The sequence below is a fragment of the Haliotis cracherodii genome, unplaced genomic scaffold (assembly GCF_022045235.1).
Source record: "Haliotis cracherodii isolate W230 unplaced genomic scaffold, xgHalCrac1.p SCAF_9, whole genome shotgun sequence".
Lineage (NCBI taxonomy): Eukaryota > Metazoa > Mollusca > Gastropoda > Lepetellida > Haliotidae > Haliotis > Haliotis cracherodii.
In genome coordinates, this window is record NW_027266343.1 from 58,677,441 (window position 1) to 58,749,529 (window position 72,089).

The window sequence follows — 72,089 nt, forward strand, 5'->3', positions numbered from 1 at the left end:
ACAGCAGAAATGGACTTGATACATTGTGGGAAATCGAACCCGTGGTTTAACCGCTACTCCACCGCCCCCACACATTTAATAGGATTTGATGACTAGAACTGAGGCAGTGGGCGAGTGAGTGAGGTGTTGCGCCGATGTACCAGCAGTGCTGCAGTAGCGAGCATGATTTGGGAAGATAAATAGAATCTCATCCTTGTGTGTTTTTATATCAATATACAGAGGATATATTCCAGTCACGAGCGAAAATATCACGATTTTGATATTTCACTCGACACATGGAATATCCTACTAATTATATACCGGGAAATTAAATATGTTCGTTTCAAATGTTAAACCTTGAAATGTAATTTCCCCCACCTCACACGCATGGACATTTCACAACCCCTGGGTAATTGCAACTTAAAAAGTAGTTCCGTTATTGAAATAAAAAAATATATATATAAACGAATTTAACAAAAAGATATTTGATGTCACTAAAATTCGGTATCATACATTTGGATATGACTATATCTAAAATCAATTTCAAAATAGGGTATTCCTGAAATCTGCGAGACCGTTTTTGGAAGCTGATAATACCTCGCAGCATGGATAGTCCGATCCTCGCGTGTCTGCATCTGCCGGACGTGTTTGGCATTCTGCTTCCTTACCGCTCACACTGAGATAAATTTGTTAAAAAATGTAAGAAAAGATACATTACAGATATATAGGAACAATATCAGTTCATTGAATTTGGTAAAAAGCTCATAATCATAGGACTAAACACAACGTCAATTTTCAATAATCAGTATATTTTAAGATAATCAAAGGGGGACAACTCTCTCCAAATACAAGCACCGAGAGCACTTACCGCCATAAACTATTAACTATATTGGTCAGAGCATAAATGAGATTTAAAGAAAAAATACTGTGCTCTCACTTTCTCATGTCACTTCTAGCATGTCTTAGACGTTCGCCATTTTGGTGACCCCCACGGGCCGGGTCTGGTGCTGACAAACCGAGATTCATGATCACGCCAACCGACAGTCGGAAGTTCGCTCTGACAGCCTTAATACCGTTGTGTATCTGTAACTGGGAACTGGGATACTTCATTTATATTAAAAAATTTATCTTAAATTCATTACCTTGAACAGATCGACTTTACCCGGCAATGTTTACCTTGTTTACTGTGCACACACTAGGCCACGGTCAAGGTCGGCTTGAGGAGGTGCTGAGCATTTGTGACATTTAAAGTGTTATGAATTGCTGTCATATATCAAACAACTCAACACGTCCTGCACACGGTTTAAATCTCAGCTTTTACAGACAAACGAGTGAATACCCGCATAGGTCTGGATTTACGAGGTCTAATTGACAGGGTCTGGAATAACGAGGTCTTTTTTGACAAGGTCTGGAATAACGAGGTCTTTATTGACAGGGTCTGGAATAACGAGGTCTTTATTGACAGTGTCTGGAATAACGAGGTCTTTATTGACAAGGTCTGGAATATTGAGGTCTTTATTGACAAGGTCTGGAATAACGAGGTCTTTATTTACTAGGTCCGGAATTATGAGGTCGTTATTGACAAGGTCTGGATTAACGAAGTCTTTTTTTACTAGGTCTGGAATAAGAGTTCTCTAGTTACTAAGTCTGGATAGTAGTAACAACTTTCTGAGTTACTAGGGATAGGGTAATATCGGTTCATAAAGAAACATAAGGACCCGAAAACTGACATCAAGCACAAGAATACTGAAATCTGAGTAGATAATAATTATAAAGAATCCGTTGTATCATCGTGCGTCCGACTGTATCATAATCATAAGTAGTCGGAGAGTTTTCACAAAAAGGCAAATTTTGTTTAAATTCCTCAGAAGGGTGTTATTCGTAAAATTAAAACCCCCCACCAAAATCAAGGTTGAGCAAATATTTTTCAGTTGCATGGATTTTGGGGTGGGGTCTGTTGTCTTTTCACATAGATGTCAGCAGGTGCGCCTTTGTCATGGCGACATAATACATGTTAAAATGAAGTTTTCGTCTTCATTCTAGGCTGTATTTTCATGTCTTAAAAAGCCTACATTGATTAAATACAACATGGTTTTCTTAAATATTTATCATAAGGTCGATGTCAGCCATCTTGAATTCAAGATGGTCTCCCGTAATTGATTCTTCTATGTATAATTTTGTTATGATACTGAATGTTTATAATTTCAAATATTATCTTACACATTTAATTAATTTACTCCTTACGTTGTGTAAATTCAATAAAAAAGTATTTTTAATATGGCTAATACTTACGAACAAAAGGAGTTTTGGTTAAATGGTTTATCTGGCGGAAGCAGAGGGCGAGGATGTTCGTTTTTCTTGACATCAGTTTGACTCTGGCATAACCTGGTGTCTGATTAATTGATTAAATATATTGTTATCATGCCTGACTGATGCCACTGTCCATCTCATGCATTACACAGAATACGTTTTGGACTCGCAGGAGTTTAAAATACCCGGAAAAATCTATCCTCCTTCAACAACCAAGATTAGTTCATGCATGGAAATAACGGCGAACATAGATTTATTTTGAGTAATTAATCTAATTAATCTGTTTTTGGCAGAGATGTCTTATGAAAAAGGAAGGGTTTTGTCGCTATTATTATTATGAATCACAATCAGATAGATAATAACACACTTATCAAATAGTTTATCACACATTTATCAAATAGATAATAAAACACTTATGAAACAGATAAGAACACTCTAAGTAAAGATCAAGGTCCGATGTTTTCAGTTCCTAAGCGACGAATGGAGCTAATGGCGTCGAGTAGACGAGGTTTAGCTGTGTATGGCACCAAGTGTGCACGTTATGTAAATACTCAACTTGATCCGGTATTGTCTAACATGCCCGTGGTCTAGTGGTAGAGAGTCCGCCCGGAGAGTGGAAGGCCCGGGGTTTGATCCCCGGCCGCGTCACACCAAAAAGACGTTAATAGATCGTATGTGTTGTTACCCTGCCTAGGGCTGGGCATTAAGGGGCCAAAACAAGGATTGGTCGGCTTGGAGTCTGTATACTGAGGTATTCATGTTAGCTGAAACTGCGGCTTGCACTATCAAATCAAAGAAGTTGGGCATTAGTCCTGACTAGTACAAGCAGCCACACACACACACAGACACACACACACACACACACACACACACACACACACACACGTCGCTATATAAGAGCAATCATCTTGGACGCGACGTTAAACCCCATTTCACCTCACCTTTATTATAAATGCAGAACAATCTGCCTATTTTCCACCTCACCGCTGCTGGTACTATAACCTATACACGCAGGACATTTACAACAAAATGACAAACCTTCCCCCTAACTATACAAAGTTTTAAAAAATATGTATTTTTATGTGCTTTTATATCAATGTAAATAATATTTGTACTTCAGTGTCTCCATGTTTGGCCGGACAATGTATAGTAATAGATGTGATGTTTAATTGCATTTGTATGTAATGGTGTGACACGATATTGTAATAAGTTTTTCTTTGAATGCATTACATTTTTACTGATCCCCAATCCTAGAACATGTGCATGTAATTAGGTTTTGTAGATATTTAAACGCAGTTTAGAGCGCTGGAGGTAGTCATCCACGGATGCCGAGACATACTTGTACACTAAACTACGGTTGTAAAGAACTCAAAGGGACTACTTATTTTAGTTCGTAATAACCGTAGTTCGTTATAAGCATATATACAGCATATATGCAACACATGGCCGGGACTAAAAAATAAGTTCGTTACATCGGTAAGTTCGTTATAAGGGTGTTCTTTATAAGCATAGTTTACTGTACTTCAGAATTTACACTAAAAAACAAACATTGGACAGAATAATCTGAAAGTACGTCTCCAACGCAACACAGCATCACATGTTTGATTATATCTGACATTTAGACACCGGTCCACATCCTGGAGGATTAGATAGCTTTGTATTAGGTTCTGGTCGATCTTATAACAATATACATATCGAGCGACGCATCCATATTTGTTTGGCGTGATTATGTAACAACACTTTGTCACGTGCGGGATTACCCGAGACGAGCCAGGTGACACAGGTGTGTCAAGTCCTTGACGGTGATACTAGTGTTTCCGTGAAAGACACAAATAATATTTTGAAAATATCCTACTGAACTTTCAACAGCAGTTAGTGGCACAGTGTATGACAGGTAAGGAGAGGGTTTATGGATGAACAACTTCTTTATTACAATCAAGAGGGCAATTTAGAAAGTGGTCAAATGTAACAAATGTTATATTTTGGATAACACTTTCTTAGTAAAGTACAGAATCCCGGACTTGACACAATCCCCCCAAAAGTACGAGAATCTGTACTTTTAAAAAGTGTTATCCCAAATATATTGCTCTGAGGGAGCGCCATAGGTCTCCTCATTTTTCGGCTATGTAGGTCCACTTATGATCTGATTATAATCAGATAGCGCTCCTGTTGCGATCCAATAGCGATCTATGCGATCCGAAGCGACTTGAAGACCCTTGATCGTAACCAAACAACTCAAAATGTGGCGATCTTGCACGATCAGTTTCCGCTCCTTTTGCAATCCGATCCGAGAGCGATCTAGGCGACCTATGGGGATCCATTAGCACTCAATTAGCGCTCTATGGGATCCTGTTGCGATCCGATCGACGAATTTTGGGTCCGATCCTATAAAAACTCGTAGCGTTCCGTGTGCGAATTACGCGGAATGTATCGTTTTACATTTCAACATGCGGAAAGCGCACGTTAAATCTCCAATTGTAGTAGTAGTAGTAGTAGTAGTAGTAGTAGTAGTAGTAGTAGTAGTAGTAGTAGTAGTGAGGCGCTCATCAGTTCTACGCTTGGTAGCAGAGGGGTAGGTCCTAGTCTTTCATGGCTATCGGCGGCGCTCTTAGGTGATACGATAGGGCTCTGATTACGACCTTGGCGATCAAGTAGCGCTCTGATTACAACCTTGGCGATCAAGTAGCGCTCTGATTACAACCTTGGCGATCAAGAAGCGCTCTGATTACGACCTTGGCGATCAAGCAGCGCTCAGATTACAACCTTTGCGATCAATAAGCGCTCTGATTACGACCTTGGCGATCAAGAAGCGCTCTGATTACGACCTTGGCGATCAAGTAGCGCTCTGATTACGACCTTGACGATCAAGAAGCGCTCTGACTACGACCTTGGCGATCAAGTAGCGCTCTGATAACAACCTTGGCGATCAAGAAGCGCTCTGATTACGACCTTGGCGATCAAGAAGCGCTCTGATTACAACCTTGACGATCAAGTAGCGCTCTGATTACAACCTTGGCGATCAAGAAGCGCTCTGATTACAACCTTGGCGATCAAATAGCGCTCTGATTACAACCTTGGCGATCAAATAGCACTCTGATCACGACCTTGACACACAAGGAGCCATATCGGTATTTGAGCAACCGAATGAGGTGAAATGAATGGTAGGGACCAAAGATATGCTTTGAGATAAGCGTTGTTAACCAGATGACGTGTTAGCGGCTGCAAGACAAGCGGGTTTGCTGATAGCGACTTCGAGACAAGCGGGCTTTATGATAGTGACTTGGAGACTTGTTTTGATAACTCTGGAAGTAGGGATCCACATCCTCTGTTTATACGACATCGCAGGAACAAATTAACTAGCGTGCTTGACATTAAGTGTTCACACATTTATATACTGACGTTAATGAAAACGCATTTCTGTACTCAGTAAAGAATTATTCAACTTTATTAGATCAAGCAGATATTCACCTCTCTATTGGGTCTCTGAGATTGGTATTATTGCAGTCTTGCTTTGATAGATTCTTCCCAGGTTGAACATACGCTAATCAACATAGGTTGTCTTCTAACCCGAACCATCAATATTAGGACCTGTTTTGTTTACAGGGTAATGTGTTTAATATTATAGATTAGCTTACTTAAAGCTTCATATTTACCGATGGTACATATTTAGCGTTCTCATCAACAAAAAGCACATGGGTCATTGACGAGTCAAGGCTGAAGTGCAGATTTTCAAACAAACCGACAAATAACTATCTGGCAATATCATAACAAGGCATAGTGTAACGACACGAATGTTATAGAAACTATTATTAAACATACCCGTTACATTCCCGCTGCTCTACAACAAATATTATCTAAGAAACGCTTAAATAAGTTGCACAATGTCCATTTTGGGTATATATATACGTGTTCTGTGATTGTGGGTTCGAATCCAGGTCTGCCCTGATTATGTTTGTAGGTTTTTCAGCACCACGCCCAATTCTCGTGGATTTCACCAAAGCGGTAATGTCTGAGGCCCGCGTCACCATCATAACTCACTACTTATCTTTACAATATCAAGGACTGTTAGCAAGGAGCTCATAGATTACATACCTGTTCATAGATATGAATGAATGGGTCGGGTGGTCCGATTCAGTGACTTAATGGGTCGGGTGGTCCGACTCAGTGACATAATGCACCGGGTGGTCCGACTCAGTGACATAATGCACCGGGTGGTCCGACTCAGTGACATAATGCACCGGGTGGTCCGACTCAGTGACTTAATGCACCTGGTGGTCCGACTCGGTGACATAATGCACCGGGTGGTCCGACTCGGTGACATAATGCACCGGGTGGTCCGACTCAGTGACATAATGCACCGGGTGGTCCGACTCAGTGACTTAATGCACCGGGTGGTCCGACTCAGTGACATTATGCACCGGGTGGTCCGACTCAGTGACATAATGCACCGGGTGGTCCGACTCAGTGACATAATGCACCGGGTGGTCCGACTCAGTGACATAATGCACCGGGTGGTCCGACTCAGTGACTTAATGCACCGGGTGGTCCGACTCAGTGACTTAATGCACCGCGTGGTCCGACTCAGTGACTTAATGCACCGCGTGGTCCGACTCAGTGACATAATGCACCGGGTGGTCCGACTCAGTGACATAATGCACCGGGTGGTCCGACTCAGTGACTTAATGGGTCGGGTGGTCCGACTCAGTGCCATAATGCACCGGGTGGTCCGACTCAGTGACATAATGCACCGGGTAGTCCGACTCAGTGACTTAGTGGGTCGGGTGGTCCGACTCAGTGCCATAATGCACCGGGTGGTCCGACTCAGTGACTTAATGCACCGGGTGGCCCGACTCAGTGACTTAGTGGGTCGGGTGGTCCGACTCAGTGCCATAATTCACCGGGTGGTCCGACTCAGTGACTTAGTGGGTCGGGTGGTCCAGGTGTCGTCTACCTCCCCCACGACGTGGATCCCTGTTCACAATATCAACACGGGTCCTGTCTCGATTATTTACAGGCATATAGCTGGCACTTCAAGTTTACAGTTGGAGATAAGGGTTCACGTCATGCCCTGTGTGTATCAGAAGAGGAGATTACACAACGGGTTATCGCTGATGTAGTGACACTCCCCCGTAGTATCCATGACGACGTGTACGCAGCTGCTTCTCAAAGCCAGGGTTTAAAGAGTCACAAATACCCGTCTATATTTGATCAGGGAATGAATATTAGTGACCCTCCATAACGGTTCAGGAGTATAGCTCCACTTAGGAGTCAATAAGGGGCACTAGGCTAAGGGCCCATTTTCGTCATACATCTGCACGCTGTAAATAAAAGCGACAAAACCCTTTCCATAATCATAAGAAATCTCGATGTTACGATTCCGACTGTATCATGAGCATGTGTTAATCAATCACTATCATATAGTGATGGTACCAGGTCTTCTCGAAAAGGTGAGCGTATCCTGCCCAAACGGTGGCACCCGTCACAAACACATGCAAAACAAAGTCAATGTTCATCTGAAAAAACACGGGATCTTACGGTACAATTCAAAATAAATGGTTTAAAATTTAGATGTAGTCAAGACTGGCTGTTCTCTGGGGTGCCGTTTTTGTGTTTGGGTGATCATATATTGATTGATCATAACAATTGAATTTGCTGTATAATTGGGCTTGATTAACAGGGCTTAGTGCTCGTTAATGTGTTCAAATATGCACTATAAAATATATAGATTAAAAGCATTATATAAATACGTGTGTATCAGGAAATCGCAGCGCAAAGGTAATCGTAACGCCCATACCTTAACATAGACTTACGACAGACGTAGCGCTAAGGTGATGGTAACTCCCATACCTTAACATAGACTTACGACAGTCGCAGCGCTGTTGTTTGTAAGTCCCCTGTGGACATGTTGTTTGTAAGTGAAGCCCGTGTGCACATGTTGTTTGTAAGAAGAGCCCCTTGTGTAAGTGTTGTTTGTAAGTGAAACCCTTGTGGACATGTTGTTTGTACGTGAAGCCCCATGTGTAAATGTTGTTTGTAAGGTAAGCCCCATGTGCACATGTCGTTTGTAACTCCACTACCACACCTGGCCAACGCGTTACAAGCAAAATGACGTAGAATTCCGCAGGACAGAATTCGTACACTTATCCAGTCAGTGCCGAGGGGATGGACAGAATTGATTGCTGCCAAGGGCGGTGACACGAGATACTGAGTTCAGCGCACCCTTGTGGCCTTATGTGACATGACAATGAACAGTTTTCAATGCCTTTGTACAACGACAACATGTTACTATCGGGGTCCAAAGCTTCATATTTGTATCTATGATATTAAATTAAATATATAGACTTTATTAGGTACAATACATTACTAAAAATCTACCTGTGCGTTTCATTTTTTGAAGAATGTATATGCACAAAATTTCATCAGCAACCATAAAACAATTCATGTTGTGTTGTTTAAACATGTTACCATATAGTTGTCAGTTTACTTAAAACGAATGAATTCATGAATAAATAAAACAATAAATAAAACGAATACTACAATGAATCTGTTTTTGTCTGTTTCCGATTTTGACGACTCAAACTCCACATCTATTTCGAAACAGGTGATAGCCATACACTGGTGTGTGTGTGTGTGTGTGTGTGTGTGTGTGTGTGTGTGTGTGTGTGTGGATTGAAACGTCAGTCATACGTTGCTCATACGTTAGTCATACTGGGAAGACAGCGCTGTGAACAGAACGGTGACAAACACGAGCACGTGTATCCCGCGATCATGAACGTGGAACTCACTGCACGTGACGACACGCGTCCACGAACACAAGCCAGCAGATGTGATCGAACGGAGAAGCTTGTAACAACAGTCCACATGTTTTTAACTTGACTGTAACCAGCCCTGTTGTCAATAAACATCTTTAAACCGATTATGTCAAATTATGCAAATATACTCTTCCACAACCCACACGCACACGCACACGCTCACGTTCACGCACACCTGTCGCCCCCAATATCTATATGTATAACATATATTAAAACATGTTTTCGCAGTCTTATTTCCATGGCAATCATGGCAATCATAACAGTATTGATATCTACTGCAAAAAGTAAGTGAGTGTTACGCCGCTTTTAGCAATATTCCAGCAATATCACGGCGGGGGACACCAGAAATTGGCTTCATACATTGTACTAATGTGGGGAATCGAACCCGGGTCTTCGGCGTGACGAGAGAACGTTTTAACCACTAGGCTACCCGACCGCCCCCCTAGCGATAAGAGGTCCTGTTTATCAGTGTGGGGTCAAAGTAGGACCAGTCGTCCAGGGCGCCGCGACTCGCTGTGCAGATGCCCATTAAACGTCTGAGCTCTACATCACTGTCAGGTCTTCTTCCACATTAAGCTGACAGGCCGTGATATCACTCACTCACTCATGTGGGGAATCGAACACAGACAGACCCCCCCCCCCCCCCCCCCCCCACACACACACACACTATATCGATTACCCGAATTGACATTTAGCACTGTATCATTTTAAGATATTTCCACCAACAGTCATAAAACCTAACTAGGAGACGGGTTTATTGACTTGGTATCGAGCGCCAGTAAATACAGCGACAACAAAGGTTAAACACCTCCTGTGGATTCCTACATCCGATACCAAGTAAATGTCAAACCGGAAGTGCGGAACATTTAACATCCGCATCAAAGGGAAGATAATGATACTACTTCCGGGTAGACATATCTTCCAGACCACAGTTACGTCCGCTTAGCTTCACCTGACGAGTAAGGAAATAGGAGAATATAGTGCCCTGTCAAATAGGTTGTTCAGTCTGTGCCAAATGTTTTAGAGTGTTTTAGAAAGCTCAAATGAATGCATGATTACACATAGTATACTGAACCGCAAAAGAAACATCACCCCAAGTAACATTGCAAGAAAAGTTGTCGTTAAAATATATAGGTATTTTTTGTCAAAGTTTCTACAGTTTAACATTACCTTGTCCGGAAAAATTGAAATTTGATGATAAAAAAACAAAGCAGATGACAATAAAACCGATCACCCAAACGCATCACAGCAACGGCCATGGTAACCCGATGCACGTGAGTTCCGTGCAAATTGAAATGCTCATGCGTTCCCTCATTTCTTGCCCTATAAATATCCACCCAGATCGGATAACATTCATTCCTTATTGAATTGCTACCACATGCCAAGATTGACAGGAAATCAGCGACACCAAGCCCTTGGACGATTGCAAGCTGGACAAACCGCCCGGCAAGTAGCCAATGCATTTCAAGTCCACGTAAGCACCATATGCAGGCTCCAGCAACGGTACCAGAGCACCAACACTACAGATGACCGACCACGTACTGGAAGACCAAGGGTCACCACCCGACGTCAGGATCGTCAGATTGTGCAACAGCATCTTCAAGCGCGCGTTGTTGCTGCTGCCGAAACTGCTTGACAGACCATGGTGACACACGAGCGACACATTAGTGCGGACACCGTGCGTCGACGATTGAGAAACAGACACCTCCACTGTCACAGGCCGCACAGAGGACCCATTCTCAGACCACGTCATCGCCGGGACCGTCTTCAGTTGGCAACACAGCACCAGCATTGGCGCCACTCTCAGACGAGAGTCGTTACTGTATCTCAACAGCAAATGGCAGAGAGAGAGAGAGAGAGAGTCTGGCGACGCCGCAGGGAACGTTATTTGGATGCTTGTGTTGTTGAGAGAGACTCGTGGGGTGGTCCGAGCATCAAGGTGTGTGGTGGAATTGGTCTGGCAGAGAGGCTCAGCCTGTGGTCTTCCAGAACATCGGTCCTGGGAGAGGCAATGGTGTCACAGCAGCTCGGTACATAAATCAAGCCATATCTCATTTGGCACGTCGCCGCAACCACGAGTTTCAGCATGATAACGCCCGTGCCTACACTGCGAGAGCAACAAGAGACTTCCTCCAGCAGAATAGCATCAGAACCATGCAGTGAAAATCCCATTGAGCACCTGTTGGACGAGATTCAAAAACGGCTGAATGACGTCCGACCAAGGCCGACAAATGCAGCTGAACTGCGTCAGGCATTCCTCCGAGTGTGGGCTCAAGTGCCAATGGCCTTCATCAACCGCCTCATCCATTCCATGTATCGACGTTGCACTGCAGTCAACAATATTGACTTGTGATGCAATTTTCTCAAAGACTAGTTTTGTGTTCCACGTTAAGAACATTTGACACTTTAATTTCAACCTTGATGATCAGTGTTGCCAAGTTTCATCTATCTAATATGTCTCAAATTATGTTTACAGTGTTGGGACAAATAAGATTTCTCATATATCTATCCATGGTGACTTTTCTTTTGCGTTTCAGTTTACTTTGTTGCACATTTTCTTAAGCCACAGCCTGTGCAAAGTATTGACTACGCTTCCGTTGACTTGACTCCAAGTTCAAGGCCGTTGTGTGTTTCGGCTCGAAACATCCCGTGAGCATTGTTGACTGTAGTTGATCCAGGCGAATATTTTGCGGTTTAAGTGACAAGTGGCAGGTTTTTCAGCATGCAACACGAGAACAGCCTACGACCGATATCAATTATGTTGGTTTGTCATGGCACAGGAAAATAATTGTTGTCTGAGGCCATATACAATACAAAGCTTCAGGGTCACGCGCAGGCTGGTATTAAACCAAGCGTTAAAACTCTTGTTTTACTGCACAATTAGAAACAGTCCAGCTCTGTATAACACAGCGCCTGTAAATTATCGCGAAACGGGTAGGTATGTCCTGTCCTGACAGGTGCACCTGTCGATTGTCAAGGTCAAGGTCGAGTGTGAAGGTCAAGGTCACATCACAGTTGCCTGCCTCTCTCATCATTCCACGTGTAAACGATGTCGATAAATTTTCTGCCAGGAACATACTAATCTTAACATATATATTACCAAATCCGTGGTGTAGTGGATAGAGCGTTTGCCTTGAGAGCGGAAGGTCGATCCCCGGTCTCGTCACACCTAAAGACGTCAAGATATGTTACTTATTGTTACTCTGCCGGGCGCTCGGCTTTAAGGGCTAAAACAAGGACTGGTCGGCTCAGAGTGGGGTATGCATGTCAAACTGCGGCATGGTATCTCAGTGGGCTAGCACGATAAATCGGCATCAGTCCGGACTAGTACAAGCAGCCGCACGCATGCACCTCGCTCTATGAGAGCAACAATCTTCTTTTCAACGTTACACCCCAATTCACAGCAAACATTCGTATTAACGACTGGCAGGTTGTAAACAGAGGTAAGGCTGCACTTTCTGAGATCCCTCTGAAAGGCCGGCTGGTGCCCCTTTCGTGAAATCGCTAAAAAACTATACTCACACACTCACTCACTCACCGAAGAGCGGGGATGCTGGGCTGATCGAGTCTGGACCAGACAATCCAGCGATATGACATCATGAGCTTCGATCCACTCAATTTGGATACGATGACATTCATCAACCAAGTTATCGAGCCTGATCACCAGATCCCGTTAGTAGCCTCTAATGACAAGCATAGTCGCCTTGTACGGCAAGAATGGGTTGCTGAAGTTCTATTCTTTACTGATATAGCTATTCTACTATTTTAACCCGGATGTTCAAGGGTCGCAAGAATTCAAGAATTCGGCTCGGCGTCAATATACTATGGAATACTGTAAGTTATTCTCGCGATCTCGACCTTTGGAAACGAACTAAATATGCCCAAAACACGAGAATGCGAGATCGCGACAACGCGAGATTTGGCCCAAATATCGCGTTCTCGCCATCTCGCATTCTCGTGTTTTCTATATATAGCATTTTTTGTCAAAAGTCGACAACGCGAGAATGCGACATTTGGACATGATGAAACATTTCGCAATCTCGCAATCTCGACTTGTCAAAGAAGGCCACAAAAACACGAAATCGCGAGAATGCGACATTTCATTTCATTTCATTTTCTCGCGATCTCGCGTTCTCGTGTTCTCGTTTTTTAGACGCTGTCCGAGCGCATGCGTAATATCATAATGTCAAGGCGCATGCGCACGTTAGTAGTCCGGTGGTCATGCTTCTTTCATGCTCCTCATTCTCCAAGTAGCATTTTGCAAACCTATGACTTGAGCTTGAGCTATCTTGAAATTTACATACACAAAGTCCCATATAGAATAGAGCAGAATTCTCTCCCTTTGGTACAGTTTCCTATGTACTTTAAATTAAAACCCTTAACATGCTCAATATAATTTAACAAAAGAAATTGAATTGTGTACATGAATGTCCCAACTTTGGACCGACAGAGGGAGCTGTTCCAACATGACAACGCTCGGCCCCACACAGCACGTGCAACAGTTAATTTCCTTGTTAATGAGAACATCAATGTCCTTCCATGGCCGTCCAAATCGCCTGATCTCAACCCGATTGAACATTTGTGGGACGAACTAGATCAAAATGTCCGTCAACGTCACCAGCGGCCCCACACACTGGTACAACTCGCCAACGCCTTACAGGAGGAATGGCGAAGAATTCCCCACTAAATAATCCGACGAATTGTGCAATTCGTGCCAAGGAGGTGTCGAGCAGTGACGGCTGCAAGAGTTGGTGTGACCAGGTACTGACCATGACGCCCATGGGCGGATACAGCTTTTGTTCGAAAGGGGGTGGGGGGTGGGGTGGGGGGTGGCGGTGCACAATTAAGATCTATTTTATTGTCTTTGGTGGTAATTTATACAGAAATAAAGATTTTTTTCGAAATAAAAAAAGGGGGGGGGGGGGGGGTGGGCACCCCCGCACCCTCTCCCCCCTGTATCCGCCCATGATGCCCCCTTGTGGCTACACATGTGCAATGACTGTACTCAATTAATGCTGACAATGACGACAATGCTTTTGTCGATCACTGTGTCTAATTTCATTTGATTGTGTTCACGCATATTCTGATTAGATACGTTTACATCCGCTTAATAAATATCCTTTTTTTTTAACTATGCGTTGTTTTCATTTGAAGAGTGTATTTACTTCAGGCATATACATGTGACACTAGATGTTGTTATCAACCAATACTCATGTCGTGAACAACAATAGAAATGTGAAACATTCAATGCTAGAGAATAACCAAGATCGATTTTCCAACAAAACAAATTCCTTTTGGCGTAAACGTTGACAATAGCGATAGATGAAGTTATGCGGAAACAATAAGCTCTTAGAATTCTTGTTTGCCAGCTGGGACCATGTCAGTATATTACATTGAACGCATTGATAGAGCGTGTTGTTATCGTGAAGATTTCTGCATACGAAATAGACATTTGGGGTTCCATTTATGCACACGAAGAGGTTTCATTTATCAAAATATGCCTGTGTTTGTTTGAAGTGAACATGTTCTCCACCGACTTTGCTGCAGGCTTCAATGCAGGGTTGAAGTACACAAAGACTATTCAGAGACAATCAGTTCAATTAATTCATCAGTGCTACTATCAGTGCAAATAAAGAATGTTTATTATAACATGTTAATGTCATTGTGTGTATATACAACACATAAATAAAGTACAAGTTTACTTTTCTAAAGTTTTATATACATAAAGTAAAAGTTTACTTTTCTTGAATCACTCCATTCTAATACTTAGGTAACATAGGGTAGACCAGTCAGTACCTGCCGCCAAGACCTATGTTGTTTTAAGGCGTGTGACAAATGGGACTCGAAACTAATGGGAGGACACCGACTACACTTGGGCTGACCCAAGCGGGATTCTCTCTACTGGTCAGTTCTCCATGCAATACTCACAGCGTCGTGTGTCTCCCAGACCCAAGAGAATATATATGAACAGGACTCCAACTCAAGTCAAGAATGATTTGGCAAGTCAAGATTGCCTCAGTTTTGGCCCTGAAATCAATATTACAGAAAGAGGTAAACATTTCTCCAAGTCTGGAGAGTGTTTAATAATCCCCGCCCAAACTGATTTCTGTAGGTGATATAGAAACGGACAATGTCCGCCCATCACCTTTTTAGGTATTTACCCTATACACCATTCAATATTTCTTCATTAAACGTTATACACATTAGACATGCACTGGACTGGCACCTTTGGCTATTAAGGGAGTTTTCAGGGATTTTTTCATATTGCGTTTCCAGGCCTATGAGGGTAGGGACGATCGTTTCTGGAGCATACCTCATGAACTGTTTACCCAAGGCAAATTGCCATGTTGAGTAATCTCTATAATCACTGAAGTTTTTGATTGGCATTTGGAAGTTGGACGAACATGAATGATGGAAGTTGGTACTTTATAAAAGTTTTGTTTTTATTGAAACACGTTATTGCCTTTACTTGTAAGACGTTAATCCCTATGTTATTCCTCATCACCAGTGTAGTGTACTTTACTGTTAGTCAGCCTAGTGTCGGCCCGGATCGACAAATTTATATTTAGGAGGAAAACTCCCCATGGCGTTCCCGGGACCAGAAAGAGGTGGTGTGACCAGGTACTGACCACGACGTCCCCTTTGTGGCCTACACATGTGCAATGACTGAACTGAATTAATGCTGACAATGACGACAATACTTTTGTCGATCACTGTGTCGAATTTCATTTGATTGTGTTCACGCATATTCTGTGTAGAAACTTTAACATCCGCTTAATAAATATCCTTATTCTTTAACTATGCGTTTCTTTTTTGAAGAGTGTATTTACTTCAAGCATACACATCTTATCTGGTGTCATGTGACACCAGTTGTTGTTATCAACCAATACTCATGCCGTAAACAACCATAGAAATGTGAAACATCAATGCTAGATTTTTCCAACGAAACCAATTCCTTTTGGCGTAAACACGGAAGGGCTCAGACACGGTTCACTGACACGGGGTATAGCGGGGTATAGGAGTACCGATCATCAATCGTGTTTAAATCCTAAACGGAATTCATATTTGTTGTCTAAACATGTTTAGTGTCTAAACACACGAAATAAAGTGAATAACATCAGGGTACGCCAATAATCTCGGCACAAAATTTAAGTCAATTCTAAAATGCCAATAGATAGTATGTGTACCAAATTCACACACATGAGTTCCAAAGAAGGGCAGATCAACCGGAATTGCTGAGGAAGAACTCGACCTCCCATACACATAAATCAACAACACGAAGTGAGGTGGTCTCTGTCTTAGACAAGCTTTGGTTAGGCCAGGTTTACACAGTGCCGATTATAACTCCCGTTTGAGATCAGACAGCGCTACGACAAGAAAAGTGAAAAAGTCGGATTACTATTATCAATGATGTGGATTGTCCTATCATTGTCTGAACGTAGTCGTATACGTTCGTAACAGAGTCCTAGCACTCCCGACAGTATGTTGCGTCCCGTAACAATCGGGAAACTCAGCCGATTTTGTCTAGTCGGATTACAATCGTGATTTTGTCGTGACAGATTCTGCTGTATCGGATCAAAATCGCAACATTGCCCTGTGTCCTGTGTTGAATCGGGACGCTGTGGTGATGAACGGGCATGAATTCTTCATTGCATTTCGCCTTTTAACTACTTTTTCCTGACTTGAAAATTTACATTGAAACAGAACTGTGCGGGATAATATGTGGTATTCTGTTACACTGCCATCTGACTATTTATCATACAATTAGCCTCCCTGCCTCTATAATTGCAAGGAGTATTAGAGACTAATTATCGGTATATGGTCTCTGGCAATATGTACCAACGGTCACCACATGTGACATGTTGACATGTGACTGTTCTTCAACATTCTCTTTTCTAATCATTTTGACAGGATGCGACAGTTGCGTTGTCGTGGATCGATAACGTACTGGAAACAATCCGCGTAGTCACGTCACGTGAGCGTAGCATGGCAAATTTGAGCAAGTTGAAAACAATCTGCGTAGAACTCTACTGGTAGAATTCATTGCTTCCACTAGGAGCCACGTGCACAGCGCCAAACTCTATCTAAAACGCGAGAGTTTGCCAATGAAAGCTCGACAAATAGAAATTCCAGACCAAGCTGAAGCTCGATTGACAATGTCAATCAAGCAAAGGGAGGAGCTTGATCAAATCATTCTCTTGCAGTAAATTCCGATGTCAAATAACGACAGATTCTAGACGGTAAAACGATGGTTAGAAAGCGTAAAAAACGTCGTTTTTTCGTCCATTGCCATATACGGGAAAAACGACGTTTTCGTGTTGGCAGTGACTAATACCGGTCTTCACAAGCGGCTGGAACAGGCTACTGCACTCATTCACTGTGGAAAGACATTGTTTAACAAATTCAGTATGCAGGGTAATCCCATAGTAGTCAAAACCTGGATGTAAGATGGTGTAACGGAATGAACTGAAACAAATATTGTTCATATTGTTTTAAACATGCCTGTGTTGATTAAACATTTGGGGAATATATTATATTGTAAATTAAATTTGACAAACATAAAGTTTGCCGCCGTATTGATACATCGCATCGAAGGTTTCTTGTTTTCATATCCATGTACTGTACGTGTATGGGGCCTGGTTTTGTGTGTTCAGCAGTCATAGTGCAGATTCGCCCGTCATGCCGAAGTCCCGGTTTCGATTCCCCCATATGGGTACAATGTGTGAAGCCCATTTCTGGTGTCCCCCCGTCCTGGTATTGCTGAAATATTGCTAAAAACGGTGTGAAACTATACTCACTCACTTTGCAGAAGTATTGCTATTAGCGGCGTAATACCATACACATGCATTCACTGAGTGATATTTTAAAATTTTCACAACCTCTGATATAAGCGAGTGAGTGAGTGAGTATGGTTTTATGCCGCTTTGAGCAATACTCCAGCATTATCTCGGCGGGGGACACCAAAAATGGGCTTCACAAATAGTACCCATGTCGGGAGTCGAACCCGGATAGTCAGCGTGACGAGCGAACGCTTTAACCACTAGGCTACCCGACCGCCCGCTTATGATGTAACCATTGATGTGTAACTTATGCTTTTAGAATATAAACTTAACTTATTAAGATCCCAAGCTCTCTCTTGTCCCTAAAAGTTAAAGTACACTCTTCAACTTGTTTTCTGTTATGCAACGCATACTTTGACGATTGTAGTAACCGCATCTCTGGATTTTGTAATTATCCATAAATAGATATGTGTAAATACCTACTGACAATGTCTGCGAAAGAAGTACTTTTCTATAAACATTAGCTTCCACGTTGATACGGCTGTCAAGTCGTCTGTTTCAGTCATATGTGGTTATTGTGATTTGACCAATCCGAATCTATTTAAGGCATCTGTGTACAATCTGTCGAAAGGTGCGATTCACATGCATCATGCGTGTTCAGTAGGGCTACGTGTACGGAGCAGAAACACACATATTAGCGATATTTCTATTTCTAGGAACTTTGAGGCAATAGAATAATGTAAGGCGGGATGTTTTGTAGTTGGGAGACGATGATAATCTATTAATTAATTTTGTATGGCCTAAAGTAGCTACTATGGTGTCGTGTAAAAACATAGGACAATATCATTTTAGCCGAATGCTACAAATTGGTCTTTGAGAATTTTGTTTTGATGAATATGCTAGCCGTGTATAATATTGCCTCATGGAGGAAATCACTGGCCTGTGATTATTCCTGTAACAGTGACAGTGCAGTCGCTGATGTGGCTTTAAGCAATATTTACTCTCTCACTGACAGTGATATTTTGTTTCCAGCTTCCTCACACTTTAATGTTTTCACTATCACTGGACATTCATGTACACAATTTCTTTTGATACATTATATTGAGCATGTTGAGGGTTTAATGTAAAGTACATAGGAAACTGTAACAAAGGGAGAGGACTCTCGTCTATTCCACATGGGACTTTGTGTATGTAAATTTCATGATAGCTCAAGCTCAAGTCATAGGTTTGCTAAATGCTTCTTGGAGAATGAAGAGCATTAAAGAAGCATGACCACCGGACTACTAACGTGCGCATGCGCCTTGTCATTATGCTATTACGCATGCGCACGGACAGCGTCTAAAAAACGAGAACGCGAGATCGCGAGAACGCGAGAACGCGAGAAAATGAAATGACACTGAACCCAATTTCACCTCACCCCAATCTCAACCTTGGTTTCTTCTTTTGAATAATGTGTTGCGGACGCACCTACAAATTCTCTCCAGCGACAGTTCAACGGGTCCCCATATTGCCTTCCACCGGTAAGCATGTTTTATTTCAACAGTGACAATTTCCGTTTCGAGACTTGGTCAGAGATATTCACCTTGACCTTACAGTAGAAGCAGAAACATTTAACACCAATTCACGGCAATAACCTAGGGGAAACAAAGCAGGGCAAACAACAGAGTGAAAGAAATCACTAACACTGCATTGTTCTCGAACCTAATTGCTCCGTCAGTACAACTTAACTTATCTGATCTTCACACTTCACACACTGATATCTGATGACCGACCGGTCACACTCCAGCTCTGTCATCTCATATATATTCAAGTGATTCAAAGCTACCGTGTATATTCAAATGAAAGCGATAAACCTTTCCATAATCACACGAATGTCTCATAAGAGTTATTTATGCCATTCCTTCCTTATCATAAGCATTGGTTCATGAATGACTATCAAATAGTGATGATACCAACTATTCGCGACAAGGTGAGCGTATCCTGCCCCACCGATGGTACCCGTCACAAACACATGGAGAGGCAAGTCAATTGCCAATGCATCTGATACAAAACGTCAAGTCATTGGTGGTATTTGTACTTCCAGCCACACTAACAAAACATACGGCGTCCAAAACAGTGGCAACTTCATGTACATCCCCCCACGAGACACCGTGGAGGCTATAGAGATGACACCAGGTGTTCGTGGCCAAAGGAAATCTGACCTACTGGTGACTTCCGTTGGGAACATGGGTCAAGGTCACGTCAGACATCATAAAGTAAGCGTTTCCGACATGTGTACAAACATGCACGCAAGAATACACAAAAAAATTCAAATATCATAGAAGTAAGCAGTAATTATTTATACTCATAGTATTGGTGTTTTATAGAGTAGAACACTCCTCACACGTAAGCCAGCGCGGAAACAGTCTCGTTAGATGTTTATGCTACTCGTTGAAAACAATAGAAAATGGCAGAAATCAACCACTATCTGAATATCTTAGTAATACATCGAGTCCATGGTGGCGGATATCTGTCATGTCGTATATTCATATAATCGCGTGATTGTAATGAGTGCGATAGTACAAAGAGACGATGCGATGACACGTTGAGCTGATGTTTGTAACCGTCAGTAGCATTGTACGATACACTCACACTTTCGCGAACACCTGGTGTCATCACTATTGTATAATGGTTCATACACACACGCTCATGATATAGTCGACGGAATCTTTCTGGATTATTTTCTGTTCTTTCTATGACTATGTTCTGCACAGGTGAGTCCACACACAGAAAGTACTTAATAAAAACTCACTACTTATAATACTAGAATTTCCATTCGTTTAAATCTTTTAATGCCAGGCTGAAGTCATCCTTTTTATTCGATATGTAGTTATTGACAGCAAACCTAATCGTTAGAATCTTTCGATCAGTTAGCGCTTGTTCGGAAGCGCGTATTGTATGTGAGTGAGTGAATTAAGAATTATGATTGGGTCCGACATATTTCTACTGTTTTCGCCCGTATACCCGAGGAGAGTGAGGTGTGCTCATGTTTGAGTGAGTGAACATGGTTTTACTCCGCCTTTAGCAAATTCCAACAATATCACAGCGGGGGACACCAGAAATGGCGTCACACATTGGGGAATCGAACCCGGGTCTTCGGCGTGACGAGCGAACACTTTAACCACTAGGCTACCCGACTGCACCCTGCTGCATGTTAGCGAGATCTTTTATCTTAAGTCGCTACCGCCTGTGTTGTTGAGAGGAGCATTTTGTATTTGGATCGAAGTGAACGTGTTGGTTGGTAAGGAGGTAATCACTCGGAGGGATTGGTAAGAGCTTGATTGTTATAGCATTGGCAGGCAAGAGGGAGTTTAACTTGAATTTGATTCGTGATGAAACGGACAAGACATGGAGTCGTTTGAGAACTGGTGTGACGTGGTAAAACTTTCTGGTTTTGGTGATTATTCTGACTGAAGTATTCTGCATCTGCTGTAAAGGATGATTCTGATCTGGTTGATGTTACTGAGGCAGTTATAATAGCCCAATCTGGATGTACCGAGAGCTGTCGTTTTCTGTCGATCTGAGGATCTGTGGAGCTGTGGAGCCTGGGATCTGGGGTTTAGGGGATCTGGGGGATTTGGCGTTATGGGGCATCTGGGCATCTGGTGTTCTGGGGGATCTATAGATCTGGGGACTGGGGTTCTACTCCGGTTTCTCCCGCACGTGATTGCCCACACAACCATGGAGTCTATGCTTTACAGTTCCCCTGATAGTTCATATGTACTTTTGATTAATCACATACGATTCGTGTGGTTGCACCACGATCAAGATCACAATTGAGGCTTTCAAATTAGTGCCAACTATGCATCTTCGTGACGAATCGTAAAGGATATGTGCCTATATCTCACTGCACTTGACTTCTGTGGCCAGTGCACCGCTCAGTTAGCACTCCAAGTTGAAACGTAATTCTCCCGAACCAAATGTAGGGCTATCCATTTGATACCTTGCCCTAATCCGCCTATTTCAGTATGTGACCACATTATCTAAACACGGCAACCTCGTTGTACATATTGTCACTCTACAGTGTCATGTGTAAAACAACGGAAATCTATTTCACGCTTTTCTAGAGAATATACAGCCATGTGCCAGACAAACACAACATTTCTTATCATCCAGATAACCCCTTAGGTTACAGACCGTATATAAACTTTCAACGTTGAAACAAAATGTCGATATTTCACTGTGACTTACCGTGCATTTCCTGACCCGAGCAACGTGTAGCCAACCACCCTGATAAAGGAGCCCTAGATATCTGGGTTGATAAGATACGCGAGACAACAGCGAACGATCCAGCCCGCGGAACACGCAAACTGCCAAGGGAGTCTCGAACACCGCGTTTACATGCATACTTTTATAATGGTTTAGTGTTAGAATCACTCGATCAGTTAGCACTTGTTCGGAAGATAAGCGCGTATTGTATATTAGAGAGTGAATTCAGAATTATGATTGGGTCCGACATAGTTCTACTGTTTCACGCCCGTGTCCCCGAGGAGAGGGAGACATTGTTTGTCGTGTAAAACTGCACTAACCAATATTCCAGGTATATGACGGCAGTCTGTAAATAATCGAGTCTGGACCGGACAATTAGGATACGATGATATGCATTAACCAAGTCACCGGGCGTGAGAGGTTAGCCTCGTGGTTAAAGTAACATATTCCTGGACCTAAAGCTACATCTATCTGGACCTAAAGTAACATCTGCCTTGTCTTAAAGTAAAAGCGTTCGCTCGTCACGCCGAAGACCCGGGCTCGATTCCCGAGACGGGTACCATGTGTAAAGTCCATTTCCGATTTGCCCCGCCGTGATATTGCTGGAATATTGCTAAAAGGAGAATAACACCACACTCACTCACTCACTCACTCACTCACTCACACACGCCAAGTGGTTAAAGTGTTTGATATTCATACCGAAAACTGGTTTGATTAACTGTAACAAGTGCATGTGTAGAAGCATGCCATGTTAAATACAGATTTCGACCCGTGAAGATGCGGGGTAGAATAGGTCTTCAGCAACTCATGCTTGCCGTAAAGGCGACTGTGCTTGTCGTAAAAGGCGACTAACGGGATCGGGTGGTCAGGCTCGCTGACTTGGTTGATGCATGTCATCGATCCCAATTGCGTGGATCGATGTACATGATGTAAATCACTGAATTGTCTGGTCCAGACTCGATTATTTACTGACCGCCGTCATATAGCTGGAATATTGATGAGTGCGGCAGTAAACAAAAAACAAACACAAATACAGATTTCATATTTGAAGTCCCCTAAATTACTAATAAATACAGAATAATCTATCTGGAGCTATAGTTACATATTCCTGGAACTAAAGTTAACTCTAACTGGACCTATAGTTACATCTGCCTTGACCTACAGTAACATCTATCTGGACCTATAGTTACCTATTACTTGACCTAAAGTAACATCTATCTGGACCTATAGTTACATCTGCCTTGACGTAAAGTTACATCTAACTGGACCTATAGTTACCTATTACTTGACCTAAAGTAACATCTAACTGGACCTATAGTTACATCTGCCTTGACCTAAAGTAACATCTATCTGGACCTATAGTTACATCGAGTTAAACGCAGCTTGATATGAGGGATGATACTTGCTAATTATTTCCAAGATGCAACAACCTTCTCAGAAACATTACTATAGTTACCTATTACTTGACCTAAAGTTACATCTATCTGGACCTATAGTTACCTATTACTTGACCTAAAGTTACATCTATCTGGACCTATAGTTACCTATTACTTGACCTAAAGTTACATCTATCTGGACCTATAGTTACCTATTACTTGACCTAAAGTAACATCTATCTGGACCTATAGTTACCTATTACTTGACCTAAAGTAACATCTATCTGGACCTATAGTTACGTATTACTTGACCTAAAGTAACATCTATCTGGACCTATAGTTACCTATTACTTGACCTAAAGTAACATCTATCTGGACCTATAGTTACATCTGCCTTGACCTAAAGTAACATCTAACTGGACCTATAGTTACCTATTACTTGACCTAAAGTAACATCTTACTGGACCTAAAGTTACATCGAGTTAAACGCAGCTTGATATGAGGGATGATACTTGCTAATTATTTCCAAGATGCAACAACCTTCTCAGAAACATTTAACAGCATTGAACATTCATATGTTAATGCTTTTCTTTTCTGTCATTACTTGTGTTTTAACGTCAAGGACATGTAGTACGTTGATCATAGAGGGGATACGTGTGACGCCGATAGAGCTGATAGTGAATGAGTGAGTGAGTTGGGTTTAACACCGCTTTTAACATTATTCCAGTCATATCGCGGCGTTTCAGCTTGGGTTACTGGCGTGTCCAAGGGACGCAACTCTATATTGCGAATTGCGGCGCCTCAGACGATTGGGCCACCTGGTGGCTAATGAGTACAGCGTGTAAAGTAGTGCAGCAATGTATAGTTTGCTGTAACTGAAGACATGCTTGGTAACTCCTCGCGACCCTTACAAACATCAATACATGTCATACATGCACATTTCGTCTGCAAAGAGGCCATTTGTCTTACAGAACAACTGTACACTTTAAAGGCCACGTCAACAACGTCACGTGACGGCAGCAGAAGCTGCCAGAGACATTTGAGTAACGCAGACGTCCATGGCGTCGGTGAAAGTGTTGGAGAGTTACGACATCCTCCGCGGTGTCTGCAGACCTTCAATGGAAGAGTAATGGAACTGCCTGACTCAGACCACAACAGGGTCTGTGGGGTAGCATAGTGCTCGTCAAGACGAAGACCCTAGTTCGATTCCTCACGTGGGTACAATGTGTGAAGCTCATTTCTAGTGTCCCCTATCGTGATATTGCTTGTATGTTTCTAAACGCGGCGTAAAATCAAACTCACTCACTCATGCCTCAATCATAATTCTTCCCTTCGACTTTTCTATTACCATGTCAGTCAGTTGGTGTCAACAAACTGGCTTTCGTTGATTAAACTCTCAAACATTCGTGTAATTGCGTCTCGTTTCGACATATCCCGTGAAGAGCCGAGTTAGAATTGCTCTTCAGCAACCCATGCTTGTCGTAAAAGCGACGATGCTTGTCGTATGAGGCGACTAACGGGATCGGGTGGTCAGGCTTACTGAATTGGTTGATCCATGTCATCGTATCCCTTGTTTCGTGGATCGATGCTCATGATGTCAATCACTGGAATGTCTGGTCCAGACTTGACTTTTTACAGACCGCCGTCATATAGCTTGAATATTGCTGAGTGCGGCGTTAACCAACCAACCAACCAACCAACCAACCATTCCGCGTGGCTGCCGATATGTGTGCTTGCCTATGGGGAACACCGATATCAACCAGGATTGTCATATCACACGCCAATATCGTCGTCCTTAGAATTTATTGATTATGCCTCTGCGCACTGACCTCATTTATCCGTTTCAATGTCTGTATATCACGAACGTGTTCGTGCGTCTTATCTACATTTCAAGGGTCTAATCTGTGTTTCCTGTGTTGCTGTAACTGCGACTTACCCCAATCACAATGATTCACCACAAGGTGGTCTTAACGCCGGCGTCAGCCTTTACATGAAGGGCGACAGGTTAGCCCTGTGGTTAAAGTGTTCGCTCGTCACGCCGAAGACTTCGTTTCTATTCTCAAATTGGGGACAATTTGTGAAACCCATTTCCGGTGTCCCCAAACCTGGGGTTGCTTGAATATTGCTGAAACCGCCGCGAAGCCCAATTCACTCACGCCGGCTCAAAGATGAAATTCGCCCCGATAATGACCCCCTTGAGTCAATACCTACCATATGAAAATAACTGATAATAAGAACGGATGTCTTCCCGAGTGCCTAAGGATTCACCTGCCAATTTAACTAAAGAAACTCGTGCCACTCGCCAAAAGCCATCTTTCTTGGCCTCGAATTCCGTCAGTCAATACAATTTCTTTGGTTGAAGCGGTTAAACGTGAGCGAGTGAGTGTTGTTAAACACCACATGCAGCATTATTCACACAAAGCAGAAATATCAAATTTGGTGACGGAAAGCATAACAACCACGATACAGACCACCTAGTCAATCAAGCCAATCCTTCCAAAAAGCAAGAGAGAGCTTGTGACTTATTCCAACGTTATGTTCTGTATAGTGACGTCGACCTTCACCTTCAGTGATCTCTAGGTAGCCCAGGGCAAAGGTCACCAATTCTTTGTATGAGTGTATGAGGCGACGGATGAGTAACGGGAGTTTGAACTGTATGACGTGTCTAAGTGTCAGCGATCCCCGATGGTGTGGATTGTTGCTCATGTTGTCAACTACCTGCCCCCCTTTCGCATTATTGATATTTTCTGGGCGCCGTGATATAGCGGTAATATTACTGGTTGCGGCCTTAAACAATATTCACTCCTGCCTGTTGTCATGCTTTGTTGACTCATTTTAAGGGTTTGTCAAAGTGATTCTGATATCACTAAAAAATCCACTTAATTAGCGATTTAATTTGTTAATGACAAAATTGGATTTGGAGGGTGTCATCGGCGCGTTCTGTCCGTCATGTGTGACATGACTGTCCCCATCCTTACCTTGTTACCTTGTGGCTTGTTCCATGAAATAAGGCCACCTGATTGGTACAGTGCTGAAAATAATGTAAGCCTAGATCAATCACTGATAAGTGGCGATGAAGGATGGGTGCGTTTTATAGGAATCAGATGTCAGCGTTCTTAAACCTTCCAAGTCAGGCTGACGATATTTGGCAGCACATATGTAGTGGTGCGACAAATGAAACTATATCTGAAACACTTTCTTATGACGTCGATAAAATGAAAGGATTGAAACGACAGGGTGGAAAATATGTGCAACATACAAATTATTCTCCATCCAGAACTGTCGGCTTACATTCAGTATCGAAATAATCTTTATATCTTCCATCAAAGAGAGACAGGTACATCTAATACCTTTCGCGTACAGAGAGTTGGGAACACCACATACCCAGCCCATACAGGGAGATTGGTACACAACACACCATGCCCATATAGAGAGTTAGGTACACCACATACCTTGCCAGTATAGAGAGTTCGGTACACCACATACCTTGCCCATATAGAGAGTTCGGTACACCACATACCTTGCCCCTATAGAGAGTTGGGTACACCACATACCTTGCCCATATAGAGAGTTAGGTACACCACATACCTTGCCCCTATAGAGAGTTGGGTACACCACATATCTAGCCCCTATAGAGAGCTGGGTACACCACATACCTTGCCCCTATAGAGAGTTAGGTACACCACATACCTTGCCCATATAGAGAGTTAGGTACACCACATACCTTGCCCCTATAGAGAGTTAGGTACACCACATACCTTGCCCCTATAGAGAGTTGGGTACACCACATACCTTGCCCCTATAGAGAGTTAGGTACACCACATATCTTGCCCCTATAGAGAGTTGGGTACACCACATACCTTGCCCCTATAGAGAGTTGGGTACACCACACACCTTCCCCATACAGAGAGTTAGGTACACCACATACCTTGCCCCTATAGAGAGTTGGGTACACCACATACCTTCCCCATACAGAGAGTTAGGTACACCACATACCTTGCCCCTATAGAGAGTTAGGTACACCACACACCTTCCCCATACAGAGAGTTAGGTACACCACATACCTTGCCCCTATAGAGAGTTAGGTACACCACACACCTTCCCCATACAGAGAGTTAGGTACACCACATACCTTGCCCCTATAGAGAGTTAGGTACACCACACACCTTCCCCATACAGAGAGTTAGGTACACCACATACCTTGCCCCTATAGAGAGTTAGGTACACCACACACCTTCCCCATACAGAGAGTTAGGTACACCACATACCTTGCCCCTATAGAGAGTTAGGTACACCACATACCTTGCCCCTATAGAGAGTTAGGTACACCACACACCTTCCCCATACAGAGAGTTAGGTACACCACATACCTTGCCCCTATAGAGAGTTAGGTACACCACACACCTTCCCCATATAGAGAGTTAGGTACACCACATACCTTGCCCCTATAGAGAGTTAGGTACACCACACACCTTCCCCATACAGAGAGTTAGGTACACCACATACCTTGCCCCTATAGAGAGTTAGGTACACCACATACCTTGCCCCTATAGAGAGTTAGGTACACCACACACCTTCCCCATATAGAGAGTTAGGTACACCACATACCTTGCCCCTATAGAGAGTTAGGTACACCACACACCTTCCCCATACAGAGAGTTAGGTACACCACATACCTTGCCCATATAGAGAGTTAGGTACACCACATACCTTGCCCCATAGAGAGTTGGGTACACCACATACCTTGCCCCTATAGAGAGTTGGGTACACCACATACCTTGCCCCTATAGAGGGTTGGGTACTCCACATACCTTGCCCATATAGAGAGTTAGGTACACCACATACCTTGCCCCTATAGAGAGTTGGGTACACCACATACCTTGTCCATATAGAGAGTTGGGTACACCACACACCTAGCCCATATAGAGTTGGGTACACCACATACCTTGCCCATATAGAGAGTTGGGTACACCACATACCTTGCCCATATAGAGAGTTTGGTACACCACATACCTTGCCCATATAGAGAGCTGGGTACACCACATACCTTGCCCATATAGAGAGTTTGGTACACCACATACCTTGCCCATATAGAGAGTTAGGTACACCACATACCTTGCCCATATAGAGAGCTGGGTACACCACATACCTTGCCGATATAGAGAGTTTGGTACACCACATAACTAGCCCATATAGAGAGTTGGGTACACCACTTATCTTGTCTATATTAAGAGTTGGGTACACCACATACCTTGCCCCTATAGAGAGTTGGGTACACCACATAACTAGCCCATATAGAGAGTTAGCTAAACCTCATACCTAGTCCATATAGAGAGTTGGGTACACCACATATCTAGCCCCTATAGAGAGCTTGGTACACCACATACCTTGCCCCTATGGAGAGTTAGGTACACCACATACCTTGCCCATATAGAGAGTTGGGTACACCACATATCTAGCCCCTATAGAGAGCTGGGTACACCACATACCTTGCCCATATAGAGAGTTAGGTACACCACATACCTTGCCGATATAGAGAGTTAGGTACACCACATACCTGGCCCATATAGAGAGTTAGGTACACCACATACCTTGCCCATATAGAGTGTTGGGTATACCACACACATTGCCCATGTAGAGAGTTCGGTACACAACATACGTTGCCCATGTAGAGAGTTAGGTACACCACATACCTTGCCCATATAGAGAGCCGGGTCCACCTAGCCCATATATAGAGTTGGGTACACCAGATACCTAGCCCATATGGAGAGTTAGGTAAACCTCATACCTAGTCCATATAGAGAGTTGGGTACACCACATATCTAGCCCCTATAGAGAGCTGGGTACACCACATACCTTGCCGATATAGAGAGTTGGGTACACCACATACCTTGCCCATATAGAGTTGGGTAAATCACATACCTTGCCCATATAAAGAGTTGGGTACACCACATACCTTGCCCCTATAGAGAGTTGGGTACACCACATAACTAGCCCATATAGAGAGTTGGTTACACCACATACCTTACCCATACATAGAGCTAGGTGTAACTAATATCCTTCCTCACACAGAGGGTTAGGTGTAACTAATACCTTCCTCATATTGAGAGTTTGTTGAAGATCCGTTTTAGAATTCATCTGCAGCAATTCAGTTTGTCGTAAGGCACGATTAATGTGATCGGGCTGTCAAGCTCGCTGACTTAGTAGATGCATGTCATCGTATCCCAATTGCGATGTGATACTCATGATATCAGTCACTGTATTGTCAGGTTCAGCATCGATTTTTTACAGACTGCTGTCATATAGCTGAAATATTGCTGAGTGCGGCGTTAAGTGTACCTGCCCGACTTGAGAGTGCGACTTTGTAAACAGCGTCTATGTCACTAGGCGTTACATCACTACCCTCCACCTTCAACCTGCCGGCTACAACGACCTACACACATGCCTACAGGTTCTACTCCACTTAATCAGAACCAGCCTTCGGTGAAGATCGAGAGATATCTGCTGGCTGTGATTGGATGATATTGTGTAAGATGTTCATGTCTTTTACATCCATCCAGTAATTAAAACTTACCGTATTCTTCCATAATTGCTGTGGACATTTTTAACAAGATGACTTGTGCTAACTGTGAGCACAGATATTTTCAAGTTGGTGACATTTGGAGCGGAACTGGGTGTAGTGTGTGCAGCTTGTACTCGGAACAAGAGCTGGTTTACCTAGCCAAAATGTGTGTTTTTACTGCAGCTTTGAGGCCAGACAGCATATATATGACATGTAATGGGTGTTGAATGCCTTGTTATTTAAAAATAAGTATAACACGATACCATAGAAGTCTATTTGAAAACATTTGGTTGCGTAACCTACAGGAGCCTGTACCGACACATTCAGCAAGCAGCCGATACTTAACCAACAATTGAACCTGTGACAAGGTTGTTTCAGAAAGCTACACGACGAGGACAATGCACGAGGAAATTATTTTCATATGACATTCGTTCTACAACTGTATGACATGATTTATAAAAAAAGGGATTAAAAATACAGGAAATAATTGGCACGCCTCTCATACAGGAATTTAAACTCGTATTCAAATAAGTTGCGTGAAAGGTGACGATGCAAATGTGAAGTGACTAAGAATGGATCGCAACCAATTAAGCCACATTACTTCAAAATATCATTGATAATAAGAAATTTAAGAATTGAGTTTCACTTTGTGTGAGTTCATTGGAATATGAACCTTGATAGAGTTAGGACCAATCTGTAGGAACGTCGGGCGACATTCATACTGTAACATGTCGATTCCTAAATGGAAACTATCAGTTGACCCAGAAATCTGTGCCTAATGGAATATAGTGTGAAAGCAACCAACAACCAACAAAGGGTTTACAATCAACAATTGTATTACATTATTACCCAGGTTTACAAGTCAATACAATCCACTGCACAGCAGTTACAATGGCAGGATGCTATAGAGTGGTAGTACAATATTTAATGGCAGTATCAAATACAACATATGGTTGGTTGGTTGGTTTGTTGTTTAACGCCGCACTCAGCCATATTCCAGCAATGTGACGGCGGTCTGTAAATAATCGAGTCTGGACCAGACAATCCCGTGATTGACATCATGAGCATCAATCAACGCAATTGGGATGGATGACATGCATCAACCAAGTCAGCGAGCCTGACCACCCGATCCCGTTAGTCGCCTTTTACGACAAGCATACAACATATGGTGGCAGTGGTGATATAAAAAAAGTTCAGTGGTAATAATATTCACCTATCCGCAACAGATGTCAAGCTTTCGAGATAGGCCAAGGCTGGGAATCCGGTGAGAAAAAGTCATCTTCCACAGCGGCAGACGCTGTAGTGGATGTCATGTCAGATGAAATGTGATATGAGGCAGGGACGCGCCCGCTCCAGCTATGTAGTCTAACCAGGATGACGACATAAACAAGAAGCGTGACGCGAAAACGTGATAGCAATAGAATAGATAGCAGCATATATTGTCTATATAATTGTATTGTGTTAGAATTGTCTCGCCTCAGGAACACTTTCATTATTTCAATTCCACACAGCACTGTACACAACATGTGTCTATTATGTCTATTACGACGGCTACATAGCTGATTGAAAACAATCCGCGTCTGGCTTGAAGGCACGTTGGTAACCCCATACTTCTGACCCATGTACAAGTATTGGTAATACCTATGTATCAAATATTTTAAAATATACTTTTGGATCAATCATTCCTATTTTATTCAAATTATATTTATTTCCATCAAAGCCCGTTTTCCACGATCTGCTAGATCAGCAATACACTTTGTCATCTTGAAAGTTGAAGAAAATATTACACCTAAGTGTCTATAACTGTTAACTATGGGCAGGGGGTTGTCTTTGTATGTCCATTTCTCCTTGGCAGATAAGGTGCCTCCCCTTCTGAAAACAACTACGTTTGATTTTTGTATGTTAACAGTTAACATACATCATCTGCAAATAACAGTACTAACAAAATTTCATACATATCTGGAAATAATTGTATGCCATGTATAACGTTTTCATTTATAGTTTTTGAAAGTTCCCCTATAAATAAAGAAAATAGCAAAGGGCTAAGTATGCAACCTTAGCGTACACCATTTGGACAGTCAATGAAATCGGTTTATGGGGAAGTTTGACGAACACAAGATTTAACAGAAGAGTAAATGGCTTTTAGGGCTGATAACATTTTTCCACCCAGGCCATTACATTGCAAACAGTACCATAGTTTATTTTTTTTATATAGTCGAATGCTTTCTTAAAATCTATAAATGCAACATATATTTTTTCTCCTCTTTTTAATCAAACACTTTCCTATAATAGAGTGTAAAGTAAAAATATGATCAATGGTGGAATAACCAGATCGGAAGCCTGCCTGCGACTCTGGTATTTTGTCCTTTAGTTCTGCCCAATTGGAAAGTCTAAACACCCGTGTATATCTTGCTTATAAAACTTAATAGTGAAATTCCCCTGTAGTTGTCTGGAATCTTCGTATCTCCCTTCTTATGTGGCGGTACTATAATAGACTGGGTCCAAACTGAATTAAATATACCAGAGTTGTAGATCTTATTAGGCAAATAAAAATGGCATATAACTGTCTGATGTACGTTTTAACATTTCAATCAAAATCTCATCTATACCCGCAGTTTTGCCATTTTGTATGTGATGAAGAGCCTTTTCTATTTCTTCCTCTGTAATAGGCGATTCTAATATAATATCATCAATTTCATCTAAAGGCGGGTCTTCAATATTAATGTGATTGTCCTTGAGGTTTATACTGTCGGACTGAAACATTTCACTGAAATATGTAAACCACATATTCTGACTGATAGTGTTAAAATGACGGGGTACTGTAGATATGCCCTCCAAAATCTACCAGGGCTATTTGTTGTTTGTTTTAACATATCTGCTATTTTTACTTGTTAAGCTTGTTTTATCTGCCTACAAATGCTCTTGTATTTATTTATTTCAACACAATAAAGACGCCTATTTTGAACAGATTTGCTTTTCCGAAAGTGTCTTAATATCTTGCGAGTTCGATACTTTGCTCGCTTACAGTGAATATAAAAAAGCTATTAGAAGCGCCTGTAGATTTACGCTTTCTCATACATTCTGCTGCTTTTAAAACGGCCTGGACAAATGATTCGAGGGCGCGATCGATGCTTATATCCACGAGCTGTGATGCTGCTAACAAAGATGATTGGGAGGCACAGTGGATATTTTCAATATATGTATTAGCTAGAGTTGGATTCCAGGTGTATTTGTAATTATCACTACATACATCTAAATGTTGCTGATTATACATTTTCAGTGGCTTTTCTTGATGTATGAGAGACATTTCTAATGGCATATGATCCGATTCAACCCTGTCGTTTACATACAATGACTCCACTAGTTGAAAAGCATCAACTCCAGCGATAAAATAATCATTTTCACTTGAACCCTGCTCAGATATAAAGGTAAATTCTCCGTCGGCGTACCCAGACACTCGACCGTTGAGAATATATATATTAAAAGTATAACACAAGTAATATTCTTCCAAATCTATTGGTAACATTGTCACTTGACTTGCGATGTTTAAGTGGTACCGGTTCCTCTTGAGTCTATTGTATAATAACCACCGTCAAATAGGTTTCATCAGTCGAAAAAATTAAAAAAATGCTGATTAAAAAATAATCGTATTTTTCTTAACAAGAATGGACAAATAAACATGTAGTCATACGGATCCTCGAAGTCGTTGCCACATGTGCAGCGTGCATCAGGGGCGTAGAGGTAGCCTAGTGGTTAAAGCGTTCGCTCGTCACGCCGAAGGCAGGGGTTCGATTTCCCACATGGGTACAATGTGTGAAGCCCATTTCTGGTGTCCCCCGCAGTGATATTGCTGGAATATTGTTAAAAGCGGCGTAAAACCTTACTCACTCACTCACACAGGGTGCATCATGTCGAAGAAAGCCACGCAACAACATGAGAGGTGAGCAATAAACACGTCACCAACCATTAATGTATAAACAAACATACCAGAATATACAATCAATCATGGACATTTGAAACAATAAGGGAGTGATTTGAGCCTTGGGGGTCATTTGGGTCTACGAGGGTGCCCAAATCGTTCGGCACGCTAAACATCATTGACAACATACATGTATGTCACCTCCCAGTCTGACAGAAACATACAGTTGTAAGATAAAAAGAGGATAAAGTAAAAAGGGGATTTAGTTTTAAAAAATCTAAAATAAAATTTATTGCTTTCGATGCCAATGGTAGCCCATGCGTGGTGGTGTGATACCGGGAGAACACAAATATACAGGATTTTACAGGCGCTTCATCATGAAACTTCGCGGACTCGGCAACAAAACCAAATGGTAGCTGTGATTTATCACTGGCATTCACACTCACAAAGACTCCGTATCCGGACCAGAACTCGGTGTGTTAACGCCCCAGTTTCCCACAACCCAGTGTAGCACCCTGTCACGTGTAGCACCCTGTCGCGTGTAGCACCCTGTCGCGTGTAGCACCCCATTTCTTGTAGCGAGAGGTACTGCCGAGATGGTTTCATAGCTTTGTTTTGTTTGGTGGTTTGTTGTCGCACTCAGCAATATTCCAGCTATATGAGGCAGGACTGTAAATAATCGAGTCTGGACCAGACAGTCCAGTGATTGACATCATGAGCATGAATCCACGCCATTGGGATGCAATGACATGCATCAACCAAGTCAGCGGCCCTCACCACCCGATCCTGTTAGTCGCCTCTTACGACACGCATGGGTTGCTGAACCCGCTGAATTCTAACCCGCCTCTTCACGGGTGCTTAATTGCCTTCCGCACTCGTGTGTATAGTCTTCAAATAAATATGTTGGGGATACGCGACAATAATTTAATTTTTTTAAAATTGTAAGAGATATTAGTTTCTAGTAATAGTTGTATGATAACAATAAACAACTCGGTAAAACATTACAACGGGTAGTGACGTATAAGATTATCGCCAATGATCTTGAATGGCGATAGGGGTAAGATGGGAAATTTCAAACTTGACTTTTTTGGATTAGTAGCGGGTAACACTGCCACGATTGTCAAACATCCATTCCCTCGACGGGGCATACTGCGTATGAGTCTGATTTGAGGGAGTCTGTCCCACTCCTCTTGCAGCGCCTGTCCCAGTTCAGCCAAGGTGGTCGGCGGCCTTTGACGTCTCCCTATCAAGTCCCAGACGTGTTCAGGGGGGATGTGGGGGGTCTGGGATCATTCCTGGCCATGGCAATCTATGGATGTTGTGCTGCTGGGGGTGAGCATTGGCGATTCGTGCACTGTGAGCACGGGCGTTGTCGTCCTGAAAGTCGAAACGTCGACCCACGCGCCTTGCAAACGGGACAAAAAAAGGTGCATGTCCGTAAGTTGTCCCGATAGAACTGTCCAGTGACGCTTCTTTGCTTCTTTGCACAATATGGGGTTCGCTCAGTCATAGTGATGCCACCCCACACCATTACTGATCCACCGCCAAATCTGTCATGAAGTCTCAGGTTGACACTGACTTGACGTTCATTTCGACGTCGCCAGACACGACCACGTCCACAATGCACTCTTGTCGTTGACCTGGGACGCCCTGAACGGGGTCAATCGTCAATATTTTTGGTTTGTTGGTACCTGTTTCATAGTTTGGTAATCTCAGACTGAAACATTGAACCATGTTGACCATACCATTGCGAGACACCCTCTTTATGGTAAACACCCGTTAATCATGTTTAAGTCTTGTAAATTCAACAAATGAGCGAATGTTGTTCAACGCTGCATTCAATAAAATTTCAGATACATGACAACAGCCTTTTTATGATAGAGTCTGGACCCGGCAAACCAGTGATGTTCAACACCATCGGCGTGTGATGACACACAAGTCAAACAGTAGGACCATACGATGTCCACAACCATGTGAGAGATTGTGTGAGTTATTATGGATGTAGGCCGCTTTTTGGGGACACCAAAAAATGGACTCCACACATTGTACCCATGTGGGGAATCAAATCCGGGTTGTCGGAGTGACGAGCGAACGCCTTAACCACTAGGCTACCCCCCCCCCCCCCCCCCCCCCCCCCCCACCCCCACCCACACACACACACACACACACACAAACATGAGGCAGTGGTGACGTATATTCTGACCCGGTTTTATTACGGGGTAACAAGCATATATTACAATGTCCACTTGTGAGTGAGTGTGTAAAGGTTGACGCTTCTTTCAGCGGTTGGGGACACAGACATGGACTCCACACACATACAATCAGCATGTCGACACCCTCGGACTGGAGAGAAAGATGTGCAGAGTTGTAACTCCCGCTGTGTGTTTGGAGAGGCAGCGAGGCACTGGGTCCAGGAAGAACTGAAAGCGAAAATGAAGACTGAACTATGTGTGAGTGTGAGTGAGTTTGTTTGACGACGCTTCAAACGGTATTCCAGCTACATTCCCATGCGTCAGCATGGTTTGTGAAGACAGCCCGAAGCGAAGCCGGTCGTGTACTCCCTGTCAACATGGTGCAGACAAACCTAGAAACGTAATGAGAGCGAATCAGAAACTCCAACCCACGGGCAACTGATGGCTTTTATTGTCTGTTTTACAAACGTCCTGGTCCACATCGGCTAGCTGAATCGGTTCAAGTGGACTGACACTGAATTCAATTATACAAAATCGGAATCTAAAATTAATCAAGGAATAAAGACGTGTAGCTTTCCACGTGAACAATTCTCATTAAAATATATCTTTTTGCTTCCGCCTTTTAACAAAGACCTGAGGACATCCCATTACGGGTCACGCAAAACGACCTTTCATCCGACCAATCAGAGCGTCGCTTACCAGATCAGGATGCAAATCTAATCCATTCGTCACCACTCGCCTCTTTCCGTAACCTGCAAGAAGATCGGCTTGTCCCGCTGCAGTAGGCTCAAACGACTCCCCCTAAATTTGACTCTAGAGTCATCTGGGCCTATAACACGGAATAACACGAGTTGGCCAGGAATAAGATCTAATCATGCAACCACGAATGGGGCATTCCGAACGACAGTTACGGGCTGTACGACTGTTTCCGAATGCTAGACGTCGTCTATCTTTCACTAAGTTGGATAAACAGCTGAAGAGGAAGATTCTCAACAGGCCTTGAAAAGTACTGCCATATAATCTCAGCCATGCTTAGACATTCTGGAATCTTCTTCTGTTCAGTTTTCAAATTTTGTCTCGAGAACTTTGTCAAACTTTTTTCAAGCGTTGTCTGGTGTGGTTGTCCTGAGCGCGAATATCTGATGAGTGTAATGACATCGTGCATCGGACGTCGCATGGTTCGGGAAAATACGTATTAAGTAGACAGAACCAGGCAAACAAGAGGTCGATAGCATGACCACGCCGTCGGTACAATGATACGTCATTGGCCATGTCAGTAGACCCCCGTGGGGGAGCCTGGGTTAGAGTGAGTGAGTATGGATTAATGCCGTTTCAAGTAAAATTCCAGCAATATCACTGCGAGGGGATTCCGGGATAGAATAAGTCCCAAGCAACTGATTACGCATCTTCCCGACGTTAACTGACGTTAACTGACTATAAAAATCCAGTTTCCACCCTTGCCGAACTAGTGTGGAATTTCAAGGCTCGATCGTAGCGCCACCAGTGGCTTTTACGACTTATGTCCCTTCTATGCCTCTCCTATTGACCAATCAGATTCCTCCTCTCATCCTACTTGCATCTGCTTCAAACAAAATTGCCCAGTCTAGATCTGATCGGTGATCAAGATATCTATTGTAATAAAAGTCTTACTTCGCGAAGTGCATCAAATCATGCGAGCACGTTGATTAAAAACGTGAAAAGATTTGCAAAACATCTGTCGTTGGGTGGATCAAATGAAGACTTACCCCGAACGCGCGACTCGGTGGATATTCAAAGCGAGGAGAGGCTATGGTCGCCATGAAAGCCCAACCGAATGCGTCAAGTTGTCCGCCATTATAGAGCAGGAACACTGGGAAAAACTTGTTACAGGGCGAGTTTAGCCGGGCGTCATACCAGTAGTGTTCACCTGCGGTATAGGGTAGAGACAGCGGTATAGGATGTAGACGGTTTGGGATGAAGACTGCGGTATAGGATATAGACTGCGGTATAGACTACGGTATAGGATATAGACTGTGGTATAAGATATAGACTGATATATAGGATATAGACTGCAATATAGGGTATAGAACGCGGTATAGGATATAGACTTTGGTATAGACTGTGGTATAGGATATAGATTGCGGTATATGGTATAGAATGCAGTATAGGATATAGACTTCGGCATAGGATATAGACTGCGGTATAGACTGTGGTGTAGGATATAGACTGTGGTATAGGATATAAAGTGTGGGGTAGGATATAGACTGTGGTATTGGATATAAACTGCAGTATAAGATATAGACTGCGGTATAGGGTATAGAATGCGGTAAATGATATAGACTGCGCTATAGTCTGCGGTAAAGGATATAGACTGTGGTATAGGATATAAAGTGCGGGGTAGGATATAGACTGTGGTATTGGATAGAAACTGCAGTTTAGGGTACAGACTGCGGAATAGGATATAGACTGTGGTATAGGATATAAACTGCAGTATAGGGTATAGAATGCGGTAAATGATATAGACTGCGGTATAGACTGTGGTATAGGATATAGACTGTTGTATAGGATATATAATGCGATATAGGATATAGACTTCGGCATAGGATATAGACTGTGGTATAGACTGCGGTATAGGATATAGACTGTGGTATAAAACATAGAATGCAGTATAGGATATTGACTGTGATTTATATCTAGACTGAAGCATTGGATATAGACTGTGGTATAGGATAAAGACTGTGGTATAGGATATAGACTGTGGTATAGGATATAGGTTGAGGCATTGGATATAGACTGTGGTAAGGATATAGACTGTGGTATAGGATATAGACTGTGGTATAGGATATAGACTGTGGTATAGGATATAGATTGAGGCATTGGATATAGACTGTGGTATAGGATATGGATTGAGGTATTGGATAAAGGCTGTTCAGAATATAGACTGTAGTATAAGATATAGACTCCGGTGTAGGATGTAGACATTGGTATGGGATATAGACTGAGGTATATGATATAATCTGTGGCATAGGATATAGACTGAGGTGTAGGATATAGTCTGTGGTATAGGATATAGACTGCATATAGGATATAGACTGGGTATAGGATATAGACTGTTTAGGGAATAATCTGCAGTATAGGATATAGACTGCAGTATAAGATATAGACCCCGATGTAGGATATTGACTGCCGTATAGGATATAGACTGTGGTATAGGACATAGCCTGCGTATAGGATATAGACTGGGTATAGGATATAGACTGCGGTTAGGATATAGACTACATATAGGATATAGACTCCGGTATAGGATATATACTGTGGTATAAGATATAGACTGCGGTATAGGGTATAGGATGCGGTAAAGGATATAGACTGCGGTATAGGATATAGACTGTGGTATAGGATATCGACTGTAGTATAGTCTGCGGTATAGGATATAGACTGCGGTATAGGATATAGACTGCAGTATAGGGTATAGACTGTGGTATAGGATATAGACTCGTGTAAATCACACTGTTAAACATCACTTTGGATATGGAGATTATTAATCGCATACCAGGATAAATATCAGGAATACAAATTGTATTATGATATCCTTTGCAGTGTCATATTTAAAACAATCGATGTATGTGACTTAATTTGAACTGATGAAGTAACTTATATCTAACACAACTGCGCATGAATACATTGATAGAGGGGAACCGCCCCATGTCTCATATAGAATTATTTGAATTCATTTTTGTACATAAAGACCCACATATCAATGAATAGAGGTGATTGAAAGTGATTCCCAAAATGTTGCCTCATTTACATGTATGTCGGATTGTGATATCAAGTTTATCGCATGGATAACGCTATCCGTGATATGATATAAAACGACATAGACTAGAATTGTGATATACGAAGAAAATTGGTAGGGTACGTTATGCTGACCGATGACCTCACAATGATCTGCAAAGGATCTTTCACTATCTAAACCTTTGATCAAAAACTTGGTCAAGGAAAACTTTGACCAGTTTTCTTGGTCCAAGTTGGGCTGTTAACACTCATCAAAGTTTTTGGCAGGGTGTCAAAGTTTTGGTTGGAATTATCTTGCCAAGTAGTCTAAAGGTGGATGCTACTGACGAAGAATTGTTTGCTGCTGTCATATGTATTTTGTTGTATTGCCATGTTCAGAAGGCGGCGTCGGAGTAGTCAAAGGCATATTTGGTCCCGAGAATTGCTGCTGGTTAGTGAAACAAATCAATTAATTATTCCAACATGTCGTCAGTCCAAAATAGTTGACTAGTTTTTGATGGTATGTTACGCTATCTAAAACTTGGTCAAAGAAAACTTTGACCAGGTTTTCTTGGTCCAAGTTGGACTGTTTACACTCATTAAAGTTTTTGACAGGCCGTCAAAGTTTTGGCGGGAATTATCTTTCCAAAGTGAATGCTACTGACGAAGAATTGCTTGCTCATATGTATTTTGTGTATTGCCATGTTCAGAAGGCGGCGTCAGTGTAGGCAAAGGCGTATTTGGTCCCGAGAATTGCTGCTGGTTGTTGAAACAAATCAATTAATTCTTCCAACATGTCGTCAGTCCAAAATAGTTGACTCATTTTGACTTGACTCTATGCCCTTCCGGTTGAAAAGGGGTAAATGTTTCTTGCAGTCTGAAATTTAATTATTTAAAGTTTGATGAGAAATAGGATCAGTTTCTATTCCATCAAAGTCCCGTCAAAAACTTTGTCAAAGTTTTTGACAGTATGTTACACTATCAAAACTTGGTCAAAATGGACGTTGTCCAAGAGTTTGATAAAAGTTTTTGATAGTGTAACGGAGGATTTAACCAAGCGATATCTCACGTAATAACCAGTCTAAATGTTGTATCCATAGACCCATAGACTATCCACACTTATTAATTACTATCCCCAGCAATTATTGAACAGTGTATCATGAAATGCTTAGTGATGAGCTATTTGTATCGGTAAATTGGCAGGTTATCCCTAGCGTTTATTGAACATACACTGATAGGTTTAACGTGCTCTTAGGTGAGCCTTGATTATATTCCTCATTGTGCCTACCTAGTGGCGTGTTAGTGTTCAGTTGGATGTTATCCCTAGCGATTATTGAACAGTATGAAATGTTCGACCGTGTGAGTTAACCATTGTCACAGTACCAAGTTCCTGAAGCAGTGTGCCATATCCCGTAGAGAGTGATTTGTGCTAAGTTGGGATGTTCTCCCTAGCATTTATTGAGCAATATACATTCAGAACTTTGCGTGACACGTACCCATAGTGTTGAAGCAACGTCCTTTGTCCCATAGGGTGCCGCTAATATCGCTCTCCAGTCGGGGAACTTTATAACTGTCGCGGGGCTGGGTGCTGTTCTGAATCCAGAGGTCGCTCCCAGTTCCATCCGTCGCAAACTCTTGTGCAGTTCTTCCTCGGCTGCAGATGGTGCCTGGAAGTAACAAGTAGCATCCCATCAATGGACACGTGTGTGATCAAGGAACAAATGTGTGTGTTCAAGAGACACATGATCAAACACGTAGGTGTGTGTGTGTGTGTGTGTGTGTGTGTGTGTGTATGTGTGTGTCTGTATGTGTGTGTATGTATGTGTGTGTGTGTATGTATGTGTGTGTGTGTGTGTGTGTTCAGTGGACACATGTGTGTGTGTGTTCAGTGGACACATGTGTGTGTGTGTGTGTGTGTGTGTTCAATGGACACGTGTGTGTGTTCAATGGACACATGTGGATGTGTGTTCAATGGACACGTGTGTGTGTGTGTTCAGTGGACACATGTGTGTGTATGTGTGTGTGTGTGTGTGTGTGTGTGTGATGTGAAGCTGTGAAGAGTTTAATGAAGTGTTATCTAATTCCAGAAGCTTTGTGAACGGTGCATTGCGAGGATGTCCTCACAATGAATATTAAAAACAATCCGAAAGTGTTATTTTTCAATTCGAATTATTTCTAAATTTGTACATTGGTAGTCCACATGCAAGTAACCAAAACATGTCTGCATGGGCTGTGACGACACATGGAGGTCACAGTGCACGTGCACCGAAGATACATTGTTCAAGATACGATGGGTATGACAGGATTGTTATGCTACACTTGGGGCTTCCAACTATTGTCGTCGGTTCCGAATGGTCTTTTCAACAGAATACTCAATAACTAATCTGAAAATATTATGCTTGCAAGATTTCAGAGAGGTGCATTGAAGTAAAATGATCGTTACTTGGATCCAGGAAATAGGCCGTGATGTACTCCTTGCCGTTATACTCCACGAAGGGCTGGTCCAACAAGCCGACGTATGGGTACCCGTTGAAGCTCTCAAACTGGATGTGAAAAGGTGGGAAATAAAACGCTTGTGTCGAACTGTATATCATTCAAACATTAGTTCGACGCACACAAACTGGATATAACGAAGTGGGAAATAAAACGATTGTGTCGAACTGTATATCATTCAAACATTACTTCGACGCACACAAACTGGATATAACGTAGTGGGACAAATATACTTCTGTTATATATCCTGATGACTTACAAATTGTATTTGAAAATATATATTCGGTATTTTACTTGAGTGACCTGACACGCCGAAACTATACTCACGTGCAAAAGTAACAGTGACGTGACCATGTTTCAATTACAAACCTTGCATGACTCTGGATTATTTTGGAAGATGTTTTTGAAAGAAACGCAACCAACCAATTGGTATTGCACGTTTCTTTTGCAAGAAATAACTAATATTATAGAGCTCGTGGGTTTCACCAAATAATACTGTTCAAAGCGGCGTTAAACCAAACTCACTCACTCACTCACTCACTCACTCACTTACCATGCCCAATGTGGCGCAAGGAGAAATAACCTGTTTGGATAGTCTTTGTCATCGGTTTAAATAAAATGGGAGATGAAATTCATGTTCTCACGCCATGTTCAGTGAACGACGATGTATGAGAAGGACTTCTCAATGAATATTTATATTAATGAAGTCTCCTGCTGTTATAAATATGTCTTCAGGACGAGATTTAACCTTTCACGTTGCCAGAACCCGCCATGACGTCTCCTGTAGACGGCGCTAGTGTCATGAACAATGTTTATTGTGTTATGTTAATGACTGACCATTATTATATTTATATTGATAGACATCTCTCATAAGTCGTTGAATTAGTGGTCATGGGATTACACAGGTCCTTAGTGTACCACGTTACATGTCTACCCTGGTGCCAAGGAATGAGACGACACTAAACCCATCTGTATCTTAGGAAAATCCTCGGATGCGAATCAATAACATCAGGTCGCACACTAACCCCTGTCTGTATCCCCGCGATGTAGCCGTTGACGTCGTAGATGAGGACCACGGCGGTGTCGCCGTCCTTCACATAACGCTTACCAGCAAACTTAGGGGTTTCTGAAATGTAAGAAACCAAAGACAACTAGAATCATTATTATTATTATTATTATTATTATTATTATTATTATAGGTATCATCAATATATTGCATTAAATTAGAGTAAATTTCTATTATCTCAGATCCTCACTCAAAGGCAGCACTGCGTGTAAAATGAAAATGAAATGTAGAGATTTAAGAGCAGTCTGAACAAAGAGCCAAAAGGGGGATATCTCCAGGTAGGCAAAAGGAGATAATTCAATAGTACAGGCGTGCACGAGCAAACGTTCTGAAACCAAGTGATTTGAGCGTCTGTTAACACTTGCTGATGCACACCTTGACAGTCCGACACTTTGGACCAGCCCTCCGTCACGGCATGGGCCTCGGTCCGGGGCATGTTGTCGAAGCCGGTGTTGCTGGTGCTGCCGGGTGGAGTCCACGTCACTGGAGCAGTTCAGAAATGTTCACCATAACCAAACCAACAAGGGCCCCAAAATATTTTCGGAGGAGTTAGATGTGATTGAGGTTTATTGACGCAGTCAGCAAAAGTACAGCAAACGTATCAACCACCAGTGTAACTACAGTCATATATATATCACTATATCACGGGGACGTGTAGTCAGCAATATCACAGCTATATCACTGAGGCCGGTAGTCAGCAATATAAAAGCAACATCACGGGGACCTGTAGTCAGCAATATCACAGCTACATCACGGGGACCTGTAGTCAGCAATATTACAGCTACATCACGGGGACCTGAAGTCAGCAATATAACAGCTACATCACGGGGACCTGTAGTCAGCAATATTACAGCTATAACACGGTGACCTGTAGTCAGCAATATTACAGCTACATCACGGGGACCTGTAGTCAGCAATATTACAGCTATAACACGGTGACCTGTAGTCAGCAATATTACAGCTACATCACGGGGACCTGTAGTCAGTAATATCACAGCTACATCACGGGGACCTGAAGTCAGCAATATAACAACTACATCACGGGGACCTGTAGTCAGTAATATTACAGCTATATCACAGGGACCTGTGGTCAGCAATATTACAGATATATCACGGGGACCTGTAGTCAGCAATATCACAGCTACATCACGGGGACCTGAAGTCAGCAATATAACAGCTACATCACGGGGACCTGTAGTCAGCAATATTACAGCTTTAACACGGTGACCTGTAGTCAGCAATATAACAGCTACATCACGGGGACCTGTAGTCAGCAATATCACAGCTACATCACGGGGACCTGAAGTCAGTAATATTACAGATACATCACGGGGACTTGTAGTCAGCAATATCACAGCTATATCACGGGGACCTGTAGTCAGCAATATCACAGCTACATCACGGGGACCTGTAGTCAGTTATATTAAAGCTATATCACAGGGACTTGTAGTCAGCAATATCACAGCTATATCACAGGGACCTGTAGTCAGCAATATTACAGATATATCACGGGGACCTGTAGTCAGTAATATTACAGCTATATCACGGGGACCTGTAGTCAGTAATATTACAGCTATATCACAGGGACCTGTGGTCAGCAATATTACAGATATATCACGGGGACCTGTAGTCAGCAATATCACAGCTACATCACGGGGACCTGAAGTCAGCAATATAACAGCTACATCACGGGGACCTGTAGTCAGCAATATTACAGCTATAACACGGTGACCTGTAGTCAGCAATATTACAGCTACATCACGGGGACCTGTAGTCAGCAATATCACAGCTACATCACGGGGACCTGAAGTCAGTAATATTACAGATACATCACGGGGACTTGTAGTCAGCAATATCACAGCTATATCACGGGGACCTGTAGTCAGCAATATCACAGCTACATCACGGGTACCTGTAGTCAGTAATATTACAGCTATATCACGGGGACCTGTAGTCAGTTATATTAAAGCTATATCACAGGGACCTGTAGTCAGCAATATTACAGATATATCACGGGGACCTGTAGTCAGTAATATTACAGCTATATCACGGGGACCTGTAGTCAGTAATATTACAGCTATATCACAGGGACCTGTGGTCAGCAATATTACAGATATATCACGGGGACCTGTAGTCAGCAAGATCACAGCTATATCAAGGCGGCATGTCGTCAGTGAAACAAGAAGGTCTACCTTGTAACGTTTCCCATTCGGGCGCTGGAAAACAAAAATTCAGTGAAACGGTTAACAACAAACTAAACTTGAAACAATATTGAATTCAATCTCAAAACACATTGCTTACTTCTGTTATTATCAGCATACAGTTTTAAACGCATATATTTGAGGCTTTTAGGGGGCCGACTATTTGATATTCTGGTTATGTGTGTGTGTATGTGTGTGCGTGCGTGCGTGCGTGCGTGCGTGTACGTGTGTGTGTGTAAAAATATATGTTGGGCGTTCGGAAAAATGGTCGGTGCTACATCAGAAAAGCAAAGTCACCTACCCCCAAGACATCTTGCAGTGGCCCACAGCAACAGCAACAGCGAATGAAACATGACGCCTATTACTAACGATTCCTGTGCCAAACGCAATAGTAGATGTGCTCTGTTGTTCTACACTGTTCTATAATCCGCGTTCTTAGAGCTGGTCTGGCCGAACTGACGATGTTTCAGGGGTTCTGAAGTATGGGGGCTGTTGTTGTACGGCTTCAGCAACACACATCAAGTACAAGTAAATGACGTAAGAATATATCACCAAATTAAGCACGTTTCAATTAAGATTCTAATAACTCCCGGGTTGTAATCAGCTCTTTAACGGCGCATGCCCTTTACGACATTCCGTCTGCTGGTTCAGTTACCACAATTACAGTTGCCATGTTGAACTCATGTAGGCGTCTGCAGTTCAACTGTACTTAAGAACACGAGCAGTGTTGTGAAGCAAACGACGACCAGCGAGTGAACATGGTGTTGTGCCGCTGCAGAGAATCGATTTCGGGTCTTCGGATGACCAGCAAACACTGTAACCACAAGGCCACCCCACTGTTTCCATTCTCAAACGAACTCATGTAAAGTACATTTTGAAATACGTGTCTATCAAAAAGATAGACGAGACTTTCTTGTTGCAAAATAAACATCTTAACTATACATTAACCAATCAATTAAGAATTGACCGTCACTTTGCGTGAGTTCATTGGAGTATGAAGGTTCATACTCCAATGAACACACACACAAAGTGAAAGTCAATTCTTATAAAAAATTTTATCACAATTTATTACCCCAAAGGATGTAGGTCAAGATTTAAACACAATTTTATTTATTACGTGTGACTTCATGTTTACACTTACAGCCATACAACAACCAGCTCTATCGCGGAATAAAATAGTTCCTCAAAAAGAGGTGACATGGGCGTATGGATGCACAACTTGCTCTTCAGAAACATCTTACGCAACACATGTGTTCAAATAATATCCCCATTAGATGAGAAAGGTCTGTAAAGAACTTCCTCAGTAAGTCAGTCACAATGAGAGCGCTTCAAAATACATTTACATCAAGTACAAGGCGTCAAAATGTCCGACACGATAAACGTGACGGGAGAGATTTCCGAAGTTGTTAATGAACCTGTGGCTATTACATGTGTTAGTCATCACTGATCAACTGGCCGATCACTGAAAGGTGATTAAAGATGCCTCACTGTCAGCCTAGACACGGATCGAGTCGATACTACGATAGTTTTGATGTGCATTTCTTCGTTTGTTTAGGATGGGCCGTAGCGAGGATATTCGTGAACAATCATGCAGTCACGCTCTCTTACGTTTCTCAATGTATACCGAAACGCTGAGACCAAGATTAAAGGTTCTAAATGATCAGAAAGAACGCTTATGTTAGTTTGTCTTCGTGTTAGGGAATTCCCAGGGGTTTCCCCAGGAATGTGGAAGTAGTCCGTCAGTGTTCGTCTCGTGAACAACGTATGAACGTCAATTTCGCGGTAATGTGACAGACCTCCAATGGAAAAGCCGTATATCTTGTAAACGTCAAATTAAAAAAAATATTCAATGATGACTATGAATGATGACTATACCTATTGGTCACATGTTTCTATTTGTCATGTCGGGCATTGTGAAGTGATAGTAAATGTATCACGACACAAATGTATCTGAAATAAAGGTGCAACGTATTTTATCAAGATCACGTGGACCAATCAGATCTCATCATTTAGACATAGAGGTGTAACGTATTTTATCAAGATCACGTGGACCAATCAGATATCATCATTCTGACATAAAGGTGCAACGTATTTTTTCAAGATCACGTGGACCAATCAGATTTCATCATTCAGACATCGAGGTGTAACGTATTTTATCAAGTGAGTGAGTTAAAATTTAAAGTCACATCGGCATTATTTCAGCCATATCGTGACTTTATTTTATCAAGATCACGTGGACCAATCAGATCCAACCATTCTGACATAGAGGTGTAACGTATTTTATCAAGATCACGTGGACCAATCAGATCTCATCATTCTGACATAGAGGTGTAACGTATTTTATCAAGATCACGTGGGCCAATCGGATCTCATCTTTCTGACATAGAGGTGTAACGTATTTTATCAAGATCTCGTGGACCAATCAGATCTCACCATTCTGACATAGAGGTGTAACGTATTTTATCAAGATCTCGTGGGCCAATCGGATCTCATCTTTCTGACATAGAGGTGTAGCGTATTTTATCAAGATCACGTGGACCAATCAGATCTCATCATTCTGACATAGAGGTGTAACGTATTTTATCAAGATCACGTGGACCAATCAGATCTCATCATTCTGACATAGAGGTGTAACGTATTTTATCAAGATCACGTGGACCAATCAGATCGTACCATTCTGACATAGAGGTGTAACGTATTTCATCAAGAGCATGTGGACCAATCAGATCTCACCATTCTGACATGGAAGATTTACACAGCCGGTTGTTCTATGCTGTGTCAACATGAAGTCACATGAGTAAAATTGTCTCAACATCCTTTGAGGAACCAAATTATGGGTATGTAATATTATGAGAACTGATTTTCAATGTGAGGTCATTGCAGTATGAACCTTCATAGAGTGAGAGCCAGCGTGTATGCATTACGGAGGCTGGGATGTCCCCCACACAATGGTTGACTCTCAGCCTGCCTCACGCTCCTTAAGTCTGAAAACTGGATGATTTTACTGCCGCTTAGTTGACTTTGGCGAAAATGAAGATGTACAAAATAGTTATGGCTCACCTGTATCGGGTTGGAAAAGTGAGGAAATGTAGCATATCATGTTATCTATGTGTTAAATAGTTGATATGTTATTACCTCCCTTGTACAGTCGGTAGCCTACAGTACAAGGTTGCATCTTTAGTAATCAACTCTTCAAGATTTATGAACCAATGACATAGAGACAATGTGCACAGTCGGATCTATAAAAGATCTATCTATACAAGAACCATCTACTTCTAGACAAGAAATAGTCGTCACTGTGACTGAAACAAAACTTAAATGATCGTCTTCATGTATAGAAACAGCTAAAGTAGCCCAGTTGGATGAACCCGTGGAACTCTTTCAGTCTGCGGGTGTGTATACAGTGTACTGACTCCGCGCCGATCAGTCCTTGTTTTATCCCCTTCATATCTAGCGTCAGGCAGGGTAACAATAAGTACCATCTTGTAACTTCTTTTTGGTTTGAGGAGGTCAGGAGATCGAACCCCCGCCCTTCCGCCCTATGGGCAATCGCTCTGTCACTACACCACGGAGGCGGTCTGGCATTATGTATACACACATTGTGTTTATAGGGAGGACAGCATCAACACTACCACTGTACAACACAGCAACTCTCCGTCATGGTTTACCAGACACTGGCGAAGTAACAGTACACCGAGGTCGAAACCACATCTGATCCTGTTAGTACCTTTTTATTAGGACTCGCTCAACTCGTTAAGATCGAAACAAATGTCATACCATTTTCGACAGTTTATTTCAGTAAAAGCCACAATCATAGAATAGATTGATTTTGACCAAAATGAAATACACGGCAGACATCTCCCACACTAGCCAATGAAAGAACTAGCCAATGTAAGAGCACTAGCCAATAAAGCAGATGTACATGTATAATCATTGGCAACACGTGATTCAGGTCACGTGTTATTATCATTCAATCAGAAAGAAGAATTGTTCGAAATGAAGGAATCTGTCATTCTAAGCAGATGTACAATCACTAGTCACGTGGTTAGAGTCACGTGTCATTGTCATCCAATCAGCAGAAGGAGTAGTTGGGGTCCGACATGTAGATATGCATGGTGGTTGTGCCCGATGTCTGGGTGTACAGACAGTCTGGCACAGGGTCCAGGAAATACTGAAAACAGAAATACAATACTCTCGTAAATTCGTTTGATGAAAGATTGGCTACAGTTTTTTTTATCGTTCAGGGGGCGGTCGGGTAGCCTAGTGGTTAAACCATTCGCTCGTCACGCCGAAGACCCTGGTTCGAAGACATGGGTACAATGTGTGAAGCCCATTTCTGGTGTCCCCCGCCGTGATATTGCTGGAATATTGCTCAAAGCGGCGCTAAACCATACTCACTCACTTGTATCGTTCAGCGAAGTAATATTTGATGAAGTTATTTGCTGGCAAAGATCCTAAAATACGAATGGAACTAAATATGTTACTAATGTTTTCTGTTGTGATAGACATACCCCGAACGCTGTCATACGCGGGTGTTCATATCTTGTGGATGTGGTGAGGTTGGCCAAGAACGCCCACCCGAAGCCGTCCAGGATGCCCTGGTTGTAGAGGAGGAACATGGGGAAGAACTCATCACAACTCTGGTCCTTTCGCAGGTTGTACCAGTAGTGTTGTCCTGCAACAGTAACGTTCATAATCATAGAACACACAGTGTCATTTAGTAAGTGGTCAAATGTAACAAATGGTATTTGGGGATAACACTTTTTTGGTAAAGTACAGATTCTCGTACTTTTTTGGGTTGAGTCCCGTCCGGGATTCGAACCCGCACTGCCAGAGTGAGGCACCAAATCGGCTGCACACTAAGTCAGCGATCTAACCCACTCAGCCACCGAGGCCTCCACAAAATGAAAGTCCGACAACTGGTAGTCTTGATCACGTACTTTGTGTACCCCTGTGACAAGTGAACACAATGCCATTTAGAAAGTGGTCAAATGTAACACATGTGGGATAACACTCTCTTGGTAAAGTAAAGTACAGGGGGTGGTGGTGACCCTTGGTTTGTGAGTACCATATCCATGGGTTTGACGGGAAAGTTTAACCTCGGCCACTTCTTTCAATTATGCTGATGAGTTAACTAATAGTTCTGCGTTAAACGAAAAAATCCTATTTCCTTCACCCATAGTTCTGAAGCAGTGTCCCTTCGTCCACAGTGTGGAGCCAATATTCCTCTCCAGCTTGGGGACCTTGGTGCTGTCTGATGGGCGCGTGCCGTTCTGGATGTACATGTCACTTCCGGTGCCCTCGCTCTCGAACATGTCGGAGGTTCTTCCTCCACTGCATATACCACCTAAGAAAGGGATACATCAGATATGTTTTCTCCTCTACAGCGCAAATGAGAGTTGTGGTGTGTGGTTTATTAGTGCCTAGACTTAAGTTATCCTATTGAAATGAAAGATGTTCTCTGATGCACTCAAACAAACTATGAAAATGCACATATTTGTAAATGCTGCTTGTACAATACAACCTATACAATGCAGAAACTATACATGATACAAGGGGTGAGGGAGGGCAAAGATGGCCCAGTAATCTAAGGCGCGGCAATTCGCTGTACAGTGTTGCGTCCCTTGGACACGCCCGATATATCTGTTTGTGGGTTCGAATCCCGGTTCGTCCCGATTATGTTTATAGGACTGTCAGCACCATATCCGTTCTCGTGGGTTTTTTTTAACCGCAGTGGTTAACGTCTAACACCTGCATCACTTTGGGCTTTCCTCCCATATTAAGCTGTTACGCCGCGGTATAGCTGGAATACTGTTAAAAGCGGCGTTAAAAACCCAACTCACTCACTCACTCATACAGGGCGATAAAAGACAGCCCGATGGTCTAAGGTGTCGGTCTAAGAGCTGCGTCCCTCCAACATCTGAATGATGTTGGTTCGTACAGATTCGCACTGATTCGTCCTCGTCCATACACCTCGTCCTCGTCCAGGACCATACACCTGCTCGTGGGTTTCACCCGAACGACAAACATCAACGACGTTTGTCATTATTGGCTTTCTCCATTATCACGTGTTTGTTTGTTTGTATGTTTGTATGTTGTGTAACGCCATACCTAAGCAATATGACGGCGCTCTGTAAATAATCAAGTCTGAACCAGACAACCCAGGGATTGACATCATGAGTATAGATCTACGCAATTGAGATACGATGACGTGCATCAACCAAGTCAACGAGTCTGACCATCAGATCCCGTACGTTGCCTCTTACGGCACGCATTGGATGCTGATAGCCTATTCTAACCCGGGTTTCTCCATAATTAATTAGGGCATAAACCTATTTATAAACAAAGAGTATGATGGTGGGTTTGAATCCCGGTTCGTCCTGATTATAACTTGAGGTTTGTCAGCACCGTACCCGTGGTTGTGGTAAACGTCTCAGACCTGCATCACTATATGGTGATGTCAGTGAAATACACCCCAGCCCCTCACTCACTGGGATTAGTGAAGTAAACAGTGATGTACTGTTTGCCGTCGTCCTCCACGAAGGGGTGGTTCTGCAGGGTGGGGGACGGGTAGTTGTTGGGCTGAGGGGGAAACTGCCAACAGAAAACAAAAAGATTTGATATTATATAATGGTTCATGTGACATGAGACAGTTACTGCATATTATGCAAAACTGTCATCTTTAAACAAAAGTTTAACATTTATACGTTGACCTATTTTGAAAAAAACGGTAATACATTCTGCTTGACATATATGCTATATACACACTATTATTTTGAGAAGAAAACAACTAGAAATACGAAAGCTTGTTTCATCCTTGTAGAGCAGATACAAGAATACAGATAAATACAGATAAATGCTTGGTGTTGTTCCTATAGAAAATGTTCGGATTACCAAATGTATGATAGCCTGTAATGGTCCGTCTGCACGAATGTGTTGTGATACGGGTATGACATCCATCATACCAATGATAATCTCACAAAAGGTCAGTCACGTTTTGATAACGAGTGTACTGTTTTGGTTCAATCCAATGTTCAAGTGTGTACTTGCTTTTCCCGGCAGTTTAGATGTAGTATTTCCCTCTCAGTACAACACATTAACACTCGTGTGTATATTTAAAACACCGACTGCTACAAATCACTAGTAGCGAATCTACAGCGGCTAATGCATCTGGTTACTGCTTGCTGGTATCGCCAGTGTGACATGAGGGGCGTTCGGTTGCTTTGTGGTTCCAGCTCTTCACGCCGGGACCCAGGTTTGAATCCTTACATGGATAAAGGGGGTACAGCTGAATTAATGCTAAAAGCACGACACTTTTCAAGTCAGTATCTCAATAATATGGATAGCGTATGTGTCGGGAAAGTAATCCGAAGGAAAATAACGTATTCCTGTATTTTGTATGGAGTGAACATCGTTTTGTTTGTTTGCTTGTTGTTTAACGTCCGCACACAACAATACTTCAGCTATATGACGACGGTCTGTAAAAATCGAGTCTGGACCAGACAATCCAGTGATTGATATTGTGAGCATCAATCTTCGCAATTTGGATAGTATTACGATGACAGGCATCAACCAAGTCAGCGAGTCTGACCACCCGATCCCGTTAGTCGACTCTTATGACAAGCATGGGTTGCTGAAGATCTATTCTAACCCGGAATCTTCACGGGTAGGAGAGAACATCAGGCCGTACACTTACCCCTGCCTGTATCCCTGCGATGTAGCCGTTGACGTCGTAGATGAGGACCACGGCGGTGTCGCCGTCCTTCACATAACGCTTACCAGCAAACTTAGGAGTATCTGGGGACGAATATATTATTGTTATATACAATGCTGTTGACCGTAAATCCAAAACAATCATTAAAGACTACAAACATCAAAACATGCTCCTTGTTGGCGGGGTCTAATTATCATCTGATAAACAGGGGAAGGTGCATTGACATAGAATATTTCATAAACAATGCCGTCATTACCAACTTTGGTTTCACTAATTATATATACAGGTCCTGATTGACGGGATTCAAGTGTACCTACCATCACGGACGGATATCAACGTCTGTCCTGATTAACGAGGTTCAACTGTACCTACCATCACAGTCGGAGATCATCGTCCATCCCTCCCGCCAAGCATCTTTCTCAGTCCGCGGCATGTCGGCGAAGCCTCGTGAGCTGTAGCAGTCGGCCGCATCCCATGTCACTGGAGCCACATGTTAAACGTTGTAAATTGATTGGTACTGATCGCTTTTTCATATCAGTTGAGCCACAACAAGTAGTAAGTGAATTGCCTCAGGAGAAAGATGTTATTTCATAGATTGTTTATGAAATGTGTTGATTTATGATGCAGCGCAGACATGGCAGGCACCAAATGGCCAATTGATATTATGTACTCATGTAATATAAGGACGGTCGGGTAGTCTCGTTGAAGCGTTCGCTCGTCACGCCGAACACCCGGGTTCGATTCCCGACATGGGTACAATGCGTGAAGCCTATCTCTGGTGTTATTGCTGGAATATTGCTAAAAGTGGCGTAAAACCATACTCACTCACTCACTCACTCTCATGTAATATTGTATATGATATTTAGCAGTACGTGTACTCTATGTGGATGACAGCACACCTGCCGGATAAAGGCAGTGCAGCAGTACACCACGTTCTTTAGACTGTCAAACATCTTGGACACCCAATAAAGAGGAGGTCAAATCTTCCCTACTATTTAGAATCATATTTTGTGAAACAAGACTGTAGTGAACATGTTTCCTGAATTTGTTTTGTTGATAATAGAAGTGCATATCTCACATTAAGAGTTAATCGGGGTATCTACACACGCAGGGGGTTTAACCAGCTCATTAATGAAGTGAATACGTTATTGATGAAGTGATGCATTTAGTCCTTATTTCAGGAAATTCGTCATGTTATAAAGTACTGTTTTACGCCATGTTACTTAGGTGTTCCCTCTCACGTCACATAGTCATCCCTTCTTCCCTGCCATGTCACGTAGACACCCCTTGTTCCCTGCCATGTCACGTAGACATCCTCTGTTCCCTGTCATGTCACGTTGGTATCATCTGTTTCCTATCATGTCACGTAGACATCCCCTGTTCCCTGCCATATCACGTAGACATCCTCTGTTCCCTGCCATGTCACGTAGACATCCCTTGTTCCCTGTCATGTCACGTAGACATCCTCTGTTTCCTGTCATGTCACGTTGGTATCATCTGTTTCCTGTCATGTCACGTAGACATCCCCTGTTTCCTGCCATGTCACGTAGACATCCTCTGTTCCCTGTCATGTCACGTAGACATCCTCTGTTCCCTGTCATGTCACGTTGGTATCATCTGTTTCCTATCATGTCACGTAGACATCCCGTGTTCCCTGTCACGCCACGTAGACATCCCTTGTTCCCTGTCATGTCACACATTAAGGTGACATGCCGTGATATGACTGGCATACTGTTAAAAGCGGCGTTAAACCCAACTCACTCACTCACTCACTTGAAGAGATATATGGATATACATTCAGAACACGTTCATGTCAGATTATCATCAAAGCTAACCCTCCTTACACATCGATCCACGCACAACGGGGCTGACGGTTGTAGAGATACACTCGCCTTGTGAACCGCCCCGCGGCGGCCCGCCCGCCCCGCCCCGCCCCGCCCCGCCCCGCGCCGCCCCGCCCAGGAACTTTGTTTCCACACAAGAACATCAAGCCCTGAATTATCATAATATGTGTTTGCCGCGATATGATCTAACGTGGGAAACGCTTGATGTCAAGAGGAAATTTTGAAGCGCAAGGTCTAGTTACAAAATAAATACTGCAGCTACACCCCTATAGACTGGATATAGATACGGAGAATGTAGGCTCTTTCAGCGATGACCCGGGGGAACAGGTACGGCAAACAACTTGTTTAAATATTGCACAGGTACCAGTTTGTTTCCAGTGTGGTTCAAACTAAATAACATTTTACCTAAATACCGTGTTACAATTGGCTAAATCAGTGTGTAAAACATACCTTTCAAATGATTCCAGTCGGGGGCTGAAACGAAAATATCCTTACTTTAAATGTTATAATGATTAAAGTATCATGAATGTTTCATGTACAAAAGCAGGAAGATTACAGAATGTAACAGACTGAATTGACAGTGCTATATGGTGCTGTTGACACAAACCACAGAAACACGAACTAAACAGCATGGTCATTATTAATAATAAAACACCGTTGTCAACAACATCACTATGACCGGTATAACTAATAAACCATTGTCAATAACATCACTATGGCCGATATAACTAATAAACCATTGTCAACAACATCACTATGACCGGTATAACTAATAAACCATTGTCAACAACATCACTATGACCGGTATAACTAATAAACCATTGTCAACAACATCACTATGATCGGTATAACTAATAAACCATTGTCAACAACATCACTATGACCGGTATAACTAATAAACCATTGTCATCAACATCACTATGACCGGTATAACTAATAAACCATTGTCAACAACATCACTATGACCGGTATAACTAATAAACCATTGTCAACAACATCACTATGATCGGTATAACTAATAAACCATTGTCAACAACATCACTATGATCGGTATAACTAATAAACATGTACGGTAGAGCATGGCAAGACTGGGAAAAGTGTCCTTAACATCTTTGGCAATACAAAAATCGCATAAAAGAGAACGTTAACCTAAGGTCCATGTGTGACAAACAGCTTCTCCGGGGTATAACGCTTATCTTACACCACCCATCCACCGTATACTTCCCTGCAGAAATAATGAAACATCTGTAACTGTAGAACAATAAACGTAACTTACTGCCCCAAAAACCAGCAGCAACGCCGACACAGAACGTCAACAGCACGACCCGTAACATCCTGACGACTACCTCGTCTCAAGCTGCCCTAGCAATGGCTGTGTAATGTGTCGTCTAACAGGTGTGCTGTGGACTTTTTGCGATGTCACGGCGATCACTTAAAGACGACAATTGGCGACGGGCACTGAGTGTCTACTCTTAAAAATCACGAGCATTTGTATGTAGACAGACCATGGATCATAGTTGGTCCAATCTGCACTTTGGACCCACGACAAGTGGACTTTGTCACCTAAGGGATGCAACTATGTACAAGAATTGCACAATTTCTGCCTGGTGCTGAGTCATACGGTTGGCCTACATCCCACAAGTAATCTCTGTCTTCAGGGGAAAGAAGCCATATTGGAACTATAAACATGTTTCTCGATAACTAAAGGTATATCTAATATATGTTTACCATACACGGACCTTTCTCAGTGATATACCCGTTTATAAAAATCAAGTTTCATAGAATGGCTGTCGATCTCGAGTAAAGTCATGACAGTGAGTGAGTGATGAGTGAGTGAGTATGGTTTTACGCCGCTTTTAGCTATATTCCAGCACTATTCCGGCGGTGGACACCAGAAATGGGCTTCACACATTGTACCCATGTGGAGAATCGGACCCATGTCTTCGGCGTAACGAATAGTTATGACAATAACTGACTGTGTCGCCCAAACATACAGACATATGAACGCGAAGCATAATATTCTCGAGTTTCGGGAAAAGCACTTTTGTATTGATGCAAGTAAGGTTATATAAAGTGGCATTATTTCGATTGTTTAGTCAGCACATGTAACCATGGCACGCAGGAGGCTGTCAGAGGCACCCGGTTGACAAATTAGTGGCATTAGTGACACGGGTATGTCATACAGAGCCATTGGATGTCATCAGCAGACTCGTGAAAAGACACTGACAGACACGTGAAGTAAAGGACCATCCACAACCAGGGTCACCCAGGGAGACAACTGTATGGGAAGACATGGCTCCAGCACGCCTTGTGAGGCGACAACCCTTTGCTGCGAGTAAAGTTCTGACAGAACAATGGCTTCCCTTTCCTCCATTGGCCCAGTGTATGGCTCGACGTCTTTGGAATCTGAGAACGAGGCGACAGATCCATTGGTCTGATTAAAGCAGATTCTCGCTGCACGTCACAGATGGGCGAATGTGGGTTTGGTGACACTGACACTCTGCGTATACCCTTAGGAACATTGTACCAACAGTCCCGTCAGGTGGAGACTCCGTCATGGTGTGGGGACCAATATCTCATGACTGTACACTGGACATGGTGACAGTACGAGGCAATCTCAACGGCGATCGTTACATCCAGGACATCCTCAATCCTGTTCTGCCACATTTTGACAATCAACTACGACAACGCTAGACCCCATCGTTCTCGTGCTGCGACTGCGTTCATGCAAGGACACGCTGATGACGCTTTGCCTTGGTTCGCTATGAGTCTAGATTTCAATCCATTGGAACATGTTTGAGACATTCTTGGACGTCAGCTGCAGGCAATGGATCCACCAGTACAGAATGTAGCAGTTTTAGAGGCTGCATTACACCAGGAGTGGCAGCAGTTATGTCTTGGTCGTATCAGAAGACTCGCTGGAGGAATAAGGAGAAGGGTAGAATTACACTGGCTACTCATGGAATTTGCTCACTTGAGGCACTGTCTTCATCAGCTGATGAACGTCATCAAATGCAACTCCAATCCTTAAGTACACTTAAGGGTTTACTCCCATCTGTGATTCCAACCCATACTTCTCAAGGTGAGGCACCAAAATTCTAGCAAACAAAGTCAGCGATCTAACCCACTCAGCCACCGATGCTTCCACAAAAGAGAAAGTCATAGCTTTCGGCCACGGGAGCCATGCCAATCCACGTATCAGAGGGGTACACAAAGTACTGATCTAGACTACCAGTTTTGCGACAAATATATCCACACATACATTTACTGCAGGCTACACGGACCCTTACAGTGTTGAACTTCCGGTCTGACACAAGATCTACCTGCCATGGGCATATGGACAGGCGCTTAATTCAAAAGCTGCAAATGTTAAATGTTGTAATGTAGAAGGGCGGTCGGGTAGCCTAGTGGTAAAAGCGTTCGTTCGTCACACCGAAGACCCGGGTTCGATTCCCGACATAGATATAATGTGTGAAGCCCATTTCTGGTGTCCCCCGCCGTGATATTGCGGGAATATTGCTAAAAGCGGCATAAAACCATGCTCACTCACTCACTGTCATGTAGTACGAACTGTCTGCTCTTACAGTGAAACCATGCCCCTACATCGTCTCCCGGGTTGTTATGTACGTAACGGAGTAGTGAGAGCGGACTCGACCGTACAGTTTTTAATGTGAAAAGACGTTTCAAGACAAGGATAGTTAGCACCGACTTCGGTGTTTGGGATCTCCAGTTTGGTAACATCCATTCATTTCCATTTACGCGTTAATACAATACACCTGATTAACTTCTAAACAAACTGATTGGAAGCCACATTTGTTAAGATCAAGGCGACAAATACTTGGCCGGGTGTATGAGCTTTAGAATACTTACTAATACATAATAAATTCGATTCCCTGCCAGTACACCACCAAATCACAATGCAGGAACTCCATGTTTGACCAACTGACCAGCGCGTTCCAAGCTGATCCACGACACAAGAAAGCCCGCTAAATGTAGAACGACCTATTCTAACCAATCAGATGAGTCCCTGTCGGTATGTGATGGAACCAATCAGATTACCTTCTTATGGCAGTAATCACGTGTGGCAATGATCATGAAAAGCCACGTGGAATGAAAGTTTCAATGACATGACTGCTGAAGACAACGACCATTTTGAATGATGATCATAGATGGCATCCTTGTGTTAAAACACATTGATTAACCCAAACACTCACATGCTGTAAAATATCCAAACACACACTGCTGTAAAATATCCAAACACACACATGCTGTAAAATACCCAAACACACACATGCTGTAAAATACCCAAACAAACACATGCTGTAAAATGCCCAAACACACACATGTTGTAAAATACCCAAACACACACATGCTGTAAAATTCCCAAACAATCACATGCTGTAAAATGCCCAAACACACACATGCTGTAAAATAACCAAACACGCATATGCTGTAAAATACCCAAACACACACATGTAAAATACCCAAACACATGTAAAATACTAAAACACACACATGTTGTAAAATACCAAAACACACACAGAGGTAAAATACTTACTGACATGACTACTGAAGACAATGACCATTTTGAATGATGATCATGTTGACATCATTGTGTTAAAAACACATTGATTCACCCAATTACACACATGCTGTAAAATACCCAAACACACACATGCTGTAAAATGCCCAAACACACACATGCTGTAAAATACCCAAACACACACATGCTGTAAAATGCCCAAACACACACATGCTGTAAAACACCCAAACACACAAATGCTGTAAAATACCTAAACACAAACATGCTCTACAATACCTAAACACAAACATGCTGTAAAATGCCCAAACACACACACGTTGTAAAATACCCAAACACACATCCCGTAAAATACCCAATCACAAACATGTAAAATACCCAAACACATGTAAAATACCCAAACACACACATGTGTTGTAAAATACTAAACCACACACATGTAAAATACTAAAACACACATGTGTTGTAAAATACTGAAACACACACATGTGAAATACCCAAACACATATGCTGTAAAATACCCAAATTAAACATGTAAAATAATTAAACACACACATGTTATGAAATACCCAAACACACTCATGTAATATACCAAAACACACACGTTGTAAAATACCCAAACACACACATGTTGTAAAGCGCACACATGAAACACACTCTAACACACACATGTAAAATACCCAAACCTACACATGTAAAATAACAAAACACACATGTTGTAAATTCCCAAACACACACATGTAAAATAACAAAACAAAAACATGTAAAATGCCCAAACACACACATGTAAAATACCCAAACACATACACACATGTAAAATACCCAAACACAAACACACATGTAAAATACCGAAAACACATACACACATGTAAAATAACCTAAACCCACATATGTAAAATGCCCAAACACATACACACATGTAAAATGCCCAAACACATACACACATGTAAAATACCCAAACACACACACATGTACAATACTCAAACACACATAAGTAAAATACCCAAACACATACACACATGTAAAATACCCAAACACACACATGTACAATACTCAAAAACACACATGTAAAATACCCAAACACATACACACATGTAAAATACCCAAACACATACACACATGTACAATACTCAAACACACATAAGTAAAATACCCAAACACACACACACATGTACAATACGCAAACACACATAAGTAAAATACCCAAACACATACACACATGTAAAATACCCAAATACACACACACATGTAAAATACCCAAACACATACACACATGTAAAATACCCAAACACATACACATGTACAATACTCAAACACACACATGTAAAATACCCAAACACATACACACATGTAAAATACCCAAACACATACACACATGTAAAATACCTAAGCACATACACACATGTAAAATACCGAAAACACATACACACGTGTAAAAAAACCTAAACCCACATATGTAAAATGCCCAAACACATACAAATGTACAATACTCAAACACACACATGTAAAATGCCCAAACACATACAAATGTACAATACTCAAACACACACATGTAAAATACCCAAACACACACACATGTAAGACACAGCTCAAATGTGATAGAAATAGCACCACTATTCCATGATATACACAAGTCAACGTATGTATTGCATTACTTATACGTTTTTGTGAAAAGCATTATATATTAAATTATCAGTACCACCTGTGACACTATTTGAAGCCAGCATTAATGGGTGTATGAAGCTTAGCGTTATGAGAAGACCGAGAATCTGTATTGTGCGGGGCAAACATAGGGTGTGGTCCTCATGCCTTTCAGGTCGGGGAGACGACCTTATACACACCAGCCCTACTGCAATGTGCTCTTATAATGGTCACCGCTATTTTGCCTATTTTGACATTACCTGTCGTAACCATTACACGTGTTGGTGGAATGTAGGTATAGAGCTAATTTACCTGTACTATAACCGCGGTAAATTGAACGTGGAACATAACGGGTAGGATGGTCCGCCAGCACTGAAGTTTTCAACAGTACCAGGCGATTGCTGCATTTGATATAGAGATTTGATGATGAGATTTTGTTAATACCAAGTTTTGAAAACTCACTAGTCGGGTATACAATTTCCACCAACACGTGTAGCGTGGGAAGGTTACGGCTGGTACACACATTACGGTGTGTGTAATGGCGTCTACACAGCATGTTTATCTCCATTCTACCTGACGAACAAAACGCGCACCTCTTTGGTGTCAGGGGCGGTCGGATAGCCTAGTGGTTAAAGCGTTCGCTCGTCACGCCGAAGGCCCGGGTTCGATTCCCGACATGGGTACAATGTGTGAAGCCCATTTAAGGTGTCCCCCGCCGTGATATTGCTAAAAGCGGCGTTAAACTCACTCACTCTTTGTTGGCGTTCCCTGTAATAAAACGGGCTCTCGGTCGGTTAGCCGATAAACCCAAACATGCGTTACATCATTGCAAAAAACAATCGTACATTTATTTGTTTAAACTCCTATACTGATATATTGTATTTATATAACATAGCTGTTGAACATGGGCACAATAAACGATGACGTCACACAGGTTAGATGTTCTCAGATTAAATAACAACCCAGCTGGAAAGGCTTTGCTTAGCGACACAGCATAGATAGACATGGTACTGTGTGTATAGGCGCATGGTGTGTTAACAACCTGGGTGAGATACCGACAGTGTTTGATTACGGTCTCAACAAACACCAGCACCGGCACATTGACAGGGCCGGGTTTAATAGGAAGGCTAGATGGGCGAGTGGATAGGAAATACTGGGTATTGATGTTGATATTAAGCTTGTCGAGACACCAATCGTGGTGAGTGGTCGAAAGTTTGAAACTGATTCAAGCGGCTTGGTGAGACTAGACTCTGCTTTTAATAAATGATTCTAGAATCACTTTTGTCGCTTGTGTTTACGCATACAAAGCAGCCATTGGTCAATCGGATGCTATGATATAATGGTGCCTTGGGGTGGGTAAAAATTGATTTGAGCTTCCCAGAATGTACATGTATGGTTCTCATTAAGGTGTTTTTGTCAAAATCCCTATATTCATTTTAACGAAATACATGTTTGTATTTGCACATTGAGTGAATAATACTGAAATGCAGGAACAGAATTCACTTTTAATGATATTTAACGCCGCACTCAGCAATATTCCAGTATTCGTGTCTGGACCAGACAATCCAGTGATTGACATCGCGAGCATCGATCTACGCAATTGGTATACGATGACATGCATCAACCAAGTCAGCGAGTCTGACCACCCGATCCTGTTAGTCGCCCGTCACGGCAAGCATAGTCGCCTGTTACGCATTGGTTGCTGTAGATCAACTCTAACCCGATCTTCACGGGGGGGATGTGTTTAATTGGGGAATTTTAATTGATGTTGAAGGTTGGAGTAAAGTGGAGTTTGTGAGAGGCTAAATTACTACCGCTGTCAGTTATGTGGCTGTGGCTGTAAATACGGTGTCGCCAATCCGTCTGTTAGTTGCAATCACAAATATGTTTAGATGAGCGAGTGACGAGTGTCTTGAGGTATACCGCAATTACCTCTTCAGTAAAATCAGTGAGCACACATTTGTTTTCGCAGAAGAAAACAATTATTCGCGAAAATACTGGATTCGAACCATCGGATTCTGGCACAGCTAAGGGAAGCAATCTTACAAAAACAGAAATGCTGCGCCATCGACTGTTCAGCCACCCGTGCTATGACCTTACACTATGAGGTGGTGTAAGGTAACACTGGTGTTTATTCGTCATGTCGAAGTCTCGGGCTCCGAGTGGATACGTGTCGGAGGAGGAATGTTGGGCTGGAATATTGCTCAGTGCACAACTTTTCAACTTTTTAGTTGAAAATACCTACATGCAATTTTCAAAATATCATCGTCATTACCGTATGTCAAACGGAATATCCCCTTAATCTATCTAATTTCAAAATGAGAGATGCATTCTTTGATGCTATTCAAAACAACCCACCTTTTTGTTTTGACTGAATACCAAATGATTTCTTCCGGTGTATGTACGTTTATCTGACAACATTTGTATTTCGGTCAATTACTCCCTTGGACAATGACAACTGACGTACCCAAAGATAACACGCAGACGCACGACATGCGGGGTATAAATGGTACTGCCTAATGTCATTGCTATTAGGTATAAGTGCCTTCCACGCCAATGACTGGCAAAATTGCTTTATTACCCGTGTCACATTCCTCACAAGTTTGTGTGGGCGGGGCAGTCTAGGGCTGTACATCTATGAGGTAAATAGTAGACCTGTTATCATGTCATATTTTATTAGTGCGTGGAGTTAATTATATGCTACGCAAAAGAAGTTTAGGACCGATTCTTTCAACATTCCATAGTATAAGGCATGACAGATTAACTAAAGCAATATGAAAGAGGTGGCCCTTAACTTCTTTTGAGTAAGGTGATGAAGGCGTAAGCATATACTCCGAAACGTTGTGTTCCTCATAATAAAGACGTTGACAACCATAAATTCTCTTCCTTATGTGTATCACTTCTGGTGAAGGCGTAAGCATATACTCCGAAACGTTGTGTTCCTCATAATAAAGACGTTGACATCAAAACATTCTTTTCCTTATGTGTATCACTTCTGGTGAAGGAGTAAGCATATACTCCGAAACGTTGTGTTCCTCATAATAAAGACGTTGACAACCATAAATTCTCTTCCTTATGTGTATCACTTCTGGTGAAGGAGTAAGCATATACTCCGAAACGTTGTGTTCCTCATAATAAAGACGTTGACATCAAAACATTCTTTTCCTTATGTGTATTATTTCTAAATACCTTTCAAAACTTCGTTGGAGTAGTAGAACATTAGCGCGAGGAGAACTCGTCAGGTTTCAGCATACAGAGGGGCGCGGATGGCTCAGTCGTGGCGCCGACGCGTGTCAGATACTTCAGTATCTTGAGTTCGAATCCCAAATTGGCCCTGATTCTGATGGCAAAATTGCTTTATTACCCGTGTCACATTCCTCACAAGTTTGTGTGGGCGGGGCAGTCTAGGGCTGTACATCTATGAGGTAAATAGTAGACCTGTTATCATGTCATATTTTATTAGTGCGTGGAGTTAATTATATGCTACGCAAAAGAAGTTTAGGACCGATTCTTTCAACATTCCATAGTATAAGGCATGACAGATTAACTAAAGCAATATGAAAGAGGTGGCCCTTAACTTCTTTTGAGTAAGGTGATGAAGGCGTAAGCATATACTCCGAAACGTTGTGTTCCTCATGATAAAGACGTTGACAACCATAAATTCTCTTCCTTATGTGTATCACTTCTGGTGAAGGAGTAAGCATATACTCCGAAACGTTGTGTTCCTCATAATAAAGACGTTGACAACCATAAATTCTCTTCCTTATGTGTATCACTTCTGGTGAAGGAGTAAGCATATACTCCGAAACGTTGTGTTCCTCATAATAAAGACGTTGACAACCATAAATTCTCTTCCTTATGTGTATCACTTCTGGTGAAGGAGTAAGCATATACTCCGAAACGTTGTGTTCCTCATAATAAAGACGTTGACATCAAAACATTCTTTTCCTTATGTGTATTATTTCTAAATACCTTTCAAAACTTCGTTGGAGTAGTAGAACATTAGCGCGAGGAGAACTCGTCAGGTTTCAGTATACAGAGGGGCGCGGATGGCTCAGTCGTGGCGCCGACGCGTGTCAGATACTTCAGTATCTTGAGTTCGAATCCCAAATTGGCCCTGATTCTTCTCTAGGTTTGTCAGCACCATTATCGTGTTCATGGTTTCACCAAAGAAGTGAGCATCTCCATCGCTTCGGGTGTCCCCCGCCGTGATGTTGCTGGAAAATTGCTTAAAGCGGCGTAAAACCACACTCACTCACTTGACTGTTTGTCTGAACCACGTTATTCCGGTTAATCTACATCAACTCAGTTTTACGATTGCAAGTCAGAACCCTTTAGTCTGGCCCTTGCAATCTGATGCCAATAAGTATGAATGCAGGTGACTTAGCCCGAAGTCTGAACCCAAATTAGCCTATGAATCCAGCTTGATGTCGGAGGTTATATATTTCAATATAGATCAATACATGCATTGTATAAGTAAGTGAATTTGAACCTTTTCATCTTATATTTGGTGACATATTCGCATATATCAAGTCTATTTCAGAGTCGAGGTCGATGTACATTTCACTGAGATTCTCCACGTGACACCTGAGACAGAACAGCCTGAAAAAGGGAGCACTGGTTTGGCGGCCATCTTGGATTGTCTTTTTTCAGAAAGCCTTAATATATAAAAAGTTGAAACTTTCCAACGTAATGTCTATCTTGACTTCAATCAAGTTTGAGATAAATATTTTTTTCCGACCACGTGGTCCTTCTGAGCTGTGCAGGCAATGGGTGCATGTATATGGTCTGTTTCAAAGGTGATCACAGAATACAAGTTTGAGCATTTTTAGGGCGCTGGCTTAGCCTTGATGGTAAAGCGTTTGATCGTCACACCGAAACACCGGGTTCGATTTTCTACATGAAAACCATGGTCCACTCTTGTGTCTCCGTTCCTTTGTAGACAGGTGTAATAGTTCAGTTTTGTGTTACATTAATATATAACTTGATTTAGTTACGATATGGCTGAAATATTGCCGATGTGACTGTAAACCATAACACACTCACTCACTTGTGTCTCCGCTGTGCTATTGCTTGGATATTGTTAAATAGGTGTAAACATACTCACTCACTTGTGTCTCCGCTGTGCTATTGCTTGGATATTGTTAAATAGGTGTAAACATACTCACTCACTTGTGTCTCCTCTGTGCTTTTGCCTGGATTTTGTTAAATATGTTTAAACATACTCACTCACTTGTGTCTCCGCTGTGCTATTGCTTGGATATCGTTAAATAGGTGTAAACATACTCACTCACTTGTGTCTCCGCTGTGCTATTGCCTGGATATTGTTAAATAGGTGTAAACATACTCACTCACTTAGTCCGAATTTCTCCCTTTTACACTGAAACTCTTCCACGAATGTCTAACCACCATGTCACAAAGATACATGGATGTTTCATTTTAATGTACTCACTTGCGTTTCATGGCATATGCAGCATCTACAGATATCAGGCGAATGGTCTATGTTTGCTCAAATAAGACACAATAAACTCAAGTAGCATTCATAATTTTACTTGAAATCTATAACAAATAGAAAATTACTCCGCCGTGATATTCCTGGAACAGCGGCGTAAAACCATACTCACTCACTATAAAAAATATGCAGATTCAGTGTAAAACACATGTTAAAAAAACACACAAACACCACAAAAAACAACCCTGTAATCAAAAACCCGATAACAAACACATCTGTCTGGCTTCAGACACAAACATGGGCTTCCCCGTTAAGTTACGGAAAGAGACGAGTAAGGCCGACTGTGAGATGAGATAATCCAGGGCGCCTTGAATCTGCTCAACAGAAGTTGCGTAGAGGGTTGGACAAATAGATGTGGAGTGTTGATAATCGGCTTCGTCCAGACAGACAGAGAGGTACGGGGTTGAGGAAACGCTGAATAGTAATAATAATAATAATAATCATAATAATAATAATAATGATAATAGCATAACTCGGATGGATGAATGCAATATGTATAGTCCTATTATTGTTACATGACAATTAATATAGTGTCGGAGAAATAACAAAAAAAATACAAACGTAGCTTTAACCTAGTTCTCTATCTCAGCTTCTGTATGTATTTGTTGAAGCATGATATTTCACAGTTGGCGTTAAGACCCTCTTCCTGAACGGATCCCGGTTGATTGTTGGGTCATCAATCCCCAACAACATCAACCGGCGCTCACACTTCCCCCTCTCTGCTGCTGACCCGGGACAGTACTGACCACGACACGCCCCTTTATCAGGCTCAGTGTGAGGTCTAGTCACCGCCACTTTGAACTTTTATTGTGCAGATAAAACAGTGATCAGCCTCGTGTAGGTTGCCAGCAGGGTAACGGAAGCCACACGTTTAACACTCATAGCAATCATAATCGGGGTGAATCTGGGATTCGAACCCTCGTAAGAGGATCCTGTCTATGTACAGACTGTGCGGTTCCAACTCCGCTGAACAGAGTGTGAGTGAGAGAGGAAGAATTTAAGTGCACCCCCAGAGAGTTGCGTCCCCTGGTCCGCTTGGACCAAGCTCCTCACAGCGATAGCCCATTCGCGGGGCTGTCTGGACTATCGCTGCGACAGGCAAAGCTCCCCGATGTGATAGGTGTCAACAGTCATGTTTAGAGTTGAACCGTCATGCTTTTTAACAAGTGATGACGGCTGCGATGTTACAGAAAGTGTAACAATGATTTCAGGCACTGGGTAGGAGCTTGCACTGGGTCGACGGAAAGAGAGCGAGCGTCGAGCTGACCAAGTATGTACTTACCCCGAACTGTGAGGGGGGAGGATGTTCATAACGAGGCGACGTCAGATCGGCGTTAAACGCCCAGCCAAAAGAGTTGAGCTTGCCACCATTGTACATGAGAAACACTGGGAAGAAGCGGCCACAGTCCATGTCCCTCGATATGTCGTACCAGTAGTGCACTCCTGAAGCAACAGTAAAAAGGGTTTCTAGGCAATGCTTATTTAGCCTGTAAGTCAATCGTCATTGTGAAATGTGTCATAAATATATGATGAAATGCAAATATGGGCAAACACGTCACCAAGCATTTAGTTCGCTGGCTAAAAATGAAAAAGAAACGGTATTCGATGGCGATGTATTTGATACCAGTATCGTAGTGTGTTTTGGACCTTAAGATTGAGTGATATGACATTTTGATAACATTTGTACCTTTTTTGTCAAATCAAATTTGCAAGTGTGTACCTTATTTTGGCAGGCATTGTAGTTACAGCTGGCGAGGTTAAGTATTGTTTTACGCCGTTTCAGCAACATTCCAGCTATATTACGAAGTGGAAAACCAGACATTGGCTTGAAACATTTTACCAATGTGGAGAATCAAACCAAAGCCCCCGGCGTGACAGACAAACACTTTAACCACAATGCCAGCCGCCTCGCCCCTTAACGAGGTTGAGACTCGTGAAGATCCGAGTCAGAATAGGTCTTCAGCAACCCATGCTTGTCGGGATCGGGTGGTCAGGCTCGCTGACTTGGTTGATGCATTTCATCGTATCCCAAATGCGTTGATCAATGCTCTTGATGTCAGTCACTTGATTGTCTGGTCCAGACTCGACTATTTACAGACTGCAGTCATACAGCTGAAATACTGCTGAGTGCTGCATTAAACAACAACAACAACAACAACAACAACAACAACAACTTAACGAGGTTGAACTGTAGTGTTAAACGTAATACCTGGAAATCAATTTGACCGGGAATGTACAATTTAGGATTGAAAATATCAGACGTTACCCATCCATGGGAAGCACTTTCCTCTTGTCCAGTGTGTTGTGCGGAGTCCTGTCTCGGTCATTGGAATAGTGATGTATTCCCTAGGGGTGGTGCCGTTCTGGATCAGCAGCCGCGTCCCCGTCCCTTCCTCGGAATACTGGTCTGAGGTCCGGCCCCTGCTGCATATACTCCCTGACAACACAAAGAGTGAGTGAGTGAGTGAGTGAGTGAGTGAGTTAGTGAGGATACAGAAAACCAGCCCAGCTTCCAGGAAGGTATCGCGAAGAAGATGCTTGAATAATACACTTGAAAGCCATGTGAGATCATCAAGTCTGGTATGTGTAAAAGCTATACTACTTTACTCTGTGAACTTGACCTTTTGCATAAGTGAACGAAGTGAGCTAGATAAAAATTCCAAGCAGTATTTGAGTATTTGACAATTGATATCTGACCTTCACCTTTTGGTGCCTTCATGTTAATGTTGAAAAACATATCAATGAGCGGAAATGGATTTAGTTGCAGATACACTTTGAACTGTTCCTGTGACACACGACGGGGAATTCATTGCCCCTTATTGACGCTTGTAAGAGGGGTGTTTTTGCGGGAATGGGGATGGGAGATGTAGATTGTGTGAATATGGCGACCTTTCTCTAGTGATGTTGTAACGATCGTTTTACTGCATGTGTAACTGTGTCACGTCATGTTTGGACGACTATCACAATTTGTAGAGTAGCAAACCGACGTCAGTGAAGTCATTCGTAGTCATTATAACCCGGAATGACCACGGAGGGACCAGCATAGGTTGCCAGGACCTATTTTAACCCGGAATGACCACGGAGAGACCAGCATAGGTTGCCAGGACCTATTTTAACCCGGAATGACCACGGAGAGACCAGCATAAGTTGTCAGGACCTATTTTAACCCGGAATGACCACGGAGAGACCAGCATAGGTTGCCAGGACCTACTTTAACCCGGAATGACCACGGGGAGACCAGCATAGGTTGCCAGGACCTATTTTAACCCGGAATGACCACGGAGAGACCAGCATAGGTTGCCAGGACCTATTTTAACCCGGAATGACCACGGGGAGATCAGCATAAGTTGTCAGGACCTATTTTAACCCGGAATGACCACGGAGAGACCAGCATAAGTTGTCAGGACCTATTTTAACCCGGAATGACCACGGAGAGACCAGCATAAGTTGTAAGGACCTAATTTAACCCGGAATGACCACGGAGAGACCAGCATAAGTTTTCAGGACCTATTTTAACCCGGAATGACCACGGAGAGACCAGCTTAGGTTGCAAGGACCTATTTTAACCCGGAATGACCACGGAGAGACCAGCATAGGTTGCGAGGACCTATTTTAACCCGGAATGACCACGGAGAGACCAGCATAAGTTGTCAGGACCTATTTTAACCCGGAATGACCACGGAGAGACCAGCATAAGTTGTAAGGACCTATTTTAACCCGACGAGGGGTTTACCACGCCCATTTAAGGTTGGGTTTTACAGCGTTGCAAGGTAAATCCTTAACAGGGGTTTATGGTAAGGTAACAATCCGTTGCGGAACGGTTGTAAAACACGTGGCAATATCAACGTAAAATTCCCATGTACAGATCATGAAACCAGAACGGAACCACTTGCTTTTCGCGTGGCTTGGGATTAGGCGGTGAGTATGATTGTGCGTCATGCAGTCAATTACTTGTTTGCCCTTTCCAGACTTGGTGAAAAATAACATTCACTCACTCACGTAATTGACCAGGCTGTATAATACTTCAGACAACGGTGTAAAATAACATTCATTCCCTCATGTGATCAGCTAAATTCCGTGCTCTTCACGCACAGAGTGTCCTACTGTCCAGGTGACACACATGCACCTACCAGGGTCGGTGAAGTAGGCGGTGACGAACTGGTGGTGGTCGTACTCGACGAAGGGGTGGTTCCTGATGGGGTCATCGGGGTAGCCGTTGTACTGGTTGCTGGAGAACTGCAACAAGAACACTCATCAGTAATACCACGAGCCATAAGACATCCGCAGTTATACCACGGGCTATAGGACATCACAGGTAGCCCAGTCGTCGCGATTCGCTGTGCAGAGTTGCGTCCCTTGGTCGCACCAGAAACCTATGAATGTGGGTTGGAATCCCGGTTCGCCCCGATTATGTTTCTAGGTTTGTCAGCATCATACCTGTGCACGTGGGTTTCACCGAAGTGGTAAATGTCTGAGACCTGCATCACTTCGGGCTTTCCTCCCACATTAAGCAGACATGCTGTGTAACTGGAATACTGTTAAAATCGGCGTTAAACACAACTCACTTACTCACTCACTCTTGTCACAATTTTCGAAATTCGATATATCACCGTATTGAACAATTTGACTTGTTATAAGGATGGACGTTTTCGATATTGCCCTTACCCCTGCTTGAATGCCGGCGATGATGCCGTTCACGTCAAAGATGAGGACGACAGCGAGGTCTCCATTTTTAGCAAAACGCCTGCCAGCAAACATAGGAGTTGCTGAAAAGAAATGATTTAAAACTTGACTTTTCGTCCAAAGAAATGAAGATGAAATTGCAGCACAACAAGAGTTGTTAATTATATACCGATGGAAATAGTATTGGCAACACATTGTAATGTCTGTGGGTGTGTCAGTGAGTATATCACACCACACACACACACACACACACACACACACACACACACACACACACACACACACACACACACACACACACACACACACACACACACACACCAAACATATACACACCACGCACACATATACACACACCAAACACACACCACACATTCACACACATATACACATATAGACACACACCAAACAGACAGACACACACGCAGGCACGCACACACGCATGCACGCATTCATTCACTCAC

At 42.5% G+C, this 72,089-nt stretch overlaps 3 protein-coding genes across 4 annotated transcripts in view; all 3 read right to left on the reverse strand.

Annotated features, from left to right (window-relative positions):
• Positions 1-36,207: 36,207 nt before the first annotated feature.
• On the reverse strand, positions 36,208-46,207 carry LOC139452793 (uncharacterized). 2 transcript variants are annotated; one of them, XM_071234407.1, is made up of 8 exons: positions 45,993-46,207; positions 45,683-45,706; positions 43,866-43,973; positions 43,450-43,550; positions 42,375-42,474; positions 41,428-41,598; positions 37,924-38,084; positions 36,208-36,406 (listed from the first exon to the last, which is right to left on the reverse strand). In XM_071234407.1, exons 1-8 carry the CDS (start codon positions 46,042-46,044, stop codon positions 36,308-36,310), a joined length of 816 nt encoding a protein of 271 aa, XP_071090508.1. In that variant the 5' UTR covers positions 46,045-46,207; the 3' UTR covers positions 36,208-36,307. The 2 variants fall into 2 exon arrangements, with proteins under 2 accessions (XP_071090508.1, XP_071090509.1); XM_071234408.1 differs by lacking the exon at positions 45,683-45,706.
• A 3,266-nt stretch (positions 46,208-49,473) lies between these two features.
• On the reverse strand, positions 49,474-56,756 carry LOC139452564 (uncharacterized). The gene is made up of 8 exons (XM_071234087.1): positions 56,526-56,756; positions 55,700-55,723; positions 53,778-53,885; positions 53,388-53,488; positions 52,183-52,285; positions 50,868-51,038; positions 50,203-50,366; positions 49,474-49,862 (listed from the first exon to the last, which is right to left on the reverse strand). The coding sequence occupies exons 1-8, from the start codon at positions 56,581-56,583 to the stop codon at positions 49,764-49,766; spliced, it is 828 nt and encodes a 275-aa protein (XP_071090188.1). The 5' UTR covers positions 56,584-56,756; the 3' UTR covers positions 49,474-49,763.
• A 10,371-nt stretch (positions 56,757-67,127) lies between these two features.
• The window catches only part of LOC139452827 (uncharacterized), a 7,724-nt gene continuing 2,762 nt past the window's right edge, over positions 67,128-72,089 (reverse strand). Inside the window, exons 4-8 of the mRNA XM_071234452.1 lie at positions 71,608-71,708; positions 71,073-71,178; positions 69,209-69,379; positions 68,225-68,385; positions 67,128-67,356 (exon numbers count right to left, since the gene is read on the reverse strand). Coding sequence (XP_071090553.1) covers positions 67,261-67,356; positions 68,225-68,385; positions 69,209-69,379; positions 71,073-71,178; positions 71,608-71,708 — 635 coding nt within the window. The 3' untranslated portion in view covers positions 67,128-67,260. The remainder of the gene's footprint in view (positions 67,357-68,224; positions 68,386-69,208; positions 69,380-71,072; positions 71,179-71,607; positions 71,709-72,089) is intronic.

Excerpts from the sequence above, each read along its gene's own strand:
- LOC139452793 (XM_071234407.1), bottom strand. The coding sequence starts at position 46,044 with ATGTTTCATTCGCTGTTGCTGTTGCTGTGGGCCACTGCAAGATGTCTT. Across the intron at positions 43,974-45,682 it reads CGAATGGGAAACGTTACAAG|TGACGTGGACTCCACCCGGC; the intron begins GTAGACCTTCTT and ends GAACTGCTCCAG. Across the intron at positions 42,475-43,449 it reads TCGCGGGGATACAGACAGGG|TTTGAGAGCTTCAACGGGTA; the intron begins GTTAGTGTGCGA and ends TTTCACATCCAG.
- LOC139452564 (XM_071234087.1), bottom strand. The coding sequence starts at position 56,583 with ATGTTACGGGTCGTGCTGTTGACGTTCTGTGTCGGCGTTGCTGCTGGT. Across the intron at positions 51,039-52,182 it reads TGTTTACTTCACTAATCCCA|GTGGTATATGCAGTGGAGGA; the intron begins GTGAGTGAGGGG and ends TCCCTTTCTTAG. Across the intron at positions 49,863-50,202 it reads CGCGTATGACAGCGTTCGGG|TATTTCCTGGACCCTGTGCC; the intron begins GTATGTCTATCA and ends TTCTGTTTTCAG.